This window comes from Polyodon spathula, chromosome 1 (genome assembly GCF_017654505.1).
Source record: "Polyodon spathula isolate WHYD16114869_AA chromosome 1, ASM1765450v1, whole genome shotgun sequence".
Taxonomy (NCBI): Eukaryota; Metazoa; Chordata; class Actinopteri; order Acipenseriformes; family Polyodontidae; genus Polyodon; species Polyodon spathula.
This window is the reverse complement of record NC_054534.1, coordinates 46368577-46440665: the sequence shown is the minus strand read 5'-3', so window position 1 is coordinate 46440665 and position 72089 is coordinate 46368577.

Genomic DNA, 72089 nt, shown 5'->3' with positions numbered 1-72089 from the left:
CATGCTGCAATTTCTTCAAATCAGTCCATTTGTGCAGTTTTGCTAGTTCTGCATGCTGTCGAGCAACTCTTTCCAGATTTGAATTTAAAGTGCGAAACTTTTCAACCCAAAGGTCTGACCTTGAAGTCGGCAACTTCCAGCTCCAAATCTCAGTTGGTGTGGAAAAAGGTCAGATTCCAGAACAATTTGTTCCTGAACGGTGCATTTACACTTGTATGAAATAGCAGGGAGTGGCTTCTCTCAGAACAACAGTCTGAAAATGGGTACTTTGTAAACTTAGATATGCTGATGCTGTGCTGTAATGATGACACCGTCGAGTGCCATCGTTTGAAAATACCTGCTGTGTAAGCAGTGAATGTTATTGAAGATCATTTGAAGAACTTTTGGAAAAGTGAGCAACATATAATTAATCATATTTTACTATGTTATTGGGATGTGTGTGTAAGTGAATATGTAATAGCTACTTCCTGAATTGCTTTGTTGAACACTTTCAAGTAATCAACTGGCAATGGGAGTTTGTTTGGAAATATTACTCCGTCTTAGTACTTTTCAAACTAGTTAAACGTACACATGTCATATGAAATTAGTAAGTGTTCATGGACACAATATAGTAAGAATTATAACCCTACTACATAAGAATACATCACTGTTTTACAGTAGTTATAGATATAATAATGTATTTTGTATTTAAGTACAGTTTGTTTTTTGCCACCTGCTTAAAATAGTAAATTTCGTTACATAACAAGACATGCTGGGGAAAATTCAATAAGTTCCACCTAAAGATGCATGTAGAAGTGTTGTGTTCCACGACCCCGGTACTCTCTGTGCCAAAAGTGATATGTAACTTTCCCTGGAGGACCATTTGGGGATGTGATAAAATTAAGGATTGCAAGAAATTTGTTGTGCATGAACAGAGACACACTGACAGGATCTCGTGCGACAAGTTCACTGATGGGCATGTTTGCAAACCCTGGTCCATTCATCTCCTTTATGTATTGTCCCAGGTCAGTCCAGGTCCTCTGTTAATCTGTGAAGTATTTGGTAAAGATCAGTAGCTGTACCTTTCCTTATTTCACTGTGTATGGGATTGTCACAAAGACGGCTGCAGTGGGTGACGTCAGACCAGAGACAGGAAAAGGAAATAAACAACAGAGAGGTGGAGCTGGATGGAGCTGAGCGATTAGTTTCGCTCATTGTTTAGTAATGAAACAGACAAAGAATAAAAGGTTGTAAAGGCAAAACACACAGGACACGGCACTTTCGCCAAAATAAAGAGACAAACAAAACGGACTACACAGACAAACACTGTGCGCTGATATTTAACTATTATTATTATAACCTCTGTCTCCAATACCATTCTCCACTCACCAAGCACATAACCTCGTGTGAGTGAAAACATGCATCTTTTATGCAGCTGTATCGAGACTCGATTGCTAATCAGTCATTCAATTGGAGTCTCGGTACAACTGCACGTGAATTAATAAAAGTGCAATGCCCCGTGCTCACATATTATTTTACTTGCACATGAAGTGCTGTGCAATCCTCATGCCCAAATGCAAAATATACATTTTAAACACTTGTGCTCGCAACCCATATTTATATCCTATGTATTTTATACATAAACACCAACATTAAACACACTACATACAACAGAAAACACTTATAAACATAAAGGGTTGGGACACTCCTCCATATATGCCCCCCATTGTGCGCAGCACACCTGGCCTCAATGGCCACCACCCCCCTCAGTCCAAAAATCCTGGTTTATAGTCCCAGTCTAGGAACAGGGGCAGCAAGGTACCAAAGGTGGCGGCCACAGTGGCAGCCACTGTGGGAGGTCCTCCTCCCACCCCAACAGCTGTCTCCAGACCACCCCCAAGATCTCTGGCAGCGAAACTGTGGCGGGGTAAGGTGGTCTCATTACCTCTTCCCCCTTCAGCTCACTCTGGGGGGACTCCAGCCCCTAGAACTGCAGCAAAATTGCTGTGGGGAAAAGTGGTCTCCTGACCTCTCTCCTCTTTTTCATAGCTGGCAGCTCCCTCTGGTGGGGCTCTGGCCACACTGACCCCTGCGGCCAAGCAGAGCTGACAGCGACCCCTGGCAAAGCAGTTCCAGTGACCCCAGGTGATGCGGATCAACAGGCAACCCCAGGCGATGTGGAGCGGCAGGCACCCCAGGCGATGCAGACGTGGCATCCTTGGACATTGCGAGGCAGGCATCCTTGGGCAAAGACATGAAGGGAGTCAGGACAACTGGGGTGTTTGTTTTGGCCCTCTTCACGGCCACTGCGGCCAGGCGGTTCTTTCCCTTGCGTCCCTCAGCAGCCTATGGAAGGGCTGCTTAGGGCCGCCAGCGTCTAGTCCTGGTCCTTCTGGTGAAGGGAGAGGCAGCTCCTGCTGCTCTGCTCCTGGCGGTGGAGGTGGCTGAGGCAGAGGCAGCTCCTGCTGCTCTGCACCTGGCAGTGGAAGCGGTGCAAGTGGGAGCGGCATGTAGTCTCATGGCAACGGAGGTGGGAGCGGCGTGTAGTCTCAAGGCGAGGGAGGTGGGAGCGACGTGTAGTCTACCCTTGTTTCAGGGGACTGGTGCGGCTCTCCCTCTCTCGCAGGGGACTGGTGCGGCACTCCCTCTAGGGGTGAAACCAGCAGGTATTCTGCTTCTACTGGTGGTGGAGGTGGAAACAGCAGGCATTTTTCCTCTGCTGGTGGAGGTGGAAACAGCAGGCATTCTTCCTCTGCTGGTGGAGACGTGGGCTGTGGATGCTATGCCTTCCCCTTTGTGGGCTGTAGACACCTGTGATCCCCTGCTCAGGCACCTAATCCTGTGGCTCCTGCTCTGGGCAGTCCTCATCCTCATGCCCATAGGCAATGCACAGGGTGCACCACCTTGGCTCCTTCTGCTTCCTGCTTACCTTTCCCCCTCTCTGCCTCCTCCTGGCCTTCCTCTCCTGGGCTGCTTCCTCCCCTCCCTCTTGGTAGGGACAGCGCACCACCGGGTGGCCGAACTCCCCACAGGCAAGGCACCAGACTTGGTCCTCTAGACTACCGAGGAAGTCCTCCAGTTACTGGCAGCCACCACTCCAGCTCCAGCCTTCCATTTCTTTATTATTATTTTATTTTATTTTGTAATCCAAAAACACAAAAAAAAAACCCAACTGTCCCCCCCCCCCCCCCCCCCCTTGCTCTGGTCTGCATCTAGGAGGTGCTGGTAATCTCGATTCTAACACCACGTGTCATAAAGACGGCTGCAGTGAGTGGCGTCAGACCAGAGACAGGAACCAGGAAATAAACAACAGAGCAGTAGAGTTTGGTGAAGCTGAGTGATTGGTTTTGCTTAGTAGTTATTAACGAAGCAGACAGAAAATAAAAGGTTGTACAGACAAAACACATAGGACACGGCATGTTCACCAAAATAAAGAGACAAACAAAATGGACTACACAGACAAACACGGTGAGCTGATATTTAACTATTATTATTATTATAACCTCCAATCCAAGAGATTCATTGATCTCTTGTCAGAACACAAATGTCCCTGTAACAGGGGAAATCTGTTCTGAGTGTTTGGCGCATGCGTGCTACTGCAGGACGGGGGGTAGCGGCCTCATAGATCTGCCTGTCAGTAATGGCAGTGACAAGGAGAGGTGTTGGCTTTCCCTCTCTCTGAGTGGCTGAGAGACAGGCCTTGGGGGATTGCTAACTTATAAGATATGCTCTGTTGTTCCCTTAGTCTGCATGCTATTCCCCTGTCTGTGACAACACCAAAGCAAGGCTTGTGACACAGTTCTATTGGCTGGAGCTGGATGGTGACATCAGGCATTTTTTCGAACATTGTGGGGAGTTTCAGAAAGCTAGCCCTAGAGCTGTCCCACGAGCTCCATTGGTGCCGTTGCCACTAGTGGAAGCTCCATTTGAGTGTATTGGAATAGGTATAGTGGGACTGCTAGAAAGGAGTGCCGGAGAATACACACACCTATTGGTCATTTTGGATTATGCTATGCATTATCCAGAGGCCATTCCCCTCCAATCTGCTTCTGCTAAGTCTGTTGCCAACAAGCTTGTGAAAGTTTTCTCCGACGTGGGGATCCCCAAGGAAATACTGACTGACCAAGGCACCAACTTTATGTCCCGGCTAGTCCGCGGAACATGTAAACTTTTGGTTTTTCATCCTCAGACCGATGGTCTTGTGGAGCGTTTTAATAAGATCCTCAAAAACTTGTTGCGCAGATTTATTGAAGTGACGTACGCTACTGGGACCAGCTGATTACTCCCATTCTGTTTGCTATCAGAGAGGTACCTCAGGCTTCTACAGAGTTTTCACCATTCGAGCTGCTGTATGGGTGGAGACCCGTGCTCGATCTAGTCAGATAGACGTGGGAGGAACAGCAGGATAACTCAACCAATACTGTCAATTATGTGTTGGACCTGCGCAAACATCTTGAGTCTGTGGGAAAATGGGGGCATGACAATTTGCAGCAGGCTCAATGCAGACAGGAGACCCAATATAACAGGGGGCCCGGTTACATGCATTTCAGCCTGGAGATAAAGTGCTTCTATTGTAAACCAACGCTGAGTCTAAAATTCTGGTGATGTGGCAAGGACCTTATGAAGTTGGGACGGTGGATTATGAGATCTGTCAGTTGGAGCGACAGAAAGAAAAGCACATTTATCATGTAAACCTCTTGAAGCCCTGATTGCAACAGGCTTTGTTAGTGGTGCAAGCAGATGACGTGACAGACCTGGGACCTGATCTTTCTGTGTTGACGAAAAAGGGGTCAGTACAGATTGCAGATAATGTGACACCAACACAGAAATGTCAGGCTCGGGCACTGGTGGTGGAGTTTTCTGATTTGTTTTCTCCCGTATGTGATTTTATTGGAAAGTGTTACACATTAACATTAAATGTCACGTTTTTAAAAAAATGCATTTATCGTTTACTAGTTCGAATAAATAATTACATATTTTGAACTAGCGCCAACACCATACTTCCTGTTCTGAATCAAACCAAGTTCTTCGATTAAACACATTTTGAAAGTTATGTTAACAGTTCATAAATTCAGTGTGACTATATGTGCTTGCATGCATGTGTGTGTGTGTTTTTAATAACAATTAAATTAAACCTACATTAAAATCAATAATGCAATTCCAAACTAAAAAATCTCCACCATCCACCAAAAATCAAATTCTCCAAATTTTTTTTTTAATTAAAAAATGCATTTAAATGTATTAATTTATAGGTCATGAAAGATATGTTTTAACCCCTCCTATGTCAGTCCAGGTCTGACATTATAATTTTCCCTTTCCAGTCCAACTGTCTCAAATCGTTTTTTCACCGGAAAAAACTGAGAAAACCTTTCAATGGCCGAGTGAAACTGATAGGAGCTGATGAAGCTGAAAAAAGGGCATATCTGATAGCCCCATGCACCACAGAGATAACATGGACATAAACAAAGGAGACAGCTGCTTCTGTATCCAGCACTCAAAGAATATCACAGGCATTTGCAGAGCTTTTTGAGATGTTATAGTAATAAAATAATGACTTGGATCGCATTATTGAGGAGTTTGGTGATAAAACGAGTGATCACAAGAGGATTTATCAGTATGCATGTCTATAAAGAGATATGTGAAAAATACAGTGAACAAGGGGTGGGGATGCAATACTGAGTGTACCTCTGCGATTCATTGCCTTTTAAACTTGTTTTACTCTGAAAAAAATAAAAAATAAACAGCTTGTGTAAAATAAACCGTGCGTGTGAAAATTAATTGGACCTGACAAGCCTGACAAGCGCTCAATAAATGGACCGCTAAGGGTTAAGGTTGGATTTGAGTTTGGTATTCCAGATAGTCATAGGTCATATGAAAATGCAGGAACTATGAAACTGTGACATGTTTCTCCTACAGATTAGGAAAAAGAATGCCTTTATTAGTCTGGCAGGCAGACCATCATACTTTAACTTTAACCGTGTTGGTTTCTCTAAAATGCCTGCCTTTAGTCAGAATTGTGTTATTAAATCTCTTATAATGTATACTCTGACTTTCCGGAAAAAGCCGAGAAAACCTTTTAATGGCCGAGTGAGACCGATATGAGCCGATAAAGCCGAAAAAAGGGCGTATCTTATAGCCCTATGCACTAGAGAGATAACAGGCACATAAACAAAGGAGATAGCGGCTTCTGCATCCAGCGCTCAAAGAATATCACAGACATTTGCAGAGTTTTTTGAGATGTTATAGTAATAAATTAATGACTTGGATTGCATTATTGAGTAGTTAAAAACGAGTGATCAGGAGAGGATTTATCGGTATGCACGTCTATAAAGAGATATGTGAAAAATACAACGAATAAGAGGTGAGGCTTGGCTGAAGATACAGTACTGGGTGTCCTTTTGCGATTCAATGCCTTTTAAACCTGTTTTACTCTGAAATAAAAATATTAACAGCACGTGTAAAACAAACCGCGTGTGATAATAAATTAGCTGAAAACAATTAAAAAGGTCTAATTAAGCAAATTATCCGTTCAATTAAGGGTCCAGTTAATTAATTGAGAGCTCAGATGGAATGAAAACCAGCAGACACATTGGGTCCCCAGGACCGGGGTTGGGAACCACTGCTCTTAATACAGGGTACTTGTTATTTAGTTAATTAAGCAAATGGAGTCAATGCACTGGCAGTCTTTATGATCTAAACAGTGGTGGATTTAAATACAACCATTCTTTCAGTATATTTTAATAAATATACAGCAAAGAAAGGTCTGTGAAAAAAATAGTTTTATGCATTTTTGGAAGGCCACCATTTCATTAAATATACCCCAAATATAAAAATAGCCCTTCCTCACTATGAAGAAGCTAATAAATACATACTGAATCTTACTCTTTCTTGTAATAGTTATCAGTCAGAGCATAATTGGTCAGCAGCCTTTCCTGAGCACCCTCAAAACACTAATAATCAACAGGATGCCCTTGTATAGTGCGTTGTGATAAAAGCTGACAGTTCAAGCTGACCTCCTTCTTCACCAATCACCCATGCGTCCTGGAATTTGAAGTGTTGCACAAATACATTGATATTTAGACTTTATTAATTAGACCTCATATTAAATGAAGGAGGGGAGTAATCTATGCAGATATATTTATTAAATGATCATTTAAAATACAGACTACTAGGCCTGCAGGCTTGTGTACAACTGACTGAATTAAGGGCAAATATTGTACATAGGTAAGAACACAATGCAAATTAGGTGGATTCACATATTCGGCACATTAATTAGGGAAAGTTTATGTTATATTGGCTGTTTATTTTTATATATTGATTGTATCGAAGAGGCCGATTATGTCAGGAGGGGATAAAGCAGTGTGTTGCTAATATTTATGTATTCAGCTGGGGCTGAACTGCTTGGATTAACATAGAAAAAAGATACAAAACTTGCTGTGCATGCTAAACAAATCTACTTTTAGAGTGGCTATTACTTACCACTTTACTTTATAGGATATCCACTGTGCCACTACCAACAGACACAAAAATGAACTGAAAACAATACATTTTAAAATGTGTTATTGTCTTTCCTTTTTTTAATTAATAATACATGTTATTTTACTTATAATATGAATATGAAAAACATATTTAGACTTTTGCCTCTTCAGTGTTGTGAGATATATTGAAAGTACAGCCAAGCCCAACTGCATAGAAGTGTCAACTGTCTATGGTCACCACACAGAACCCTGTTTTCTTTTCTTGGTAAAGATTAACCACACGTCATAATAATTTGTAGGAATTTTAGAAGACTATCCTTGAGCACAGGTTTTAGGCATGTTTCCTTGTTTATGTGACTAGAAATACGGGAACTCTCCAATAATGGTCCAATAATGTGAACAGCAATGTTTTTTTAAAGATTTGTAGTTGGTGCCACAGACCCTAATTCAGACATTTCAAGTCTCACGCATTCAGCTTGAGACACACTCATTTGCATAGTAACATATTTTATTTCTATAAGTCACAAGTAAAATGTGTCACACAAAAAACAAGTACCTGTACATTGGTGTTAAAAGCCTATGTAACTGAATACAGCACTTAAAAAAAATTCAGCTTGGATAGGAGCAAATGCTGATGCTGCTGCCCAATTTTGTACTTTTCCTCCGAAATAACAACTTATGGAGCTTATTAATTTATCAGTGCTTCCAAGAATATATTCACACTTAAGCCAGAGCACAGAGTGAATCATAAGATTGCTATACATGTTAATTTCTGACCTGTTATCTGCTGATCACACACTATATTGGCAATGTGTGTCACAACAAATTTGGTTTTGGATTCCATTATTGAAAAGTGGGTACAATAATGCATTTACTAAATAAACATGTGCTAATTGACTGAAACTGGCCAGAATACAATACGTAATGTTTTTCATGTTTGCTCCCTCCTCTCCATCCACCAACTGAATTAATTTCATTTTCAATAGCAACTCTTTTTTATACCCAGGCTAGCACCGATAGGTACACTTTAAACCCTCATAAAGCTACGGCAGTAATATATTGAACTACACATTACTATTATTATTATTATTATTATTATTATTATTATTATTATTATTAGTAGTAGTTGTAGTCGTAGTAGTCTTAGAATGGGCATAATATATTATCTCAAATACTATAGAAGTGATTCCTTATTGTATGTGTGAGAGGTAAAACAAACACTAAACTTAAAGTATTAATATACTGTTTTTATTTAAAAATGTAATTACAATGAGTGGACAAAATTTGATAGAATAGGGGCAGCACAGCAAGATCCATCCATCGACAGTTCAGTACAATTTTAGTTTTTAGTTTCACTAATATGTATAACAACCTCCATATCTCTGTGTCCATTTATTTTTCTCTTTGCAAACACGGGATCCTTTTCTTAAAAGAAATGTTATAGGGGCTATGCTACACGAGCTTTAGTCAACACAACATCCATTTTCCAATAAACAATCAATCAATATATATTTTCAACATACATTTCCAATAAACAAAAGGAAACACAATACATAATGAAAAACAAATAACAACAGCAAAGATAGAAAACCATGGCTATTTAATTTACCAAGAGTCCAGCTCTTGGTTTATGTAACTTTTAACTGGTCGAGGTCACCGTATTGTCATGAAATTGCAGTGTGTAATGATCACTCCATGATCACATGGCGCTTGCATCAACTTCTTTGCTTTTTTCCTGGTCCACTCCTTCCGTTCTTCCTCCTTGGGGCCAGATAGTGGTCCTCTTTCTCCTCTATCTCCAGGAGGGTGCAGTTGTCCGGGAAGTGCCCCCATTCCCCTTAGATGATGCACCAGCTTGAAGCCTCAATCTTGCTGTGGTAGGAGGGGAAAGGAAACACTGCAAAGATGGGGGAATCCACCTTTGTTAGCTGGAGAGCCTTGAGGTGTAGCATGGATCCACCTCCTAGCTCTTATTGCTGACTTCTAATTGGCCCTTAATGCTGATGCCCAATTGGTCCGCGATTCTGCATTTGCCATAGGTCTATCTGTCCCAACTGTTTTGAAAGCTGTCTTCCTGGTCATTTTCATGCTGTGCAAGGCTGCAAGCTCTCATCTTGCAGGATTGTTGGTTTTGCTGTTTTCTAAAGCAAATGTCTGCATTTTACAGGCAATTTAAAAATATTTATCTGCCTTTTTATTATCAGGAACTATATATTCAATGGAGTAAACACTGTTTTGATGCTAAATATTTTTAACTCAATATGAAATTTAAATAATTATCTGGTGTGAAAAAGTGGTCATGTTGGGCTTCATTTGTATTTATTGTAGTGTAGTGTAGTCATTGTAAAAGCTTCATTTTAAAAGGTACATCACACAAATAATGGTATTGCAGCCATTTTTCACACTGTCATAAAAAGTATATTAGGTAAATAAACAAAATAACCTCCAGGGCAGCAGCTATTGCCGTTGGGCTTGTGCTACCTCCAGGGCAACACATTTGTCCAGTATAACTTGCACCAAGTGCCTCACTGAATACCTTTTCGGCTGTATATTCTAATCGGCCTTGTTTTCTGCCTATGGCTAGCACCTATTTAAAAAAGTCTATTTGCTTTCTAAATTACATAAACTTTTGTCACTTTGGTTGTTGTTACCCCCATGCTAGTAGCCATTGCAATTAATATGTTTACTTTACAAATTGCCTTGGTGTGTAACATGTAAATTAGTAATGTATGATTACAGATGGAAATGGATGATCTGGATAATACTGGATCTTTTCAATTGAACAGTCATTGCACAAAGAACGAGATCCTCGTGTCCTGAGTAGTACTCACACTGAAGGAAGATCACATTGATCTTTTCATGAAAAATCTTCTGCTGTCACTGGAACATGAAGGCAATGGTTGCTTTGTAGCATGCAGGAATAGATAATTGTGGCAAAGTGGCTGGTGAAGGGGAACAGGTGTAGTGGTGATGCAGTGCAGGAGTGACAGACAGACAATTATAATCCAGTGAAAAGTGCTTTATTTATATTCCAGGTCTGATGACTGTAAAATAATAAATCCCCGGCAATACACAACAATGTGTAAAGCGCTGGGATAACAAAACAGGGCACAGTCCCGAACAAAAACAAACACACGCTCACCAGTCGTGGGTGAGTGCAGTAGTGCTGGTGGTCAGTGCAAACACAGGTAGTGTGGTGTGCAGTGGTGCGCCGGACAGTGCTGACCCTTGCCGACAGCTCCGGAGGTGTGCTTAACTGTCTAGAGGTGAAAACACAGACAATTAACACGACAGACACCACAATACACAACACGTAATTTTTTTAACAATGAGAGCTCCTCTCTCGATCCTTCTCTCTCTAAACGTTTACTCAAACGAAGGAAAAAATCAGCGTTACCCTGGCCCCTATATGTAATCCTGCATGACATCTTGGTAAACGGTTTAGCTGCCTTATTACTTGCAGCTGCCCCTCGTTTACCTTTCAGGTCAATACGGTCTTACAACAGAGTCTCGCTTCTTTCCAGGGTGACCGACTTCCTGGTCCCGGAAATGAACTGTCAGGCCAGCCCTTTCAGATACTTTCCCTCCCATTCTTTGGCGCCCTCACAGGTCGGGAGGGAGATTTATCACCATTATCTTTCTGTTACAATCACCAAATATGTTTCAGTGACGATGCGAACGTTCAAACAAAGCTGCTGGGAAATCCTCTGCCATCCAGAAGTGACTTGTGCTAATTCATGTCCAGCAGTATGTGTCATGTCAATTTGTAACTGAGAACAATGTGTATGGATGCATTGTGAGATTAATGTCTGGTCATAGTCTTCTTTTTCTCTAAGAAAATACCATTAATCATGTTGATGATGAATTGCTACAATACATAAAGAATGTGTATTGCAGGGTTTGTCCAAAAGTGAGATCTGTTGAATGGGCCAGAATTGTGAAAAAACTGATCTGCGTAACAACAGGTACTGTCACACCAGAGGACATTACAAGTATTCGTATTGGTTTTAATGCATGTCAAAGAATGAATGGAAATGACAGCATAGCTGTTGATAAATTTATTAAATCAGATTTGCGTGACAGTATTATTTGCTACCAGCAACTATCTCACTCTAACCAGCAGCCATTAATAATAATGTTTAGTTCTCATTGGCAGTAGAACAGTGTAAAATATACAGCTTATCAATGATTTTTTTTAGATGCCACATATGGATTTGCCTTTTATGCTGTGCTTGTCAGGAGCACTCAAGGGAGAGGAATACCAATTGCATTTTTCAGTGTCAGTGAGGAATCCACAGAGATTCTACAAACTTGTCTGAGGAAGCTTCATGAGGCTGCGATATATTTTACACCTAGGTAAATATGAATTGAGTATAATGTAATGTATTGTAAAATGTTGTATTCAGAGATAATCAACACTGTCAATATTTTGTTTCTGTGTCATAATTTCACATTTTGTTTATATTCTTTTATTGTTCTAATATGACTCGCTTGAGGGCTCCCAAGTGGCACATCTGGTAAACACTCATGGGGATAGAAAAAGGGAATTCTAAATTTTAAAAATAAATAAAATACTACTACGACTACTGGTACTACTACTACTACTACTACTACTACTAATAATAATAATAATAATAATAATAATAATAATAATAATAATAATAATAATAATAATAGGTATTTTATAGTTGCATGCAGCTTATTTTGCATTAAAAGTATCACCCTCTTGTATGTTATAATGATCTGTTGGATATATAAAACATTGCCTCATATTTGACATATTTCATCTGTGGTCTAGTCAGCACAATTCCACACGGTACTTAGAGTTCTATTACATTTTAACATCATCACAATGCTCAGATATCCAGCATTTTATATTGCTGCAGGGTGTCACATTCATTGCAAATTAAATGTTTTCGGTAAAGTTTTGCTTGAATGTGCCTGTATGTAGCCTACATAACACCTTCATAAAGGCTACATAACAAGATTCAACAATATTCACCGTCCTTTAGAAGCATTTTACCAAATGACATAGCAGACACATAAGTATTCATAACAATCAATATTGTTTATTATAGCACTAGTTGGGATGCATATCACATGACATAGAATGATTCCTCCAGAATTTTGGAGTGAAATGACATAACACATTTATAAATGCACACAACTTATAACATTTAAGTTGTTATAACATTGTGTTATGACCCATCTGACATGAGATATTTTCTTGTTACATCACAGTTGACAGAGGCCAGCAATCAAGATATGGAATTTGATGGGACAGAATTGTATTTTTCACAATCATTGCCAAGTGTCTAGTTATGCAGAGAAAATATGAAATACTGTACATCAGCTTGCACTGACATTTATTCTTTGTTTCTGCCACAGTAAATAGATTTTATTCCACATATTGATCTATCTGAACCAACACACAGCACACAGACACGATATTATATATATATATATATATATATATATATATATATATATATATATATATATGAATGCTTATTCACCATTGCTACACCTCATTATAAAATTGACTTTGTTGCATTTTTTTAAAATTATTCATCATTTAATCAAAATCACAATTTACAAGATTAAAGACGATATTATACTCCTCCTAGGCGCTGCCAATAGGGTCAAATGACTGTGATACTGCGCACCAATTGGCTCAGTGGATATGTCAGATTTTGTTAAATTAGAAGCCTGTCGTATCGCGCGTTATGGAAAGAAATTATCATTTGCGAATGGCGTCTATCGCATATTGCATCTAAACTCTTCATATATATACAGTACCAGTCAAAATTTTGAGTACACTTGCTGGAAACTAGGTTTTTTTTCTTAACTGACAATGTTTTACGTCGTTTACATTTCTGAAAATACTTAAATGAAAACATGTCACAATATACAAAATAAAACATAAGAAGTATCAAAGCTGTGATCAAGAAAACTGATAATTGTCTCTAAATCTTGGATTCCTCAAAATAGTCACCCTTTGCCTTAATAACAGCTTCACAAACACGAGGCATTTGGTTAACAAGTTTCAGCAGCAAATCACCCGACATGTCTTCCCAGCTCTTCTGCAGCAATTCCCAGAGATGTAGGGCACTTGTGGGTAGCTTTGCTTTGACTCTTCTGTTCACTTCGTCTCATACAGGTTCTATGGGATTGAGGTCTGGGGACTGGGCAGGCCAGGTCATTATATTGAGTTGTCCTCCACTTTCCTTCTTCTCCAGATAGCTCTTGCACAACTTTGAGGTGTGTTTCGGGTCATTATCTTGCTGAAGAATGAAGGACTGCCCAAATAACCGAAATCCTGATGGAATGGCATGCCTCTGAAGTATGCTATGATAGCCATGCTGGTTGAGCTTGCCATAGACTTGGTAAAGATCACCAACTCTGTCACCAGCAAAGGAACCCCAGACCATGACACTGCCTCCTCCATGCTTAACAGTGGAAACCACACATGCAGAACTCATGTGCTCGCCCTCTCTGCGTCTTACAAATACTCGGCGGTTGGACCCAAATATTTCAAATTTTTATTTATCGGTCCATAAGACCGACTTCCACTCCTCAAATGTCCAGTTTCTGTGTTTTTTGGCCCAGGCAAGTCTCTTCCTCTTATTCTGCACTCTTAACGATGGTTTCTTTGCAGCAATTCTTCCAGTTAGGCCAGCTTCACGCAATCTTCTCTGAACAGTTGATGTTGAAACATCTATACTTCTAGTAGCATTTAGCTGAGCTTGTATTTCAGGGGTAGTTAATCGTCGGTTTCACTGACTTGTGACTCGAATGAACTTGTTCTCTGATTCTGAGGTCACCCTTGGCCTGCCTGATCTTGTTCGGTCCTCATGAGTGCCAGTTTCTTCAAATCGTTTGATGGTCTTGGCTACAGCAGTTACAGACACTTGCAAAGTTCTTGCGATTTGTCTTAAAGTAATTAGACTGCCTATTTTCTTTTTCCATTTTTTGCTCCCTTACATTCAGGAATGACACATTTGTGCCTATGCTACCTATATTTATAGTAATCATGGACCCTCACCTGTTAACAGTAACTGGTGACAAAAGGTTAACTAGGTAACAAGGACACTTTTATACTTAGGCCAGTGTTCTAACACCGTGTTATACACATTTCAGACTTTTAACTGACTTGGGCTTCAGACTGAAATCCATTTGCTTTGGGTGACCATTTCATTGAAATTGACAAGATTTACCTTTTCTTTTAAAAATTTAATTTTTGAATGCAATTCACTTATGATTATCAGCTTATATAAGTACAGATATCATATAATTAAATATTACATGTTTTTATAGACAAGTTTATACAGTTATAAGCATAGATAATCATGAAAAACCTGGTTTCAAGCAGGTGTACTCAAACTTTTGACTGGTACTGTGTGTGTATATACAGTGCCTTGCAAAAGTATTCAGACCCCTGACTAATTCTCTCATATTACCGAATTACAAATGGTACGTTGAAATTTCATTCTGTTTGATATTTTATTTTTAAACACTGAAACTCAGAATCAATTATTGTAAGGTGACACTGGTTTTATGTTGGGAAATATTTTTAAGAAAAATAAAAAAACTGAAATATCTTGCTTGCATAAGTACTCAACCCCTGTGCTGTGGAAGCTCCCATTTTGCACCGATGAAAGAAATTGCCCTAACGAGGACACAATTACCTTACCATTGGCCTCCACCTGTGAACAATTAAAGTTGCTGTCACATTTTCTGAATAAAAACCCCCCACTGTTGAAAGATCATTGGTAAGGCTGTGAATCTGAAGGAAAAAGAAGACCAAAGAGCATTCTACAGAAGTTAGAGACAAAGTAATACAAATGCATAGATTAGGGAAAGGGTACAAAATAATATCCAAGTGAGCATAGTTGGATCAATAATCAGGAAGTGGAAGCTGCATCACACCACCCAGGCACTACCAAGAAAAGGTCGTCCCTCAAAACTCGGTACTCAAACAAGAAGGATACTTGTGAGAAAAGCCACAGAGAGGCCAACAATCACTTTGAAGGAGCTACAGAGTTCAGTGGCTGGGAGTGGAGTAATGGTGCACCAGTCAACCATATCAAGAGCTCTGCATAACACTGGCCTGTATGGGAGGGTGGCAAGAAAGAAGCCATTACTCAAAAAGTACCATCTGAAAGCATGTCTGGAGTTTGCCAAAAAGCATGAGAGTGATCCAGCTACGATGTGGGAAAAGGTTTTGTGGTCAGATGAGACCAAGATAGAGCTTTTTGACCAAAACTCAAAGCGCTATGTGTGGCACAAACCTAACACTGCCCATGCCTCAAGACTCACCATCCCTACAGTGAAGTATGGTGTTGGCAGCATCAAGCTGTGGGGATGCTTCTCTTCAGCAGGGACTGGGCATCTTGTTACAATTGAAGGAAGAATGGATGGAGCAAAATACAGGAAAATACTGCAAGAGAATCTGCTTCAGTCCAATAAAAAACTGAAGCTTGAGAGGAAATTCACCTTTCAGCAGGACAATGATCCCAAGCACAAGGCCAAAGCAACATTGGAGTGGCTCAAGAACAAAAAGGTGAATGTCCTACAGTGGCCCAGTCAAAGTCCTGATCTCAATCCCATTGAGAATCTGTGGCACTATTTGAAAATTGCGGTCCATAAGCGTCGTCCAACCAACCTGAACAACCTGGAGCAAATCTGGCAAGAAGAATGGGCCAAAATCACTTCGACACTGTGTGCAAAGCTTGTACATACTTACCCCAAAAGACTTAAAGCTGTTACTGCAGCGAAAGGTGGCTCTACCAAATATTAATGTGTGGGGGTTGAATACTTATACAAGCAAGATATTTCAGTATTTTTTTATTTTTCTTAAAAATATTTCCCAACATAAAACCAATGTCACCTTACAATAATTGATTTTGACTTTAAGTGTTTTAAAATATCGAACACAATGAAATTTAAATGTACCATTTGTAATTCAGTAATATGAGAGAATTGGTCAGGGGTCTGAATACTTTTGCAAGGCACTGTCTGTATATATATATATATATATATATATATATATATATATATATATATATATATATATATATATTCCGATTGTGGAGCTGCGTTTGTGCCATATAAAAATGTGAGAAATGTCATCCATGTGTGTCCATCTGACTGCGATTATTGTTCTTATACAGTTCTATTGTTATGCACCATACAGCGCTGTGAACACGGTTTATATTTTCTGCACTCTTAAGGATAGTTCATACATTAGTACAGGATGGTCCGTCAGACCCTTCAGACTCAGTCATATATTTTCGTGGGTTGCTTTGAGCTCCTTATGAGATATTCGGACACAAATATGCCCTGTATAAAGCTAATTTGATACAAATCATATGCAAAGTTTGAAATGTACGCATTTTTTCAGTACCAAACAATAATAATGAGAATGCGTCTTCGAATTTAGTTAGAAAATTTCTCTGAGCACTGTATATCGCAGTTTTTCTTTGCTGGTCATATGTGTGGAATTTTCTATTTATTTTTTACTTGGTTCAAAGTATGCAATTAATAAGGACAATTAAATGTACATTACATCTTTTCATCTGCAATCAGCAACACGATGAGGCAAAAAAGCTTATTATATTATATATATATATATATATATATATATATATATATATATATATATATATATATATATATATATATTTAATACCATTTTTTCTGGAGTGGGGGAGCAGAGCAGAATGAAAGAAAGAGCCGAGCGGAGCAAAGAAAGAGCAGAGCAGAGCGAAGTATATTATTGTGAGTGGTGAGCGGAATTGTTTTGCTTCGCTCCGCTCACATTCTCTGAAAACAACAATGTCTTTAACAGAGGATTTGCACAGCACAGGACAGTAGAAGTGATCAACACTATATCCCTTATATGAGAAGTGGGTAAACGATATATACCCTCGACTACACCACTGAGTAAAACTGGCAGTCTCCCATCCTATACCAACCAGGCCTGAAAATTATTATTTTATTTCTTAACAGACACCCTTATCCAGGCCAATTTACAATTGTGATTTATTTATTTTTTTACATGCAATTACTCATTTCTACAGTTGGGTTTTTTACTTGACCAATCTAGGCAAAGCAGTGTGTCCCCAACCTGGGATGGAACTCCCAACCTTCCAGTCAAAAGCACAGTGCTTTAACCACTACTCAACTACAAGTAAAGAAGCACGAGTATCTCGTTGTATAACAAGTAAAAAAAAAAAAAAATTAACATGAAACGTACTTTTTGTATAGGTATACAAATGTCAATTGTTCTGGACAAAAGCATCAGTCAAATCAATTAATATGACATATTTTTCTGGCTTGCTATTTATTAATTTATTTATACATTTATAATATAAACATTAATTTGTATATGTATTTAAAATATGTATTTCTATATGTATTTATCACTCTATGCATTTTTTAAAATGTTTTATTTATTTCTACCTAATAAATCATTCCTTTATTTATTTTTTATTGAATGAGGGACTACAATTTATCAGAGATCAGAGATTTAGACAAGAAAGCTTCATGCACTGTTGTGTACAATTCCATTCTATGGTATCTACCAAACGGGAAGCTAGATATTTTCAAACAGGAAATAGAACATGTCTAGAATCAAGCAGAACCTTCAGGTTTTCAGCAAAAGCTGGTCAGACATGGATATAAGCTTAAAAAATTAACACATTTCAACAACTGTCCAGTGGACAGTGGGCTAAGGCTGTGTGCTCTTGAAGGACCTTATGTTGCAAATTCAAACCACAGTAATTTTTTTTGTGCGATATGTGCTGTTTTAAAACATAAATACATTGTTTAACATAAATGGTGTGGATATCAAAATGTTTGCATTCCCTGGTTTATTTTGACGTTGAACAACATGTGGAATCACATGATTGGCAGATGTCCAGTTATTTACTGCCTATATGACCCTGGGGTTTTGGCAGAGGAGTGTCTGCTGGCAGTAGGAGAAGTAGTGGGATTTGAAAATATTAGGTCAGCGTCAAGAATGAATAAAGTGCTGGTAATATTTTTAGTGGAGGTATCGCTGGTAAACAAGCTGGTAGAGGAAGGCTTTACAGTGAAATGTGAATTTGTTCATGCTTCCCCTCTAGTAACCCCGGTACCAAAAGTTATTTATTTCTAATGCGCCCCCGTTTAAAAAAAAATGAGCCATTAGAAAATAATTTAGCTTGTTATGGTAAACTTGTGTCCCCAATTAAGGAAATCCCACTGGGTTGTAAAAATAACACCATTAGGCACGTCATGTCATTTAGAAGGCAGGCGTTTGTGTTACTAAAAGATCCAAATCAAATAATAAATGTAGCCTGGAATTTTAATGTAGAAGAGATGAATTGTGTGGTGTTCGTCAGTTCTGAGACAATGAGGTGTTTTTACTGTGGAGAACAGGGGCACCATCAGGGCGATGCTGGTGGGGAGGAAGTCGGGAGTGTTGGGGGTGAGCAGGAGGAAGAGTCTGCTCCTGCATCACAGCCGCAGAGCCAGCCCGTGCTGACCGAGGAGGAGGCGATCCAGTTGCCGAAGGAAACCGAAGCAGAACCGCCAACACCAAGGCCTCGCACAAAGAGACCCAGCTGTAGTCTGTCACTGAAGGGTATGGAGGATAATACAGCTACTACTGAGAATGGTGAAGAACCATTCAAGGTAGTAGTTAAAAAGAAAAGATTTCAACAGAAGGCTGCAGAGCTGCCGGATGGCAGAGAGCAACCAGTACAGAACTCTGAACCCGAGCAGACGGGGAGACTGCGAGCTCCTGACGGGGCGTCAGTCCCTCCCAATGTGGACGAAGAGAACACAGTGGACGGTGAGCCAGGCACAGTGCAAGTTTCTCTGCTGACTGAATCTCAGCAGCCTGAAATAGTGAAGGCTGTGGCAGAGACCGATGTCAAGGAGTCGGAAGGAGCTGCGGAGGAACGGATTTTCCGGGGCAAGCAAAAATTAAGAAGGATTTTAACAGTGGTTCAAAATCTCTTGTTTAAAAATGGCTGTGTTTTATGGCTGTGAAACGTCTTTTATTACTTGTTTTAGTCTGTTAGTTTTTTTAGCCATGATGGAAAAGTGTGTTTTTGTTTCTTTTAATCTAAATGGCTGTAGACAGTCTTTTAAGCGAGCACAGCTAGAAGAGTTTTTACAGCAGAAGCAGGCGGGGGTGGTGTTTCTGCAGGAAACGCACTCTGATCAGGAGAATGAGGAGGTGTGGCGAGTGGAGTGGAAGGGGTTGGGCGTGATGAGTCACAGCGTTAGTACTAGTGCAGGGGTAGCCGTGCTTTTTAAACCCAGCCTAGGGGCAGTTTTATTAGATATGGACGAAATCAAGAAAGGGAGGATTTTAAAAGTAAGAGCTAGGCTGGGCAGTACAGTGTATGTTTTTATTAATATTTATGCCCCCAAAATTAAAGCAAGCTCTTTTTAACATTTATAATAACGATGTGGTGGTACTAGGATGAGATTTTAATTGTACTGTTAATTTTATTATTGATAGAAATAATGATGAACCACATCCTCAGTCCTTCAGAGAGTTGGCTGCAATGTTAGAGTCCAGTGACCTGTTTGACATATGGAGATGCCTGCACCCCAGTTCAAGACAATACACCTGGTCTCAATATCACACAAGCTGTGTACATAGAGCAAGACTAGACCGGTTTTATACTTCTAAAAATGATTTAAATAAATTCATCAAAGCAAGAATCATCCCCAATAGTAATTTAAGTAGATAATTTGTAAAAAAGAAAAAGCACAATATAAAGATTTAAGATGGTGGTGGACATTGGCAAAATACAAATAAAATGTTTTTGTCAACAATATACTATAAATGCAACCAGGTCACTGAACACAGTCGTGAGAGCTGGAGTCAAAAATCCTCCTCCTAGAGGAAAGTTTAAATTCAGAATTTAAAGAACAGACCCTGGACAACCTAAAAGAGCAGAAACTCGTGCTGGGGAGCTTGCTGAAGGAAAGGGTGAAGGGGGCGATTGTGGGTTCCAGATTCATGGAGTTGAGAGACATGGATGCCCCCACCTGTTTCTTCTTCAACCTGGAAAGGAAGAGAGTGGACAATAGACAGCTGTGCTGTATCAGGATTCCTGGTGGGAAAGAACTGCACACCCGGGAGAAAATCAGCAGAGGTGGTGCATTTTTACAAGGAACTTTATAATAAAAAACTGTGCAACCTAGAGGATACTGAGCGGCTGCTCCAGGGGTTACCCAGCCTCAGTGAGGAAGAGCAGATGCTGCTGGACGCACCGCTAACCCACCAGGAGATGACAGCCGCTGTTAAGCAGCTGGACTGCCAGCAGAATTTTATAATATTTTCTGGGATAAAACGGAGGAGGATTTGCTCCAGCTTCTGAGAGAGAGCCTCAGCCACAAGGAGCTGCCTCTTATCTGCCGTAGGACAGTGGTTACACTGCTGCCCAAGAAGGGAGACCTTTGCCAGCTTAAGATTTGGAGACCTGTGTCATTTTTATGTTCTGATTTAAAGATTTTATCAAAAACAATTGCGAATACATTAAAAACAGTTATTGGAACTGTGGTACATATGGACCAAACATAGTGTATACTGGGTCGCTCTATTTTTGAAAACTTGTTTTTTATTAGAGATTTTTTTTGTCCATAAATCATTGTGAGGCGAGAGTGTATTAAATGGAATGTCCAGACAGTAATTTATGTGTACAGAAATAAAATAATTTATTTTTATCATATATACACAACAAAATAAACAAAAGAAAACAAAATGGTGTGAGGGAAGGAGTGCAGGGGTGAAATCCAAAACCGATCGTAATAACTCGTTTTTAATCGTCTTCGTGGTAAACCATACATAAACAAAAAAAGACAAAAGAAATGTTAGTGTTTTTTTTTTTTTTAAATCCCTCTGCACCAAACTAGTCTCTCCCTCCACCCGTTACTCCTCCTATTTTACTTTCGGACCAACCCCGAACACAGTAGTACGTTCCCTTTAGTATGTAATGTCCCGCCTCTGTAGTCAGTGGAACACCAATCCCCAACTGACAAGTGTCCTTATCCTTCACTTGACTCCAGTGGCAGGAATTTACATACTTGTACTTCCGCCCCTCACCAAGGTGCCACCCCTCAAAAGATGACTTTTGCCATGGTCACGAGATCTTGGTAAGGGAAGTCCCGAGTTGGTTTGATGCCATCTACTGTCGGGAGGCTGAATCACAGACCGAAATCCCTTTGACTCATCACAATGATATTTGTGATTTTAATGTAGGAATGGTCTCCTGGATCAAGAGAAGGCTTTCAATAGAGTCGACCACACCTACCTCTTTAAAACACTGGAGGCCTTCGGGTTCAGCCCTGGTTTTATCTCTTATATTCTGCTTTTATATTCCATCATTTTTAGTATTTTAAAGATCAACAATGGGCTGAGTCAGCCCTTCCCAGTGTGCAGGGGTATAAGGCAGGGCTGCACCCTATATGGTATGCTGTATTTGCTGGTTATAGAGCCCCTGCTGCACCTCAGGTTAGCTGGATGGACAGTGCCTTCCTTGCCCTCCACACCCTCCTCTGCCACAGAGAAGGTGTCCGCCTATGAAGACGATGTGACTGTGTTTGTGAGTGGGGATGCAGATGTCCAAGCACTGAGGCAGACTCTAAATGAGTTCCAGAGAGCATCTTCTGCCAAAGTAAACTGTGCAAAATGTGACATCTTCCTGTTGGGCAGCTGTGATGAGGGTACCCCTCCTGTCCTGCCTGAGGGGCTGGAATGGAACAGAACAGGCATTAAAGTGCTGGGGGTGCACCTTGGAACAGAGATCTACATGAAAAAGAACTGGGAGGGTCTGTTTGACAGGGTGAGGGGGCAGCTGCAGAGATGGAAGAGACTGCTGGCCCAACTGCCCTTCAAGGGCCGGGTGCTTGTTATTAATAATCTGGTGGCCTCTAGCATGTGGCACAAGCTGGTATGCCTGGGCCCACCCCGGGGCCTGGTGAAGGAGATCCAGAGAGTGCTGCTGGAGTTCTTTTGGAGTGGGAGACACAGTTTGAGTCCCTCCACTCTTTCCAGTTAAGTTCCTCCAGTCCAGTCAATGACGCTCTGTGCCAGTTTTCTAAAAGCAGGTGTAACCAGGATGGTCTACCTGTTAAACCTTGAGCTCTCCTGCTGGCTAACTGCCTCCCAGCAAACTGCACAGCTAGGCTGGCACTCAGAGAGGCTTGCAGAAAGACTAATGGGTGAGTTGAGGGGCTGCCTCTCCCCGTGGCTCAAGGCAGTCCTGATGGAGGAGCTGTCCAGAGGCACAGAGCAGAGACAGCTTTCCTTATTTCCAGGGATGATTGTGTCACCAGCAGTAAGTGAGGAAGGAGAGGGGGGTGGAGAGAGTGGAGGGACTTTGCTTAAATTGCAGAATGTGGAGGAAATAGTCTTTCACAGAATGAATAGCAAACATATATACAAACTGTGTGTTAAAGCCACAGAGTACAGTAGGCTAAGGGGTCTGGTAGACTCCAAGTGGAGAGCTTATTTATCTGTAGAGGAGAGGCACAGGCCGGTGTAGAGGGTGCTGTACAAGCCGCCTCTCGCCAAGAGAGTGGGGGACCTGCAGTGGAAGATTCTACACTGCATTGTGTCCACAGGCAGGTTTCTCCATAGAGTGGACCCCAGTATTAGCAAGCAGTGTGCTTTCTGCTCAGCAGAGGAAACTCTCTTTCATGCCTACAGTGAGTGTAAGAGGCTTTGACACTTTTTAATTTACTGCAATGAATCCAGAATAATTTAGGGGTTGTTTTTAGTAAGGAACTTTTTATTTTGGGGTTCTGTACAGTTTTAAAATGAAAAACAGGTGTATTCTAATTAATTTTTTAATTGGACAGGCAAAATTGGCTATTTTAAAGACAAGGAAAAATCAGAAATTCTGAAAAAACTGAATACGCAAAAGGTTTGTAATAACATATGTTACAGTACGGTATGTTGAGTATATTCTGCAAACAAAGTGTTTTACGTGGTGTTCTAACTGTTATTTTAATGTCTTTAGGAACTTATAAAGGAGCCCATGACAAAAGAGAGTGAAGGACTGATATATAGTATAGTCCTATAGTAGGTACAGCAGTATATATATACTTTTATATATATTTTACGAAACACAAATTGGTATGTTTTGAAAGTCTAGTCATGTATTCTATTGAGCTAAACTGACATTTCAACCAAAAAGCACAGTATGATATTGTATTATAACCTGTTTCTCAGTGTAAAATATATGTAAGTAACAGGAAAAATACATTTGCAATTTCTTTCATTGCTTTTACAGGTTCACCTACACATAAAATGGAAACCACTACCATCAGGACATCTTCTGATGAGTCAGAGGATAGCAACAAGTCTTCATCCACATCTTCAGATTCATCAGATGAAGTGGAGATGAAAAAGAAGCATAAAGGGACGTTCATATCGGACGCGGCATGGCAAAAGCAATTGTTTTCAATGAAGGCGGTCACGTGCAACAGCAGAGGATAGCGGCGCAGGAGATAAAATATTTTCAACTTTTGCCAGGTCGTGCCGTGAAGTAAAATAACATCAGGCCAATCAGGGAAAAGTAGGAGGCTCCTTTGCGGAAAGGTTGTGGTTCTGATTTTCTGATTTTCTGTTTAATACAACATTAAGTAGGTTTGAAGTCTGCCTTCATCAAACCGGAGCTCCTGTATCAACTGATGATATTCGCCATACCTTTTTTTTTTTTTCTTGAGGATGTCATTGACCCACAGCGATCTTTCATTTTTTTTCTTTCTCCGGTAGAGCGGGGCGATCACAATTCTCTTTTTTTGTTTGCTGTTCATTGTTCCAGGTACTGTACTGTGTTGTTAGATGCACAGTACCACTGATTGTTGCCGCTTTCAGCATGCACGCCATGTCCGAATGCCCCTTAAGACAAAGAAGACCAAGTCAAAGCCTAGAAAAAGACATAGTGAGAAGAGAGTAAAAAGTATATATTTATATTTATAATCCAGCTGTGTCTATGGAACCTGAAACAAGCAATGAGATTGGTCGAGCAAGGTTTTAGCCACCTATATATTTGGCATATACAGATAGTTGGGACTTTCTCACATATTGGAAATCATTTCTACTTCAGTTTGACATGGATTAGAAATACCATAAGGCTCTGTATATATTCAATATTCAAAGCCCTCGGGGGTTAAAGACACTATTTCTTACCTCATGCCACAATGCCCCTAGGCATTTGTATATTGAATGTGTATGGACACCATGTTGGGTCTACATATATACATTTATTTAATTTTACGTATTAAAAAGAAAGTACCTTAATCGTGTAATTATACATGTTTTTTTGTTCCATTGGTAATTCCAGCTACCTATCCGACACAAAAGGGGTTGTTTGAAGAAGCAACGATAATGCTGGAAAATAAAATTGTAACCACTTTGTATAATAATTTTTGCCATGATAGTGCAATCTTTATATTTCAATGAAGTACACAGAATTGATATTTTTATTTGTAAAATATATTAATCATGTACAGTAATACAGTACTTTGTTCTTTCTTCAGTAAAAACCACCAGAGGAGTTATTCAGCGTTACAAGAAGGCTCTTCATCAGTTCAAGAAGTCTGTCTCAATGAGAAAAGCCTGGACATACAAAAAAGAAAAAAGTGGGCATAGATCGCAACACTATCCTCTGAACAGCACCTCTCATAGAATTAAACACAGCTGCTCCTGAAGCATTTTCTCCAGTACAAAAATTTAATGAAAAAAAGAAACTCAGCTGACTTTGCTGTTCGCTGTGTAAAATAATTAATTCTCAGACCAAAGAATAAATTGAGCAAATGAAACAAAATAATTTCTTCCAATAGTGTACAAGCTGTGTACAAGTGAATAATGAAACACCTTAAATATTAACAGGACATCTTTCAAAGCTTTTTGGTCCAGTGAAAAATTTGCTTGACTTACTTGATCTCCAAAATAAATAAATAAAAAGAAAATCTAGCAAAAATTCCAAAACTATATTTAAGTAACAAAAATATGAATTTTACTTGTCTTTTCAATACCTATGGTTTCTCTTTCATTACTTTCAGAACATTTGGAGCAAATCATCCTGTATTTCCAGCTGCAAATGTCATAGAATGCTTGTTCTGTGAAGTCTTAGATGTGCACAATAACATAACCTATGCAACCAAATGACAATTATAGTAATTCCAATTTTAAAATAAGGGATGCTGCATTTAGTTATACGTTTTACAACAGCAAACTAGCCACTAGTTTTTGTGGCTAATTATTATTTTTAATAAAGTTTTCTACTACATAAATATTGTACATGTAAAGTAGGTTTTACTGTCTGAGGAGACTTGCAAACTAGTCTTTTGTTTTTGTTTTTGTGACTGATTTTTCCCATTTGTATTTATTTATTTGAAATAAAATGTTCTACTTTCACTGCTGAATGTGTTATTACTCTGTGTTCAACTGGGACAGCCTATTAATGACACTGGAATAAGAGCTAATGAAAGTGATATGACTGATAATATTCATGTCACTTTATTTTAATTGTACAAAACCCTTCAAAGAGCTGTTATGTGCATCTGATAACTCTTTTTTATAACTAGGACATCTTAAGAAATCTTTAATGACACCATTAAAGAGATCTGTAGATGTGAAAAGAATATCAGTTGTTACTGAATACACATATCCTGCTTATTGAAATAGGTCACTTGCTTCCTTTTGGGCAGTCCACGAAAAGAGCAGTAAACTAAACAAGAAGGTCCAAACAGGTTAGGACTAAAAATACATGTCTTTTTTTAATTTAAGAAAAACAAAAAATGTGTGTATATACTGTATATATATATATTTTCTATCCCATCAGATTCCATGTTTTGACTGCTGTCCTATGTGAACTGTGCTGCCATAAAAACATATCTGTCAGATGTGTCAACACAATATATTATTGTTATAACAATATATCTTATGTGCATTTATAAATGCATTATGTAAGATTCTGGAGGAATCATTCTATGTCATGTGACATACATTGTTATGCCACATGCTTTATAACAAGTTATTAATTGTTATGAATACTTATGTGCCTGTTAGTGTCATTTGGGAAAATGGTTATAAAGGGTTATGAATGAACATGTTATTATGCCTCTAGATTAGATTTTGCCTAGTCCTTTGCTCTCCTCCTGTTGCCTCCATCACTCTCTCCCTATCACTCTCGTCCTCACTCTTCTAATCCCTCTACTTCATCTGTCTACCCCTCCCTCAGTCCCCTACCTCTGCCTACTCTCTCCATGGCCCTCTGGAGCTGTTGGTCAGCCAACAACAAAGCTGACTTCATCTCAGCCCGTGCCTCCAATCTCTCTCGATTTCCTGGCCCTCACCTCATACACAGCATCCCTCCTCTCTCTCTTCTTTCTCTCTCTCTCTCTCTCTCTCTCTCTCTCTTGCACACAACCAGAAGTATCAGACCCTCCTGATTGGTTGTTGATTATAACAACTTCAACCACTCAGGAGAGACAGTGCTTCCCCATGACTGAGTGACAGCACAAGTTGACATTTGTCTGTGGACTACCTGTGGGAGATTACTGTCTATCTGTCACTTATTGTGATAGCTGGAGATGTCGAGCTATGTGATCTGTGAACTAGAGTTAATTTTAATGCCTTCAAAATATACTGCCAGTCCAAGGGTTAAAAGCATGTTTAGCACCATCTTGTCTAATACAAGTTGTCATATAAAGATGTTGTTACATGCATGTGTAATGTAACAAATAATGTGTAAATTATAGATTTTGGCTATCTGGTTTGGAGAGTAAATTTTATTGCCAGTTAATTTGAGTGTGGAATTCCATATATTGATGAATTCTTATTTCTGTAGGCTCTACACAATGGCTTGTACATCGAGGTGATAGTCATTTTAGCCAGTCAGCAAGGAATTTCATTATCAGAAGCATGGTTTCCTTGAAGCAGTGTAACACTCTTAAGTTATGTATACGTTAATTCTGATTGTATAGTCTGTCTTCTTTGCTTACTGATACATAATCACTATTTTTGTAATCATGTAATACAAACATCAAAAATGGTTTCCTTTTTAAATGGTTGAAATCATGACAAGCAATATAATGAACTTGTGTTTAGTGTCACTTTGGATTTCAGAAATGCACACTGTAGATTTAAAATGACTACATATGTGTAATGTGTGCTGAATGGTTTTTTTTTTTCCATCCAGTAAGCAGTAGACACTTAAAAATGTGTGTACAGTACATATTGTATGTGTCCCATTATCTGCAAAAATACTGGTTCAACAATGCTGTGGTCCAATTTTGGCCGTAAAGTCTTTCACCAACAAAGTGAGACCAACAACTTTGTGGAGAGGTGAGACTGTGTGTACACAAATGTGAGACAGGGGCTATTTCTGTTGTCTTTATTTTAATGTCCATGTACTGTAAGCACACTAGACACATGGATGCCTACTCTGACTGTCACCGTCAGCCAAAGCTATGAAAGAGCAATTATTTTACATTGGAATTTATTTAGGTCAAAAGCTATCCATTTCCTTCATCGTGTTGGTACATATATTTTGCTACATTACCATTATTATTTAAAATAATAAACCAAATAGGTGCACTGAGATATTCAAAAGGAAAGGTTTGTTTACATGTATGTATTGTAGAGGTGGTGGTTTTCATTATCCAGTGGAACAAAGAGCTATGCATTGCATGCTTGCTAATGCAATTACCATGTGATCATGAAATCTGATCCCTGTGAACATCATAACTGCAACTTCTATCCCAGCTGTCACTTGCTTAGCAAAAAGCTTCATTGTGCATTTATTTATAACTGTTATTTAAGACAACCTACAAGTTATATTATTTTGCTTTTTCTTAGATTTTTCTTTGGCTTGACATACAACTTTCTACGTGGGTATTCCAATGAAAGAGTTGATGATCTTCTTATCCTTAACAGTCATGTCCTACAATAATACAGGTTAGTATTAGAGTATTGTAAGTCATTTATCTGGAAATGTTTGTGACACCAGACTGTGATGACACCACAGACGCTCATGCTGAAATCATGAGGTTTGGTTATACTGGTCCTGAAATCTCCCTACTCCTCATGCCATTTAGCCTTTGCTAAGATGTGCTTTAGAAGTTGCTTGCTGCCTCAATGACATAATTTGAAAAATGCAGTCTCCTTCCATGTCCATGCACTTATGTCATTTTACAGAAAAAAACACATCTATCTTTAAACTGATCACAAACGTTACGCCAATACACATTCTGTAGTTGGAATGAAAATATAAAATTTACAATAGAACAAAAAGTGTTAAGTCCACAACCCTCTCTATCCTGCTTGACTCTCCCTGTAGCAGTCGCCAGGAAAAAGCTGATTCATGCTGTGCAAGAGTATGTCTTGGATGACACAACTTTTACAGTGCATAATGGTGGTCATTTGGGCATCGTAAATATGAGCACATTGCACTGCTCTTGTATTGCCAATAGCGTGGGAGAAGTATATGTGTGTCTATGGGTTTTGAAAGCTATCATCGCTTAAATGACTACCGATGAAGTTGCTGGCAATGTGACACAGACCAGCAATGTTCAAGAAACAACTACACAGTACAGTGATTATAAACAGGCTTGCTACTTATCAATATAAATCTGTAAAGTTCGTTAAACATTGAATTCCTCAAAAGTATGAGTTAGACTGAAATAAATGTATATACAACAAACATCAGTAACAACACTCTACTATTTTTTATTTTCTTACCAAAAATAATAATTTAGAAATCCTCTCTTGTTTGTGTAGTTTTTATACTTGCTGTCTGTCTCGTCTCCGTTCCGCTCTGAATGGCTAGGGGTCGCTGTCAGTCATCTCAGTCGTCCGTTAGTAATGTAGTTTCACCCTGTTCTGACAGATATCATTGACTGAAGCAGTGCTAGAATGCTCTCATTTGCCAGCTACAGTGCCTGTGATTCAAAGCGTGATTCAAAGCGCCTACTTTGAAATTAGCGAGTTAAGGTGTACGTAAGCTTTGTTTGGTTTGAAAATGGGGCACAAAACACTTAAATGAATACTGGGGATCTCAGACTCCAAATAATAAGTGCAAGTTAATTATGTGCAACTATCTAATGTTTTGTTCCGTGCATATTATTTTTACTCATACACTTTTATATGCTATGTTTATTATATATTTTATATAGTACGGTTTGAGACAATTTTTAAATTCAGCTGTGACCAAACGTTATTTCAACTAGAATGTTGATAACCATGGTTCCCTTTTAATTGAATGACAACCATTACCAAATGGGAAAGATCCCTCTCTGACCATCAATCACTGAGCATATATAAAAAAAGCTGCTCTATCAGGGCCCTGCTGTGAGGGGGAAGTCCCTCCCATCTCCTGTTAAAGAGGTGCGCCCTCACAGTAACAAATTGCTATTTTATCTCTCACTCCACTGAGACAGGTTACAGATTGCTTCATGCTTTCTTTGCCCGAATTTAGCTGATTTGTTATTTTTTTACCGTCAAATTTTATTAATCCACGGTAGAATCACGCTTTCAAGCATTTTTGAAAGTGCCACTGCCTGATTCTCGCATCAGTTTCACTGCCCTAGACCTTGTGTAGTGTTGATATACAGTCTGGGGAAATGTTCTGGTGCTGTAAGGAGACCACGTGAGTTTGCGGTGTTGTCCTCCACGGTGATTTAATAGGACACAACGACCACAAAAGAAAAAAAAAACAGCTTGGGCCTGGCGCCCCTATCAAGCCTCGGGCTCTCCTAGCGCGGCTGTGCTTGCCCTCGGCAACCATGATGACTGAATTGACTGTATACCCCAGGAACGACCGCGGTTTTCCCGTCAACTTTGAGGCTGTGAAAAACGGTTGACTAGCTTTGGAGCCATCTACAGCCCGGCACCAACCACGCTACACTGACCACTCGGCATCGATAGCGCTCTCCTCAGCACCGTTCCCGGCAACCACGTACACTGACCACCGCATCGATAGCGCTCTCCTGACCGTTCCCGGCACTGATTGATTCAGCACCGGTGAACCTCTTCAGAGCCATCTAAAGCCCGGCACCGACCGCGCTACCCATTCGCACCGATTGACTCGGCACCGACTGCGCTCTTTTCGACACCGATCCCGACACCGACTGCTTCGACACCGGGGAATAGCTTCGGGCCGTCTACAGCCAAGCACCGAATGTGCTACACATTGGAACCGACCTCAGGGCGATTGACTCGGCAACAACAGCGCTCTCCTAGACGCTGATCCCGGCACCGGTGAATTGCTTAATCGCTTGAATCGACGGCTTTAGAGCCGTCTACAGCCCGGCACTGACGGCTTTAGAGCACGTAGTACACTGGGTCCTCGGTCCAGTGCGTGGTGCAGCTGCTCAGGCAGGACAAGCACCGGACCTGCGCCAGATGCTTAGAGTCAGAACATGCAGCCAAAGCACTGGCAGGTGAGCTGGACTGCTCTAGCCGAGGGGCTTCTACACCTCTTACTCACGCACCCTGTCCCCAACATATCCTCTCTCCACCCGAGAGCCGAATGAGGTCCGTGTGTCCAGGTCTACCAGAGGTCCTCTATGACCCTCCCCGGCTACCGTAGCAGAGAGTCACGCCCACCTGGGTTATCCTCTCTAGTCGCTGTGAGTCTACAGGTCCCGCTGGAGGCACCAACGTGAGGCTTGCAACGGATCAGGGCAGCTGGACCGAGCACAGCAGATTCGTCCACGATGCCATGTTAGTACAATCGACTGGGTCCTCGGTCCAGTGCGTGGCGCAGCTGCTCAGGCAGGACAAGCACCGGACCTGCGCCAGATGCCAGCTCCAACTCAGGTGGGTCTGGACGTTGAACGGAGCCGTCTATTCAGACGAGGTTTGCCAGATGCAGTAGTACAACACTACAGTCTGCTAGGGCGCCGAGCACTAGGGCCCAGTACTCATAAAAATTGAAAGTTTTCCAAGACTGGTGCATTACTGAAGGTCATGATCTGGTCACCTGCCCTATTGAGACTATACTAACCTTCTTACAACACCTGTCTGACGCAGGAAAATCTACGTCCACTATGAAGGTATACCTGGCAGCAATAACAGTGTGCCACGACAAAATTGACATTGTGTCCCCTGGGGCACATTTCCTGCCAGTGCAATTTCTTTAAAGGGCTCGGAGGCTTTGTCCTCCCATGAAAAGTATGGTTCCCAAGTGGGGTGTAGAACTGGTACTGTGGGTCCTTATGGGTCCCCCATTCGAACCCATGGCGTCAGCAGAACTGCGCCCTGTTTCCATGAAGGTGGCGTTTTTAATAGTCATTACGTCTGCCAGACGAGTAAGTGAGCTTCATGCACTGTCTGTTGATGACACATGCATGGCTTTCATGCGGAATCACTCGCGGATAACAACAAACAAATCCAGCCTTTTTGCCAAAGGTGGTATCTTCATTCCATATCAACCAGCCAGTGGTTTTGGAAACTTTCAGACCTCTCCCGCATGAGTAAGAGGAGGACTGTAGACAGCACAAGCTATGCCCAGTTTGGGCTCTATGTTGTTACCTGGATAGAACAGTATCTTGGAGACAGTCCAACCAGCTGTTTGTCTGCTATGGGTCCCACTCTAGAGGGCCCTATCGAAGAGTTTAGCGCACTGGGTGGCAGATGCTATACGCTTGCCGTATGAATAGACAGACTCCCCCTTACTGGGGGACATTACGGCCCATTCTACCAGGGGCCAGGCAACTTCGTGGGCTCTCCTTCATGGCGCCTCCTTAGATGAACTATGCAATGATGCTACATGGACAGGTAGTCAGACATTTGCACGTTTTTACTGCCTTTATGTGCCAAGCCGAGCGAGACCCTCTCTGGGCTCTAGGGTGTTGCCGAGGGCATGCCTTAGGCATCATGTAGGCTCTGTGACTATCACCGTGAGACTGTACTGTTGGTATCTGGAGCGCCATGACGGCTTTGTTACAGCTTCCCAGTCGGTAATGGTTGTCATTCAACTGAAAGGAACCGTTAGGTTATTACCATAACCCTGGTTCCCTGAAAGATAACTGACATTACCCTTCGAGGTCATGTCCCCAGCTGACCTCTGATTTTGAAAGAAGATGGCGATATGTTACTATGAGGACGTCCCTCTTCAACAGGAGGTGGGAGGGACTTCACACTCACAGCAGGACCCTGATAGGGCAGCTTTTTTTTATATATGCTCAGTGATTGATGGTCAGAGAGGGCTATTTCCCATTCGGTATTGGTTGTCATTGTCTTTCAAGGAACCAGTGTTATGGTAATAACCTAACGTTTTGTTGCATGTTGAATATGATAAAGAGGTTTTGCTAGATCAGACATGTTTTAAGAATAAAGGTAGATTTTACCCATTCTCTGCTTGAATAGAAAAATAAAGATCGAAAAAATGGTAAATTCTAAAATAAACATCGATATTAATTGCCAATTTGGCAAAAAAAAAAAAAAAAAAAAAATTAACTGAATAGTAGCAAGCCTAATTATAAACCATCTCTGGAAATATTTTCAACCATAAAGCATGCACATCAACTGGTGTTTGGCCAATAAAGTGCAAGCAATAAAAAAATTGAAAGGCTACATCACTACCAGAAAGCAACTGAACAGTCAAAGATGTATGTTTTGGACAAGCATTGCTACCACATTGTGGAACCAGGTAAAAAACGACTTTACACACACTGGTCTGATTTAAAATTCAAAGTGTCTTGCAATAAGCGAAGAGTAACTAGCAGCCGGGCTAATCCCATGAAGGAGATATTACAGGAAAAGTATTATTCAACTTCCTTCTGTATTATTAAGCTAATGAATTAACATGCAAATGTATTTGTACTGCCTATGAGTGTACTAGTGCAAGTGTTATAATAGGTGAATGTCTGTGAAACAATAGCTTTTAAGGACACCATGTTGCTTAACACCATGCTCACAATTAATATAATTTGTTGTTTTATTTTAAGTGTTTTAACTCTCAACAGGTAACGGCTAAAGTTAAGGTTTACATTCAGAAAGGGAGACTACAAAGAAATGAGACAGAGTTTAAGAGAAGTAGGTCATGGTAAAATAAATACGGATTCAATTGAAAAGAGATGATTACTTTTCAAATGTACAGAGCTACAGAATAAATTAAGCAATCAAAGTCTACAAAACAGGCCTAAATGGGTTAATAGATTAATTAAAAGCACTTTTACGAGAAAAGGGAATTTATAGAGAATACAAAAGGCATCAAGACCCAATTGAACATAAATTGTATGCTGAGCTGCAAGTACAAGTTAAAACAGTAGATCTCGGATTTGGTTGTTCATTTATTACTGCTAAAGCAACATACCTGAAGATATACTATTTTGTGTTTAAGCATTGCTTCATTTCAAAGCTTTCAAAATGACCCGCTAGACAACCTCAAAACCTTGGATTACAGTCAAAAAGTTTAATAAAACTGAAGTTCAGGAGGAGGGACGGCCCCTTTACATTACATCACCTAACCGTAACCTATTAAAATACATAAATACCCATGTAACTCACCCTCTCTCGCATTTGATTACTCTTTTGACAATGATCTGTTTGCCTTTTCACCAGAACAATGCCAACCTTCTGCTCCTCAGATTTTAGCTTCTCCTCAGATTTCAACTTCCTTCAGACTCCAGCTTCTCCTCGTCAGCTACAATCAGTTGCTAACTACAAACAGAAAAAGGAATCGTAGCTCTACACAAATTCACTCTTCAGCATAGCCGTCTACTCCAGTTTGCTGCAGCTCCCATCTCCTCCAATTTATGCAACCTTTTGCAGATGATTTGTCAACCATAAACTCCAGGCTGGACGGCATAGATAGCCAATTTGCTTCAGCAGGAAAACCAGCTACCGCTGCAGTTATTTCTGTATCTGCCCCTGCTTCAAATTGAATTCCAACAATCAACATACCAGAATTAAACCATCATCCATAAAATCCTACATCTTAGATATTCTATTTCATTATCGCAGTTTGTCCATCCCCTCGCCGACAATTCTCTCTGTCCCAGAAGTACGCCTCACATTTGTCACCTCCATCCAGACTACCCATATTTACAGACATCCTTTGCCAATTAATTTAAATTTTGCACTCTGGATGTTTCAACCCATTTGACGACCTAGTGATGGAAGCTGTGTACCTGTCAGCTTTCTTTGGATTTCTAAGAATTGCAGAATTCACAGTACCGTCACTATCCACTTTCCCAGCCATAGGTATTCATTCTTGTGACCTTTCAATAATTCCTGATAATCATATAATTCTGTTCCTTCGCTCATCCAAGACTGACCAGCTTCGTCAAGGAGAATTTATTCAATTATCCAAGATAAACTCCCATCTCTACCCTTACGCTTCCTTGTCCAGGTTCCTATCTGTCAAAAAACCTTTCAGTCCCTTAGATCCCCTGTTTATTGATTGTTCCCATAATGTCATTACAAGACACTGGCCTATCTCTCCAGTTCTATACCCTGCACTCATTCAGGATCGATGTAGCCCTACAAGCAGCAAAAAGCCAATGTTAGTCATCACCTTATAAAAACTATGGGTCGCTAGTCATCATCAGCAGTGCACTCCTACATTCGTTTACTTCCTGCAGACTAGTATGCCCGAAGTGGGGTTTCCTCCTAAAGAATGGGTTTTTTCCTCTTCACTGAGCGTAGGGTTGCACATAGCCCGCTTTGCTAACCATCTCTCTCTGTCCTTGTTTGTCCTTCTTCCCTGTTTTTTTGTTGCACAATGGCACGCAGTCTTTTGTTTGTCTTTACAGGTGTGGTCCTTGCAGGGAGCCAGTGGTCCATCCTTTGGGAGGGTTAGTGATTCTCACTTCCCCGGCCTCAAGTTAGCCGCAGCTACTCATGCCTTTGTTCAAAGGGGGGTCCTCGCCACAGTGAGTCATAGAGGACCACTGGTCACACTGTTCTTTCGCAGCTCATGTGCTTTTTCTTGTCTCACCCAGTTTCTATCTCACTGTACCAGTAAGAGCTGTAGTCATCTACAATCTTTAAATACTAAAAAACAAATACTAACAAACTATCTTTCAGATACCCCTGCGGACGTACTCCAGTGCTTGGCCTTGGAGGACTTGGAGGCTCCTGGAGAAAGGGATTCTATTTCCTTCCTTCTTTCCAGGTTATGAACCTGTCCATCCTCTGGGGGCATGACCAGGTCCACAAGGCAGCTCCTCGAAGGATTCTCCGCAGTCATAGGATTTCTATGTTTTCAGGGGGTCCTGGGGGCCCATGGGGCTGACCTCCGCAGTACGTGGTTCTTGTGGTATAAAGTTCGGACCACATCCATTGCCCTGGCCTGCAGGCCACTAACAGTTCAAAACTAGCACTCCATCACCAATTCCCTCGATGCTACGCCTCTAAATACTAACCGATATTCTTCATGCAGCCCTAGTTCCCGCCTATGAAACATCATATCAGAAGCTCTTTGCTGGAACATTTATGACATTCTCTTCCTGCTTTTTTACTTGTTGATTTTAATTAGCCCTCCCACAGAGTCTAAGCATTCTCAAGTCTCTATTTTCCAAACAAGGCAAACAGCCGGTCCTATAAAAAAACTATTAAGTTCTTGGAAATCAAGCTAGATTAAAATTTCTTTAAAGCATCTCTCCCTAACGAAAAAATAGATTGCATAGTTATTTTAATTACTTATTTTCTCTGTACTACTTTAATAGAAAATGGTTTGCTGCTTCTTGGCCCAAAGAGTTTAAATCTATTCCTAATTCCAAAATGTACCCACTTGCAGTAGCTGTATTTCTTTGTGGGACTTCCTAGGTTAAAAAAAATCTATCCTCATCCACTCAGACAATTTAGCTACTGTTCAAATTATAAACAAAGGCTGTTCATCCTCTCATTCTTTCATATAACCAGTTTGCCATAAATTCAATTTCACAAGTGTAGACTCCTGGCTCCAGAAGCGGATCTATACCCAATTCCTCCCTTTTCAGACCCTACAGTTCTGTAAATCATGCTGTCTATCCCCTTATCTTACAACAGCCTTGCTCAGCATCTCACCTCACACGCAACAAACATAAGGGTCAGCCTGGAATAGTTTTAAAAACTTTTAACATTCCTTTTCCTTCATTTGCTGGTCTTTTTTGACCTCCCTCACAAACAAGCTTCTTCCATTAAAGTGGTCACATCAGGTATTCAATTCTTTCACAAATTAATATTTGGTTCCCCTAGCCATGTTCTCACTGATTCTCAAATTTCTTTAATTCTCAAAGTGTTAAAATTGTGAAGGATTGGCTAAGGAAAGGAACAAAATGTGAAAGGAGAACATAAACCAACTGGATGGTAAACAAAGAAATGTAATAATGTAAAGTGTTTAGGATTAAAAACTAAAGATGGGTTAATTAATACACTTGGTAAATGATAATGGTGTGTTAAACAAATAATTACGTCTGGTTTAAAAAAAACAGTGGCAGAGACCATACTTGGGGGGCATTAGGATCCAGTAGTGGTTACTAGAGTCAAAACCAACTCCAGGTTAATTCGATAGAGTAATAAGGAAACTAATTAATGGTTGGGAAAGCTGGAGAGCTGGAGAGCTGATTATTATTACGGTGAAACTGGACATTAAACTATTGGAAAATGTATTTGGATTACAATTTGGATTGTTATTTGGTTTTGGTGATGAGGTAACAGGCTTAGCCTGCCTCGTTGTTAGTTAGGAACATCTTCTGTTTAGATAGGGCCCGAGATCGAGTTAGGTTTTGTTTTGTTTTTCTTTGTATTGTAAATAATAAACGCACATTACAGTGTTTCCTGCAACCTACATGTTAGGTGTTTGTTTGAAGAAGGGAAACCTGTGACCAGAGGGCAATCCATCACAAAATGTACTGAAGCTTTCACATCTAAGCCTCATTTGCCCATTACAATAGATATATGTATTCGTTGCATACACACTCTTTGTTCCGGTTATTATATAAATTTTAGATAAAACTATTGGAGCTTTATTTCACCTGGCTTTCTTTGGGTTCTTAAGATGTTCAGAATTCACTGCTTCCTCTTGCCAGTTCAACACTCTCATTCATCCATGCATCAATGACTTATCTATTCTCTCAAACGATACTCTGACCTTCCTTTTAAAAAAGAGCAAACCAATCAAGAAAGGACCGCTCCTTAATTTACTATTTCAGAGTAAATTCAATAAGTCCTTATAAATCCCTCTCTTCCTTTCATCAATATTTATTATATGCTGCAAGGTTCTTCCAGTGTAGATCCCATTCATAACAAAAATTGAACTATCGTGACCTACCACTGGTTTATTTTTCATCTCTCGATCCTAATAAGATTGGAGGGTTTCCAGCAGAGAACTACTCAGGTCATTCTTTTTTAATAGGAGCAGCTTCATTGGCCTTCCATTGCAGAATTCCAGTTCACCTCATCAAATAACTGTCATCAGAGGCATATAAATTATATATCAGAACTGATGACAACGTCCTTAAAAAGGCTTTTGTTAAATTCATCATCAATACACAAATAACTGTAATCAAGGCTCCTGTGTCTAGAAGGAACTGACAGTAAATGCCTTCAACACAGCAGTCAATGTTGAGATGATCGCCGCGCCTCTGCTGTAATGCATGAAACTCTCCATTGTTAGGGCGGCTTGTAGTGTGCACGCTGTCCTGTTGTTTCTCCACTTGCACTCCCGGGTTGCTCCTGTTACCTTCTGCTGGCCTGTTCTTCTCCCGGCGTGATCCCTTAGTGGCATATGCAGTAGACTGGGTTTGGTCCCTCTGGGAGCTTTGGAGGAGGTGTTGGGGGACACCAACCCCTTTTCTATTTCCTTGAGGGTTTACGATGCACTTTGAGCCTCATTGGGTTGTTTCTGAGCCAGGCGCTGCTCCTTGTGCCTGACTCTACCTAGTTTCTTAGTTGCGGCAGTTTCTGGCTAAGTGATCCTTTGTGCCGCAAACCCAGGATACAGGTCTTCGATTTTCAATGTGAATGCGGGTTTGTCTATCAGCTAGCAGGAGATCTCCTACAGTGTACACCACAGCACTAAGCGCCTCCCCCCTTGTCAAGCCAGTTGCAGCAGAGGTGGTTTGGTGTGGTAGCTCGGTCATTCTTCTTGTATCCCCCTTGCAGAGTTTCTTTGATATAAGGCCATGGTACCCCCATTCCATCCCATGTGTGGTGGCACGGCTGGCAAGGTTTCCCCGCTAGTTCCTAGAGCCTAGAGCCCCTCCTCTGGTCATGCTCCATCTGGTTTGCCATTGCTTTAGGTTGTGTGTTATCCTGCCCTGGATGCACAGAGGAAGTCACTATATAGGGGCTCTGCTACATAATAGCTGTGGGGTACCCCCATGCTGCCAATAAACTACCCTCAGATGTCTCTGTGATAAGCAATGCACTAAACTGCCCACTGCTTTCTCCCACATATGTGTTGCTTCCCATAGGAAATACTGTAGGCTGCATTACATCACTGTTCGCAGGTCTGAAAACAGCATCCTGAGAAGGATGCCACCCAAAATGGTGCCTGGAGGAGTTTGCTGGTGTTACTCCCGGTAAGGCCAGCGCTCTGTGTCATTTTGCCAGTATTGGCAGCGCCCACACTAGCTTCACATGCTCCCGTCCTACTACAGTAACCGCTTCGCTATGCCCAAAACACAGTTTCAACTTCCAATGCGGCTAGCAACACATCCTTTAATGTCTCTGGCCGTCTTAATTTAACCCGCATCCGCAATTCAGTGTAATCTAAGCCATCCATATACTGTTCAGCCATAGTTCTCTCTTGCAACATGTTATCTGCATTGGGATATGCTAAACGAAACAGTCTCTCCAATTCCCCGGCAAATTTTGGCATCACAATTCTGACATCACAATTTTTCCTTTCCAGTCATCAAAAACATGTAAAGCACAAGTCTCTAGTTGCTTTTTCTCCAGAAAAAGCAGAGAAAACCTTTCAATGGCCGAGTGACACCGATAGCAGACGAATGAAGCTGAAGAAAAGGGCGTATCGGATAGCTCTATACACCACAGAGATAACACAGACATAAATAATGGAGATAGCTGCTTCTGTATCCAGCGCTCACAGACATATGCAGAGCTTTTTGAAATGTTATAGTATTAAAACAATGATTTGGATCGCATTATTGAGGAATTTGGTGATAAAACGAATGGAGGAGATCAGGAGAGGATTTATCAGTCTGCACGTCTATAAAGAGGTATGTGAAATACAGTGAAAAAAGGGTGGGGCAACTGCCCCAATTGGCAAGTACATTCTTATTTATATTTTACCAAGTTTACAGTTAAGATGGCAGATACACGACAACAAAATAATAAAATGCTTACAGTAAGTCCTTATTACAGTGCATTCTACGATAAAAAGTCTTACAGCTCCTATTTAGTGACGGTGTATTCAGTCTGTTACAAATACAAAATTAACTCTACAGACTTCCACATAGGTAATATGGTCTCAAAAACAAATCAATGTATTTACACTAAACTATTCTATAGTCACATACTGCAAATAAGTTAATATGTATTTCATAAAAGAATGTAGTATCACCCAAATACATCCCATTAGTATGCTACCTATGACAGGGTAAGACAATTAAGGTAAGACAAAGACAATTTTTACCACACGCCCTAGATGGGTTATTTCTCATATAACATTGAACACTGCCATTTGTAGTAACATTTTTCAATGCGTGGCTTGGAAGTACCATTCAGTTCCTCCACCCCGGTCCACATCCCACTACTAACACCAATGTGGCAAAATATGTTAATGCAGGCAGAAACACCATGCACTCACACAAAAGCATAGCACCAATGCAGATGTACAAAAGAGCCGACAACTTTGCAAGGAGCGTATATCGAGCTTATGTCTTTGTGTGTGATTACGTCACCTACCAGCTGCTGCTGGCTTCCCCCGTGCATGCTACAATCTCACCTGCCAGCCTCAAGACTTGCTCACCAGGCTACAGTATTACTCACTAGACTACAGTCCGATGAGTGCGTGTCGGGGTACCTGCATCCCACTCTGACATCATTCAAGCGTCCAGGTTATCCAGGCAATAACGAAGTCGGGACCTGTGACGGAAAGATGAGTTCTGGACATGAATCTTCCTCCCGACCTGTGAGGGCGCTAAAGAACGAGAGGAGAAGTATCTGGAAGGGCTGGCCTGACAGTTCGTTTCCGGGTCAGGGAAGTGGGTCAGCCTGGAAAGAAGCGCGACTCTGTTGTAAGACAGTATTGATTTGAAAGGTAAACGAGAAGCAGCTGCAAGTAATAAGGCAGCTGCAACCGTTTACCTAGATATCATGCAGGATTACATATAGGGGCCAGGGTAACGCTGATCTTTTCCTTCGTTTGGGTAAACGTCCGGAGAGAGAAGGAGCGAGAGAGGAGCTCTCGTTGTTACAGAGAATTACGTGTTGTGTTTGTTTGTAATTGTCTGCGTTTTGCACCACCAGACAGTTAACTCACCTATCCGGAGCTGTCGACCAGGGTCAGCACAATCCGGATCACCACTGCATGGAACCGTCACAAAATACAGTGTCTTCACCCACCACAAGCACGTCTGCACTCACCCAGGACTGGTGACCGTGTGTTCGTTTTGTTTGGGACTGTGCCATATTATTGCTATCCCCGCGCTTTACACATTGTTGTGTATAGCCGGGGATTTATTATTTAACGGTCAGCAGACCTGGATTATAAATAAAAGCACCTTTTCACTGGAAACTATTGTCTGCCTGTCACTCCTGCATCGCATCACCGCTATACCTGTTCCCCTCCACTAGCCACTTTGCCAAAGGACCACATTACTTTTAATTCACTAATTCTTTTATTCCCTTAATTGGTGTACAGCACCGTGACTCGCTCTAATAGCGTATCACTCTCAAAAACCCTGGCTCTAAGAACAATGACCCTAACCCTCCGTACCCTGGGAGTCGTTCTCTTATTCCCCACACACAACTACCCACGGGAAACACACATTGGACCCCTGAGCTGGCCATCGTCTCTGTAGTGTGCTAGTCCTTATTGTCCAGGACTGCAGGGGGTGCTAGCATGTTACAATATCCAAGGAATACATTGGTTGAAAGAGCAAATATTTTATTTTTATATTTTGGAACCCAGCCCAAGGGTTTTGCAAGCTTTATCCAAATAGACTCTAGGAAAAATTGAAAAGTGAATATATTTAATGAGAATAGCAATACTAGCAAAGACATTTTTGACTTTCTACAGCATTATGATCAAATGTTTTAATGGTAAACTGTTATTGTAGTGATTAAGAAAATAGACCGTCGTGCAGAGTTTAGGAAACTCATGCAAACAGAAGAGAGAAACATATAAGTGTTTTTGTTGTGATTTGACCCAAGGACAATCCAAATGCAATTCTGGTTGTTCAGGAAAAAAATATATAATTGAGTGTTGTGCTTCCAGATGCACTCCGAAAGCAACAGAAAATTAATGCTCCAGTTTGTCTTGTGACAGCTCAGTTTTCACTTGCCTTAGTGTTGCAGCTAGTAGCGATACTGGAACTGATTGATGATGTTCTAGGTGTAAGTCCTATGTAAGGCACTTGTTCCTTTTTATATATTTTACATTGAAATGGGGAATACTTTAAGCAACATTGGAAGCCATGAGTCAAAGGAGACCAAAGAGCATAAACAAAACAGCATGTGGAACATTGTTACAAATGAAAATGAAATGGGAGATACCATCAAACTGAGTCAGAATGCACAACCACACACACACACACACACACACACACCCTAGAGTTAATAGTGAATTTCTCATAATCAGGGATGTAGGAACAGCAACAAACCTTAAATCACACCCGCAGAGATTGCACTATCCGAGGTTAGAGTTAGGTTACTTTAGTTAACAACATTCCAAGCGGCCACATGCTGCCTCAGTGTGATAAGTCACTGAATAGTTAGGTTACATTTTGGTAATATCACTCTGAGGAGCCACTTCGACCCTTGGAGTGAAAAGGAACTCGGGATATATATATATATATATATATATATATATATATATATATATATATATATATATATACACACAAAAAAGTAGCTGAAATTTACGAGGGCAGACATTCCATTCCAAGTAAGCACTTCTTAATAACCATCTGATTAAAATGTTTACCTGAATGTTAACTTATGCTTATATACTGACCAAAATGTTTTGGCCTTCAATAATTCAGTCTCTGTATGTAAACTTTCCACATGGGCACTTTGACAGGAAATGGCTAAGTGGTGACGTCAGGCCAGAAGGATGAACAGAAAACAAACCACTGCAGCTACGGTGCAATGGCACTTCAGCCATTTTATTTTAATACAAAAATAAATAAAACATTTAAACAAAAAATAAACACTGCTCACAGAGCGAAACCAAATATTTAAACAAATATAAATCATGAACACAAAACACTAAAAGTCTGGCTACGCAGTAGCCTTCGAGGTTCCTTTATATCTTTATAAATTTCTCTCTCTTTCACTCGATCCTCGCTGACTCTCTTACTCTCCTCCATACACCCACCACGAGTGCAGAGAGCTGCAGGTTTATATACCGTGGCCGAGGGGTTTAACTAGCTAGTAATTATTCTATTACCCCTCGGCCACAATCTGCATGCGTTTATTAATTGTTAACTGGCAGAGGATGGGCTGCCCCTCACCTCTGCCAGAACACATTTAAACAAAAGAAAATACGGCGCTTCGCTGTCATCTATAAATACAAAAACAATAACTACGGCTTTCACCATCATAAATAATAACAAATGCAATAAATAAATCATACTACATCAATACAAAATAACACAGGGGCGGAGGGGGAGACCCCGTTCTAAAAATAAACAAACAATACATTCAAACAGCAGGGCTTTCTTACCGCCCTGCTACAGGCACATTCACTAAAATGTATGTACCAACTTCCTAATCTGCCAATATATATAATTGATGAAAGTGGCATGATGAAAAACAAATTGTACCAAGAGCATAGTGCCGAGCAGGTGGAGTCTTTATACCAAAAGAAAAAGATTCTACTAACATCGGTCAGTTTTGCCCTATTTCCCTATTAAACATAGAAGGCAAGATTTTCAGCACAGAGGTAACACCTCCCTACTGTGAAGCATGGTGGTGGCAGCATCATGCTATGGGGATGCTTTTCATCGGCAAAATGGATAGAGCTATATACAGGCAAATCCTTGAGGGAAAACATGTTTCAGTCTTCAAAAGACCTAAGACTGAGATGGAGATTCACCTTTCAGCAGGATAATGACCCTGAGCACACAGCCAAAGCGACACTGGAGTGGCTTAAAAACAAGAGAGTGAATCTCCTGCTCTTAGAGCTTGCCTGTTCTGCCTCACAAGCTCCCTCACCACAAAACTGAAACATTTATATGTCTACAGGGGGGAAATGGTTGAATGGACTTAGTCCTACCTGCTCCGCTAAGGAAGGTCAGTACATGGGTAGAGATTCAGGGGTCATTGAAGGTGAAGTGATGTTTAGAGATGCAGGGGTTTGGATGACATGCCCTAATAGCAAAGGAACAAAAACATGTATGTAAAATAAAATTTTGGTTAGAAAATGGTCATAAATTTAAAAAAAAGGCAGTGTACTATACTTACAAAATTTACAGATGCAGATTGGACAGAGAATTTCCATATGACACCAATGTCATTTGAAAAGCTCTGTGAAATGGTAAAACCATTTATGAGCCAAAAGATAATACATCTGTGTGTCAGAGACCCCATCCCATTTAATTCGTCGAGACATTTTATCGAAAAAAAAAAAAACTGTTTCCTCGTCACTGCAGCAGTAATCTGCTTCCTTCTGATGAGACATCATGCTCATCAACACAAACACACACAACTGCTCATGCGCATGACTGCTCTCTGATTTTTAGTACACTTGCGCACTGCAGAAATAATATTGAATTCTGATCACCGTGTTTACAAGGCATCGAGATCGGATTTGAAAAGGACGAACAATATAGTAATCCAATCACTGCGATTACAAGGCAGCAAGATCAGGGTTGAAAAGGATTAATAATATTGTATTCTGATCACCGCGTTTACAAGGCAGAGATCGGATTTGAAAAGGATTAATAATATTGTAATCCGATCACTACCATTACACCGTGTAACAAATTTTTTATTTATTTTTTGTTCCTGGGTAGTAAGTGTTATTTCCTAATTGCTTATGCCTCAAAAGTATAGAAAATGGATATTATTCCCCATAAACTTTGCTTTTGTGACCAGGACAGTGATATTTTGAAATATCACTATTTCCAATGAGAAAACGGGAGCTTTTGTGTCTTTTCGTTCACATAAAGTCAGAAAAAAACAACATATGAATCCAAATTAACATGTATTTATATTAAAGTAATACAAAAATGACTACAAAAGATTTAGAAGTGAGTAGTTTTGAGAATTACGATTATACTGTAAATTTACAGTATAATTGTAAATCTCTTTCCTTTTTCTGTCATTAGACTCTCATTTGTGCTAAAGCAGCACAATGCTTTTTTTGACCCAGATAGCTTTCCTTAGAGAGCACTATGCTTGCATGAGCATTATCTTATTTATTTATTTAATTTTTTAACAATATTCACAAATATAATGTACAACAAGATAATGTCAGTACCAGGGGCTGTGTTACCTTATAAATATATAATTATTTTCATCTACAGATAAAAAAAATAAATTAGAGTACATACATGGCTACAAATCTGTGCATGTATATCCTCATATTCACATGTACATAAGCATACTTATGTATAACATAAAAACCTATAAAATAAGATATTTGTTTATAATATCCAAGAAATATTAATATTTTCTAGAATTTAACAGAGAAAGAGACTTGATATATTCTGATAACTCCTTTTTAAAGATGACAAAATAGGGTTTCATAAAAATAAGTTTACATTTGTGAATGAAATATTTTTCCAGTGACAAGATTAGGTTGACCCCAGCCTTAGTGTTCTGTATTTTATTAAAATACCACACCACATCAACAACTGATAGTTTAGATTAATGTTTAAAGACAGTAATTTATTAACATCATTCCAAAACAGTTTTGTAAACGGGCACTCAAATATGTGAGTTGTTGTTTTTCTGTCAGTCACAAAAACTGCATGTATTATGCAAGATACCGAACCTGCGATTCAGCAGTCCCTGGTGGGTAAATTGCATTCATAATTTTAAAGTAAGTTTCTTTTACCTTAGGATATATTGGGCAAGAGTGATATAAAGTTACAGCCTTTACCAAAATCACACTAAAGATTGACATATTGTATATAATTATTTTGTTAAATGATTTCTTATCCATTTATTATTGTATTTGGAGTCTGTAAAATCAATACTATTTATTTTTAAACAGGGCTTTTCGAGGAAATATCACAATAATTTAAAATGTTTTGAAGTTGTTGTAGAAGTGAATATGTAATGGAGTGAACCACTTTGTTGTATTGAGAAGGTGTAATGTTTTTATGTGTAGTAACTAGTTCTTCATATTTAAGGAGTAATTGCCATCTAAAACATCTCTCGGAAAAACAATATTTGATTCGAACCACTCCTTATAGAAAATCAATTTATATTTACAGTTATACTTCTATTATACAAATGATTATGTGGTGTAAAGCTATGTGGTAATATTCATTTCCAATACATCAATGCTTCTTTGTGAAAATTGCAGCATAATACAAAGTTCAGTCCTCCCAAGATTTTAAATACAGAGTTGGGAATGTGAAACCCTACTGATTCACTATCAAGTAGGCATTGTTTTAACAACCTGAGAAAGCACTGCACCCAGGCCAACCTGAGATGCATCTGTTTGCACTAAGAACCCATTATTAAAATCAGGAGTCATACAGGTCGGGCACATAAAGCACTTTTCAAAAACCAGAAAGCTTTTTCAGCCTCCTCAGTCAATTGCATCATTAGGGAAGCTGTAGCACTGGTTCAGTTAGGAGAGCTTCTATCAATGCAAAACATTAGGTTAAGCACTGTAACCCTGGTTCCCTGAAAGAGAAGATGACCACCAACCAATACTTTTGGGATATGCCCGCCTTGGGTAGGCATTCGCTGAGCATTTTATGTCCGAGCTGCCAATAGGCCGCTCTGTGGAGTGACGTCCTCGGTCCCGCCTGCCGAGGGAATAAATAGTCACTCCGTGCAGCCCACTTCCTCTTTTGCATTGAACCCGCGAAATGTGAGTGATGCAACCTCACTAGGTTTGGTGGTCGTCTTCTCTTTCAGGGAACTAGGGTTACAGTAAGTAACCTAACTTTCCCTTTCAATTTGAAGATGACTGCCAACCAGTAATTTTGGGAAATGTATATCAAAGCTGGTAGTGATGCATGCGTACAACCTCAAGGACCCTTGTGCCTAATAAGTCGGTAGAACATGGTGAATGTATGCAGAGTAGCCCAGCTAGCCACAGTATAGATGTCATTCAATAATGCACCTCGAAAGAGTGCCCATGACGTGGCCACACCTCTGGTAGAGTGCGCGGCCACTCTCCCGGGTGGAGGTAGGCTGGCACCATTATACGCAGTTGTACTGTGTCCACAATCCAGTGGGCCAGTTGCTAGTTCAAGAGAGCTTAAGCCAGGGTCCTTTCATCATAGCAAACAAAGAGCTGGTCCGACTGACCTCTTAGTGCCCTCACTGGGCAGAGAAAATTCCTATCTTCCTCCTAATCAAAGGGAGGGGGATGGAAGGCCTCTAGTTCCAGTGATTGGTTCAAATGGAAAGCCATAATCACCTTAGGTAGGAACGAAGGGTTCCCGCATAATGATAACCTGTTTCCATTATCTTAGACATGCATACAGGAACTGTGCATAGACAGCGTGCAGCTCACTGACACGCTTACTGGAGGTGATGGCTAATAAAAAGGCTGTCTTCATAGTGAGATATTTTAGCTCTGTGGAAAGTATAGGCTCAAACGAGGCCTTAGTGAGAGCCTCCAATACCACGTCCAGACTCCGCTTGGGGAGGACGTCGTTTCTAGGGGGACACAGCCAGAATATGGGTGCCTGGGGATACTGAGTCTATAGGGACGTGACATGCAGATATAGCTGCCAAGTGCAATTTCAGTGTAGAGGTGGGCAGGTCCACCTCTACACTGAAATTGCACTTGGCAGCTATATCTGCATGTCACGTCCCTATAGATCTTGCAGAAACTGTAAAATAATTGCTATGTGGCAGTAGATGGGGTCATGACCATGCACCTCTTCTGAAAATACCTCCATTTGTAAGCATATAATGCTCTTGTGGATAAAGCCCTAGCATTATGCAATGTATTATTGATTGCATCTGAGACCCCTAAGGTGGACAGGCAGTCCCATTCAGGGGCCAAACCCACAGCTGGAGTCTGCCCGGTTCTGGATGCCAGAGGGTGCCATGCACCTGACTTCCTAACATGAGCGAGACACCATCAGCCAACTGTGTCTGTCTCGCTTGGAGTCTAGCCAAAACCATTGAGCCATGTTTGGATGGGGTGCATGTGCATTAACCCCAGTTGGGTATCTCACGAGGCTGCGGCCATCAGACCCAATAGTTTTTAGCAAAACATCAGTTGCACTGTGGACCCCTGTTGAAGCAGGGCCTGACAGTTTTGAAAAGTCACTACTCTGTCGTCTGACAGGTAGGCTTCCATAGTGAGGGAATCCAGCCATAGACCCAAGAAGACTGTACTATGCAACGGTATTAATTGACTCTTGGCCTCATTGAAAGTGAGACCTAGTCTCGCTAGAGGCTCTGTGGCACCAAGGGCGCCGAAGTAACGAGGGCACTGAGTACTGAGGGCATAAGCACTGAGGTTACTGGGCTGAGTGTTTAGTTTGGACTGCTTGCAATCACACAACCGGAGCAGAGCGTCGCTTGCAGCAGAGTGGAGCACAGCACCCAGACTATATATAAAAAAATAAAGAGAGAGAGAAAGAGAGAGAGAGAGAGAGAGAGAGAGAGAGAGAGAGAGAGAGAGAGAGAGAGAGAGAGAAGGAAGGAAGGAAGGATAAATACAGAAGTACAGAAGCATAAATACCAATGTTAGTATGCTCACTTAAGCATGCAGGGGCTCTTGACAGTGTATCTGGAACGACACTGAGTTTCCCTTTTTGATACTCCACGTTAAAATTGAATTCTTTGGACTCTCAACGTCCATTGGATAAGACATGTGCTGGAGGAATGGTCAGTGGCCACAATAAATAACCTTCCATTCAAACAGTAACATCACTTCTCCAAGGCCCAGACTACAACAAGACATTCTTTTTCTGTGATGGTGTAGTTCCTCTCAGCTACATTCAAGGTGCAGCTAGCATATGCCAGGGCTTCTTCAGTTTCAGGATCTGTTCGTTGCACAAGCACTGCTCCCAGCCCGACATCACTATCATCTGTATATACAATGAATGGTAGTTGGAAATTAGGATGTCCCTGTATGGGAGGAGGAATAAGAAGATTTTTCAAGGTTTCAAATGCGTGTTGACATTTTGGTGTCCAAATAAACTTTGTCCCTTTCTTCTTCAGGGCATGGAGTGGTTCTGTCACCTGAGAAAAGTTGTGTCAAAACGCTGGTACCACCCAGACATCCCAAGAAAATGCTGAGCAGCTTTGAAATTTATCTGGTACAGGAAATTGTTGGAGGGAACTAGTTTTTTCAGTATCAACCTGAATTCCTTTGGAAGAAACTAGACGTCCAAGAAACTTAATTTGCTTTTGACAAGAATGACTTTTCTTCATGTTAAGGGCTCCTTTCAACTTAGCAAGTACAGCTTGAAGGTCATAGAAATGTTGCTGTAAAGTTTGAAAATAGATAATAATATCAGCAAAATAAACAAAGCAAATGTTCCCTCGAAGATATTCTAATACCATAAGCACTGGAACGTAGCAGGTGCATTCCACCGTGTAACAATTTATTTATTTATTTTTTTTTGTTCCTGGGTAGTAAGCGTTATTTCCTAATTGCTTATGCCTCAAAAGTATAGAAAATGGATATTATTCCCCATAAACTTTGCTTTTGTGACCAGGACAGGTACATTTCAAAATATCACTATTTCCAATGAGAAAACGGGCGAATTTGTATCTTTTCGTTCACATAAAGTCAGAAAAAAACAATGTATGAATCCAAATTAACATGTATTTACACTAAAGTAATACAAAAATGACTACAAAAGATTTAGAAGTGAGTAGTTTTTCGAGATTTACGATTATACTGTAAATTTATTATGTTCATATGCTTGTTGCCATATCTGGTCTTTTTCCAGTTGTTGGCCCAACCGCACAAGTTCTTCAACTGTAGACACTCTGCTATGAAGTTGACTAGTAAGATAAGAATTGATGTTCTTCAAAATGAGATTCACCACCTCCTGTTACTCAATGTCAGGTTTCCATACCTGACAGAGTGCTCAATATGTAAAAGGAAAATCTCTCTGCTCTCATTTTCACCTTTAACACAAGTTTTTACTTTCAGCCAGTTCATCCCCATAATCTTCAAATAAAAAAGCAGGTAAAAATTGAGTTTCAAGGTCTTCCCAACTGTTTACTTGAGTCTGATCAGCTACCCACCAGTCTTGAGCAGTGCCATGCAACACAGAGTGGCAAGGATTTTAGCATCAGACAAGGGTCTAAGAGCTAAAAAATCAAGACATTTTTCTATAAATTGTAGGGGATCATCATCACCAGAACCACCATACGTGGGAAACTGTAACTTAATTGGATATTTTCCATCAAAGTATCTATGGACTTCTCCTAGATGAGAAGAAGCAGCAGACTGTTGCAGTTGTTCAACATCTTTACTTCAGAATCAAGAAAATAATGTCGTTTTAGGAATAGACCCAGATTCCAATTTAAGTTTCAGGTGGTATAGTAGTGTTCTTACTCAACATCTCTTTCATGGAAGCCATCTCGGCACATATAAACCACCCACTCAATATTTCGCAGGTGTCGGGGTCCAAAATAAATCTGCTATGTATTGAGGGCCGCGATTTATAGCAAGTGACTCATATAAACAAACAGGCTAATAACAAATACTGTCCAACCACTCCCTCGTTTTATCGGGTGCTTCAGGGTCCAGTATAAATCCTATATGGAACCTGCTTTTTCTCATTTTTCATGTAAACAGCAGCACACTGTTTAAATTCATACAGCGGAGGGTAATTGCTTCTCATCAACTTCAGTCGCCAATTAATTTCATGAGACTTCCTCTCCTTTCTCAAATGCGCAAACCCGCTGCTTGGAAATAATCCATTCCCATCAACAACATATAGGAGGCTTGTTGCTAGGGAGCTGACCTCACTGCCTTGTGTCTTTTGATAGTACATTGCTGCCACGTACGAACTGTTGGCTAAAATAAAAACCGTTTCAGCAAGAAGATATCTAATTTGCTTTGTTATTGTGCAATGCGTGTGTATATGATTACTGTACGATATGAATATTTTGTTTTTAATTGTTTTTTATATTGCTCTTTTTGATGTGCATTACCAAATAAAACAAACAGTAATTCTAAGTGTCTATGTATATTGCAGCTAAGGCATACACAGTTAAACAGTAGAAATGGGGATCCAACTCCAGGACCGCGATATATCTGAATCCTCAGTATAGCGAGGGGCGATATAACGAGGGGTGGGTGTCGTTTTTAATTGCTGTAAACACGCAGCAACATCATTTGCAAAGGCTATGCATAGGTCAAACACATTTGCTGCCTTTTTTCGATTTCTTGTTACAATTTAGTCTGGAGTTGTTGAACCATCCAATTTAGCTTAGAAGAAAACTGGGATGATTGTGAAGTCCTGACCTCTATAATCTCCTTTTATCCTACATCATAATGCAAGGCAAGGTTAATAGGTTCTTTTCTACTATGGCAGTCATTTTCTTTCTCTTTTCATTTCTATCTTCCATCTGAGATTGTAGACTTTGCAACAAATGCTGGTGAAGCAGTTGATGAGTTTGTTGATTATTGCTGTACAACATCCACTCCTTGAGTAATTGCTGAAACATGTGTAACTGTAGATGGAATAGGTAATAAAGGTGATTGCTATGGGGAAGAGGGTTCCAACTCTAAATCAAACAAGGATTGCTCACCCATGGGAATATACGAACTTTGTCACTGAGCAGTATAGTGCTCTGTGTCTTCATTATCCTGCATATTCATAAATTCCTGAGTATCCATATGTTGAATAAAGAAATATCAGCATGAACATAGACAACACAATGAGGTAAGAAAACATATCAAATGAAGAGAAGACTTTTTACTCATACCTTAATAAGGTCTAAACAGTCTTCTCTAAACAACTGTAATCTAAACAAATCAACTATTAATTAGTGAGGCCATTCCCCGCCTGTCACACACGTCAATTATAATTGTCAATGCTGCTTTTCTGAATGGAGGGAATGTTTGATGTTGGAACTGTATAACCATTGTAAATGTGTTGTGTTATATCTAAAAGATAACAAATATATATTGTGATATTTCAGTTTATTGTACCTTTTTATATTTGCAGTTATTTACATTGGGAAGTCAAAATATGTAAATTATATAAAGAAAGAAAACTCCATAAAAAAAAACAAATAAGGTACTGTACAGTAGATACATTTAGGGCTTTTTAGTCAGTTCTTCCAAAACTTCATTAATTTTGTCCTATTTGGCAAAGCTGTTCTTCATTACCCTCAGCATTTCCATTTCTTTTCTCAGTTGTTTTCTTCCCCCTTACAAAGATGCCACTCATGTGTTTCTATAAGAGTTTGCAGCAATTGTGTGCATTCCTGTGCTTGAGCAGCTAAAGAATGCCCTGATGTAGTTCCACCAGTTTCACATTCAGAGGGATGTGTTGGGGCGCATCTCAGTGGCAGCTGACACAGACCCAGTTTCTCCAGATGTGGATGGAGTTGGTTGTGAATATGATTTGGGAGATGTTGGTTGGGGAGAACAGTGTTCTCACCAGGAATTTTCACAGCGTGATGGTGAGAGGCGCAGGTAGGGGAATGAAACAGAGATCCTCGCAATCCCCTGCAGGCGAGGCAGGATAAGTCATGCACATGGTTACACTCTGTGGAAGTAGTTGTTAGGATAATATTCTATATCTATGGTTGTCAGTAGGTAGATGCAGAGTCGGCATCGTACAGTATTCCCTAGCAATGCATGGATGCCATTCCACTGAGGGGAAACTAGAATTTTGCCATAGGGTTATCATTTCTGTCTAACTGAGAAACCTGTTTTAACCCTTTGCAGTCCATTTATTCAGTGCTTGTCAGGCGCGTCAGGTCCAATTTATTTTCACACGTGCTGTTTATTTTACATGTGCTGTTTTCACAGTAAAACAGGTTTAAAGGCTTTGACTCGCAAAAGGACACTCAGTACTGTATCTCCAGCCAAGCCCCACCCATTGTTTGTTGTAATTTTCATGCTGATAAATCCTCTCCTGATCACTCATTTTATCACCAAACTCCTCAATAATGTGACCCAAGTCATTATTTTTTACTATAAATTAAAAGACGTAACTTACACTTGATCACACGTGTGCTTGTCTCTTGTTCCATAGTTAAGGAATATACAACATAAACGGTTTTTCCACTTATCGCAAGTAAAACTGGACGTGTACTGTGTCCCACACTTTATATTTTAAAACTTACATACTATATGAAAATCTATGGGAAACTGAAGTCATAAGAAAAATAATATGTGGATGTGAAGGAGGAATAATTTAATAAAATAATAAACACATTTATTATTTTAAATAGAAGGATTAGTCTCATTATGATTTATTGAGTTTTAATGTCAGAATCGGTGCAATATTTTACTGTCAGTAGTCACAGGCGAAAGAACGGTTAAAAGAAAAAAATAAAAAGTTTTTTTTTAAACTCAGTAGTGGCTGTACAACCCTACTAATACTATTAATCACATTAGTACAATCTTAACTATAGTGTAACTAGAGTTGCGGTTGGTTAGGGAGACATTAATATTGTAGCGTTCCGGGGTAAAAAGGGAGGCAGACGACCACAGCAAGATCTCATTCAGGTTTTATTGAGGTGGTCAGCACACCACAACACAGCCCACAGCAACATACAAGCTGCCCCTTTACACCCCAAAACCCAGCAAAAACATATAACATTTAGACACAAGAAGACACGTTATTGGACAACATTCAATACCACACTGGGACCATGACTCGATCACTTCCCCTCCTCCTCCTCCCACCCACAGGTGCACTCATTCACATGCACAGGCACTCAGGAAATTGACAATACACGAAACAGCGACACAACACCATATAACACATAACACAAATAGTGCAGATCGCTATAGTATTAACATGCACTATAGCACACTGTCTACTGGCACAATTTTGCTTTATTGTTCTGTAGTGGAATGAAAACTGTCACAGTCAAAATAATGTAAAGGATAATGCAGTACATGAATATCTCTGTAAACCTATTCAGAATTTAGAAAATCTGTAATGTTTTTTTTTTTTTTTTTCACATAGACTAAGTTTGGCATGATTTAAATCCTACAGTTAACAACATTAAGGCAGAGGAAAAGATATGCATGGTCTACAATTGTAATCTAAACAGTTCAATGTTGAACTGTTGAGATTACAAAGTACTTCCAAGCAACTCGGGCCTGTCCAGACTCCTGACTACTGTCCTTTTGTAGGTTACAAGGAGATTGTTCAATTTTTTCTTAAGTTTTGCATGTGTTATTTGGTGTCCATGACCTGGAACTCTTCAAGAATTTTTGTGGAACATGAGTATGGCGAAGACTATACAGATCCCAGTGCCGTTTCACAGACTTGCAATTGTTTAACTCAGTGAGAAGAGTTAAACAATTGCAATTAGTGCACATAGATGGACAACCAAACCCTACCTAGAAGGCATGAACAGATATAGCATTCAAAACATTGAAGTGTACACATATCTAAATCTTACCTCCTTTAACCCCCTATCTGTGCTACAGGCATTTTTTGAATGTGGGACTCTCCTGGCTCAAAACTACTCTATGTTCCTTTAAAGGTATCCCTGGCAAACTATATATATTTTCTTTTTTGTCAGATGAAGTTTCTATTGATGTCAAGTTTTTGTGGTTTATTTGGACATGTGACCAAAAAATACAACTATTACTGTAAGCAAAATGCAACTTTTGCAAATAAAATGTATTATACCTGCATCACATTTTGTCCCTAAAATGCTAATGTTTGGTGTAAGAATGTAGAAACTTTTAAGATGCTGGATGTGCCTGTGCCTATGTGGAAATCTTTTCATTGGTTTTTTTTTGGGGGGGGGGGGGGGTTACATGCTCTAGACAGACACCAGGCCACTTTTAATTTGCCACTTTGAAAAATGCAGCCCATGGTCTATTGTACTCACCCTAATTTTAAAAAGGCCACCACTCCATCAAATAATAAGTATATACAGCATGAGTATATATTTTCGGAAACTGCACAAGAAAAGGATTTTATATATCAGTAAAATGACCTTGTGCATCAATGGGGTGTTACCCATTAGTCCTACAATTTGAGGTAATGTCACTGCAATATCATAAGTTATTTTTTCCCCCTTATATTTGGACCTGTGAATCTAATAGCTGTTGTTCCACTGTGATTTTTGGACTGGAGGGACTCATCCACAAATACATTTTTACCAGGTGAATATGTCTCTTCAAATTTGTTCTGTAGGTGACTGAGAAGGGGACACAAGTTGAGCCTGTCAAATTAAGGATGGTCCCTTGGGAGAGCATTAGAATTGTCATTATAGTGTAAAAGTTTTAAAATTAATTGGAACCTGTCCCAGCTCATGGTGGCAAGGAAAATTGGGCAAGCGTGAACAGGGTCAGTGGACCAATATAAATCAATTCTAGGTTTATTCACCTCTCCCATCAGAAGGGATAAACCCCAGAACTTTTTCATTTCAATTCGATTAGTGGGGACCCATTTGCGCCCCCTAGAATATCACCCCAGGTTGTCCCCTTATTGTGCCATGTTCACAAATTCTCAAAGCACAAAATCTCTCTCCGAGTCTGAAGGTGCTTTCACACAGAGGACTTTTGATAGTTCAGAACCGCCACTGAAGCGGCTTATAGGTCTGTGTGAATTGCATATACCATCACAGAACTGTCATTTTTTATGCCATCTCTGAACCACCTCATGTGCCAGTACCTCTGGGCGTGCAGAGTCACAGCGCTGGTACCTCTGGGCGTGCAGAGTCATAGTACTGGTACCTCTGGGAGTGCAGAGTCACAGCGCCAGTACCTCTAGGCGTGCAGAGTCATAGTACCGGTACCTCTGGGAGTGCAGAGTCACAGCGCTGGTACCTCTGGGCGTGCAGAGTCATAGTACCAGTACCTCTAGGCATGCAGAGTCACAGCACCGGTACCTCTGGGCGTGCAGAGTCATAGTACCGGTACCTCTGGGTGTGCAGAGTCACAGCGCTGGTACCTCTGGGCGTGCAGAGTCATAGTACCGGTACCTCTGGGCGTGCAGAGTCACAGCGCTGGTACCTCTTGGCGTGCAGAGTCATAGTACCGGTACCTCTGGGCGTGCAGAGTCACAGCGCTGGTACCTCTGGGCGTGCAGAGTCATAGTACCGGTACCTCAGGGCGTGCAGAGTCACAGTGCCGGTACCTCTGGGCGTGCAGAGTCACAGCGCTGGAACCTCAGGGCGTGCAGTCATAGCGCTGGTACCTCTGGGTATGCAGTCATAGCACTGGTACCTCTGGGCGTGCAGAGTCACAGCGCTGGTACCTCAGGGCGTGCAGTCATAGCGCTGGTACCTTAAGGCGTGCAGTCATAGCGCTGGTACCTCTGGGCGTGCAGAGTCACAGCGCTGGAACCTCAGGGCGTGTAGCCATAGCGCTGGTACCTCTGTGCATGCAATCACAGCGCCGATACTTCTGGGCATGCAGAGTCACAGCGCCGGTACCTCTGGGCGTGCAGAGACATAGTGCCGGTAAAAATCTCATAATGATTTATTTTTAAACTCTCAACACAGTTGTATCAAGTATGCAAGTTCTTGTGTGCATTAAAGAGACAGTCCACTGCCACGTTTGTAGCCTATTTTAAATTACTTTACAATTTCAGCTTGAATGCCTTTAAGTAAGATGACACTGGCTGCAACTCCACTGTCGGTTTTTACACACAAATAAGCTTACTTGATTTGAAAAACCAACGACACAAGCAACGTCTTACACTACTTGGTTTGATTAAATGAGTAGTACACAACAAAATATGAAAGCTAAGCATTCATTTCAACAAAGAACAATGGCAACTTTTTAATGGAAAAAACATTGCAGCTTAGTTCAGTAGGAACATTAGCCTGCTATATTATATTAAACCTAAACAATAATGCTCTTACCTTTTTCATTGAATATAATTTAATTAATAGAGAATAAAAACATACTAAGTTAACAACAACCTAGCCTAAGTTTAATTAATCATTGTTGTAATCTACCAGCAGCTTCTGTTGCATACACATCACTGATAATATAGAGTGTGGGTCAAACCAATGTTGTTGGGGTGTGTTTTTTGTTTTTTAAACCATTTAAATGCAAACCCATAACATACAGGCTTTTTTATTTTTATTATTTGTTCTGCGGTTACCTTTTATTAATTTCTCTGTACTTACTACTACTTTGTATATAATGCAGTGTATGTGATTGTAACATGTAACACAAGTACGTACAAAAAACGTGTTATGATTTTGAATATGTGCTTCTTAGGGTCAGTATTATTGTCATTGCTTGTGCCCCGGCACCTCATCCTTTACAAATTAAGCATCACGTGCATGTGTTAGGTCTTGTCAGTGTTTCAGATTGTACGAGAACAGTCTGTTGTTGCTATGAGAACAATTTGTTGATTGACAGGTTTGAAAATTGTACTCGCGCAATCTCTTTGGCTGTGTGAAAGGGTTATGATGGTATTACACCGGCATAGATTATGCAATTTCATGCTGTGTGAAAGGGTATTTTACACACGTTAAAACATTTCAGAGACGGCAGTGGCAGCACTTCTGAGTGAAAATGATGCGAGTCTGTCAGCAACAGCCTCTGCAGTGAACGGCTTTCTTGCCATTTTACTGAGTAAAACTTCAAAATTAACAATCAAATAATATCTGCATCTGGCCTGACGTCACCGCAACGTTAGCCTGTCACAATGGCACAGAAGTATGTTTTGTTTTGCTAAAGTGGATGTTACTATAAGAGATAATGCAGCAGCAGTAACAGTGTATTTACATTGTCAGTGCTTCAGATAATTTGTAATGTTTGCATGGTTTTTATTTGACTAAGGATAGATCTACGTACCATGTGTGCTAATCATCTTAGGCCTAAGTTTCAATTTTTATTCTACTTCCAATTACTGGGTGTATATCAGAAACATTCCATCTAAGCATAAATATGTGTCAAGCTTGTCAGTTTGCATAGTAGATCTTGCAATTCTAGATTTATTTTTAGACATCTATGAGCTCAAGGATCACATAATGTTGTAGGCAGTTGAATTTTTTTTTTATCATTTGAATATAGACCAAAAATAATTACATTTCTGTTCATAGGCATGGCATCAATGGATTGTGACAGCCCAGACCTTGTGCCTTCCGTCTTCCTACACAAAAGTAGTGCAGCCCCACAACAAAAGCTTGACAGATTTCAACGAAAATGCAAATGTGACCATAGTCAAGCTATAATTCTACGGAAGAAAGCCCTGTTGTAACCGAGAACGTTGCTGCTTCTACTCGGATATGTCACAGGGTTACATCAAGTATTTCACAACCAATTCAGCCAGCAACTGTTGAAAATGTTGACTGATATACTGAAGTTGCTGTATGATCATCTTCATTCAGACTGTGTAAAGTTGCAACAAGAGCTGTACTGTCTTAAAGAGGAAAACAAGAAACTCAAAGATCAACTTTCTCAGTCTACATTTGGTTACAACATTATTACCCCGTTGTGGTCCATTTATTGAGTACCTGTCAGGCGTGTCAGGTGCAATTTATTTTCACATGCGCTGTTTATTTTACATGTGCTGTTTAAAAGTATTTTTATTCACAGTAAAACAGGTTTAAAAGGCACTGCATAGCAACAGGACACTCACTACTGCATTTCCAGCCCCACCCCTTGTTCACTGTATTTTTGACATACCTCTTCATAATCGTGCATACTGATAAATCATCTCCTGATCACTTTATTACGATAACATCTCAAAAAGCTTGATAAGTGTCTGATATTCTTTGAGCGCTGGATGTGGAAGCAGCTGTCTTGTTTGTTTGTGTCCGTGTTATCTCTGGTGCAGGGGCTATGTGTATTGCTCAGATCCAGCCTTTTTTTCTTCGGCTTCTCTCACCTCCGGAAAGGTAATATTGTAATGTAGGACCTGGTCCGACATAGGATGGGTAAGGGTTAAACATTCTGACAGTAACTTGAAATTTTACACGTCTTTACCCAAACTTGTAGTGTTCCATTGGCTGTTATCAATAATCTTGCGTAGTGTGGGTGTAGTTAAAAAAGGCTTAAGTGGTGAAGATCACTTGTTACTAACACTGATGAAACTTAGACTTGGTATTAGCAATAGATATTGCACTAAGGTTCAATATTCCTATGTGTTATGTGTCGAGAATTTTAAGAACTTGGCTTACAGTAATGTCCTGTGTCTTTCTCCCTTTGTTAAAGTGACCTAGCAGAGATGCTTTGAGGAAACATATACCAAAAGTTTTTAGAAAGAACTTTAAAAAATGTGTATGTATTATAGATTGTTCTGAGATTTATTGACCGTCCAACAAATTTGACAGCCAGAGCACTAATGTGGTCAAACTATAAACATCACAACACCATTAAATATTTAGTAGGTATTACTCCAGCAGGTGCCATATCTTCTTTATCATCTGGCTGTGGTGGTAGTTCATCAGATAAATTAATTACAGGTGAGTCTGCATTCTTAGCAAACATTGAATATGTGATGAAATTTAATTTGACCATGGTTTTTTAATTAGAGATGAACTAGCAGTACATGGAGCCACACTTAGAACCCCCAGCTTCACAAAAGGCAACAGGGTCATTGGCAGCTGGAGAAATGATAAAATACTACAGTGATTCCAATATCTCAGGTTGACCTGCTGGATGACATAGTGGTAGTGTGTGCAGCCTTAAAAAAATTGTTTAAAAGTGTGGTACCTGTAAGAAATTGAAAATCAGGACAAACTTGATGAAATGGTGTATGTTTTATTTGTGAAGTTACATGTACACAGGATTGTAATTTTTGAATGGAGTGATTACAACTTGTAAAGCATTCTTATTGACACTACACACTTAATAGTAGTGTTAGACATCAAGGAAAATGTTCATTATCACTTTATTAGTAATAATAAATATTGTATACAAATAGTCTCAACAATTATATGTACAACATTACTACTGATGAGTAAAATGATGAAATGTTTGTGTATGTATATGCCAAATTTGGTCAATGCATTTAGTAATAAAATAATGTTAATTTTCAAGATTGTCCTTGTTTGATTTTTTTTTTTTTACATGCTTCACATAGCTAGTTTTTGTATTTTCTGTTAGTGCACACACATTCACAACGAAAGGCTCATGAACAATATAACACATAACTCACTGTTGTTGATGCTAGGGTCATTTTTACATGTTAATATTTCTGGCAAATATGGTCCAAAAACACAGTTTTTGCTTTTGGTAGCACTATTTCAAGCTTTACCACTCTAATAAACACACTTTCCAACTTCGACCAGATAAACAAGTCACAAAAATCATCATCGCACACAAACATTTGAAGTTGCATTTGAAAGTAATACAGGTGCAATTTTCTTATTTCAAAGGCACTATCCAGGCAAAATGAGGGGTCAGCTGTGCATCCACATAGGCTGTTGCGGTACTTGTGTGGACATTTAATTTCAAGTACCCCAGTTACACAGCAATTACAGAACGTCATTCCATCTGGGGATGCACCAAGATGGGAAAAGTCTTGTTTCACAACTACGTGCCTCAGGTCAAAATTGTGGTGCTGGCACTGCATGATAGTGCCATAACATGTACGAGCAGTGTCGTCATTTTCACATTGCCATTTAGCAGCTGGAACTTTTAGATTAGTTTCCTTGTACTGCATGATTTTTTTAAATTAAATTCTGTTTGTCAGTTGTGTCTTTAATTTGGCATACTCTGTGGAATATACTTCCTGTGATGCGACCAATGCGAAGTACATGCCAAGCCTGGCACATAGCTTGTTCCCTTGTAATGACCTCCAGAGCTGCGTATTGTTGTGTGGTGTTGAAGTGCTGAAGGCTTATGAAGAGTTTCTTGCATTTCAGCTCGATTTTGTCTGATGACAGGTCCTTACAAGAGGCTCATACAGTCATGTGAGAGGCTCTGGAATGTCCTCACCATACTCTGATGCTGTATCTGTGTAGCTATCTTCACACAAACCTAAATCAGTGCTGGTAAGAACAGCAGGTCCTGGGAGAATCGTGCTCAGTACCTGCAGATCGTCATCACTGACAGCTTTGACTTGCAGGAACTTTTTTAACGGTAAGCCCCATACGTACTGCCAACTCGACTTTAAACACCATGACGTGTTCCCGTACGTCAAATGAAAATCCACTTACAGTACCATGCCGCACATGCGTATGTGAGATTTCCCATTCTATTCTATTCTACTGTCGGTTTCTCAGTCTAGCGTTTCAGGTTTCATTCTGTAAGGCAGTACTGGTACTGTGGAATGTGCAATGAATGTCAGGGGAGGGGAGGGTGACACTGGTATCCAATTGTGTGTCATGTAACAATTCCAATCTAGCTGTGTGCGTTTAGAAGACCGTGATATACTGTGGGAAGCTATTCAACCTTTCAAGTATGTGTGTGTGTGTGTGTATATATATATATATATATATATATATATATATATATATATATATATATATATATATAATAGAATATCTCAGGTGTAATACCCCTATATAAAAACAATATAAGGTCCAACATTACAATATGTTTTAAATGATTTTTTTTTGTTTTATTATTACTTTTACTTGTTTAGTGCTACTTTATATAGTGTTTATCGAAAGCTAAACATGGCAACGTAGGTCTTTCTATAATGAGCAACGGGAGTGAAGTTGGTTTGGAGGATTTCGATACCAGCGACAGTGATGCTGGCTGATCACTCAGCGATGATGATGAAGAGGAGGAGGTGGAGCCAAGAACAGTACAAACTGTACAAACAAAAGAGCATCAGCTACCTTACAGGTAAGCCAGCTGCAAACGGGAAGGTGTTTGATTTGAAATGGCAATGCTGTGACAAAATATTATCAAAACACAGCACTATGTACAAGGCAATGAAGCAGGTGTCTGCGGCAGCCAGATCTGTCACAATGCCTGCATAAAGTAGCCCTGTACACGCATTTGTGACTACCCCTCCAACACAAGGGAAGCAGACACTGCAACAAAGGTATATATAAAATTTAAGTTTACAGACTTAATTAAATTTTCCAAGCTCACATCCCATTATTTCACTTGCTGTATATGCCCACATAGCACGTAATTATATGCATTAAGGGATTTGTAGGCTTTTAAGATTTCCTTTGTGTACACACTCGGGGTGTTTATAAGGTATGTGTATATGTCAGGCCATTGTAAACCGGACTTGAAAGTGAAAAAGGATCTGCTCACCTGTGTTTAAGGTAAGCTTTTTAACATAATAACGATCCTTGTGTGATAGTGACTGCTTGACAATACCTAAATTGCAAATCGCTTCATTCATGTTAACAACTGGTAACGTTTTGCATCCAGAGTGTGCGCATATATTTGTGACGTCAGCAATGTTTGTCAACTTTGAAACGGGTCTATAGTTCCATGGCATTACCAAAACATCGCTGCAGTATTCAGTATACAAGGTGAACAGAATGTAGCATCTTTTTTATTTATGATGCCGTAAAGAGTTTGTTTGTGACATTATGTTCAACGTATGTTTGTGGTCTGATTTTCTAACCATTTAAGCAGATGAATCCCTATAGGAAGCAGGTCAATGAAATGTCTATTCATTTACAGTATTTCAACATTGTTCTCTGTAATATGTATCTGCACTTGTAAATACACTTGTATATTGTGTATAGTGTTGTAAATATAAAGCACCCAAACTGGGCTATAACATTGTGGCAATGGTACACAAATACACATTTACAAGGTTGACCAATTCTGTTACAGAAACTGTGGCAAAGCGTAAGCCTTGCACAGTGAAATATGTAGTTTATTGTATGTTTTTGTGTTAATTGTTACAATTGATTTAATTGCTTAGCTGCTGTGGCGCTCCGCTGGGGACGATTACCGGTCTGCGTGGAGCAGCAGCTGAAAGCAATCAGCTGTTCCAGCAGGCAGGTGGGCGTGTCTCAACAGAGCGTCAAGATAAAAGCATGGCGATCGCTGTGATCGGGGCTGCTGCAAGGCCTGCCGTTTTCACGGCACCTTTTGAGTTATAGTTTGGGGTATTGTGTTTTATTTTGCACTTTTTGTACGGTTTGCTGTATTTGTCCTCTGTGCGTTACCATCGCTGGTAACGTCACATGACCGCCTTTATTTTACTTTCACTTTCTTTTTGTTGTTAATAAATCCTGCGCGCCTGTGCCGGCGTTTCAACACCAACCTCAGTCTCTCTGTATGCTTGAACAGCGGCGACCCACACGCGTGACTCGAGGAAGACCCTGTCACAGAAACATTATCCAAATTTTAAAAGGGTTAGGCTAACGTGGTATTGTTACTTCATTTATAATTGGTGCTGTAGATTTACACATTACTGAGTAGGGTAGATCAGGAAGTAGGAACGGAAGAAGTTGATGTTCTTTGTTTGGTTGTTAGTTTTCTCTTAAATAAAGTGAAATGTACTTGTTTTGTTTGTCTCTGTTTCAATTAGCTATTAATAACAACAACAACAACAACAACAACAAACACAGGTAAAACAACCCGGACGTTCACATATTAGTACCTTGCGCCTCTGGGTGCCTCTGGGTGCCAGGTCCCATTGATGCTTGGAGAAGCATTTGGTGACCGGAGGCAGCTGGAGGGGCATGGGACTATATTTGAACGACTGGTGTGTTTTAGCTGTGTATATACATAATAGCATTCCATCAGTGTAAACATTACTTTTCACTATATAATGATGTGTTGTCATGAGTTTATAGGGCGGTCAACATGCTAGTACATTCTGGGCATTTAAATATTCATCCCGTGTGCCTCTGGGCTACCCCGGTTGCCCCCGGGCGCTCCCGGATAGGTTTTAGGATGACCGCTTCTGATCCTCTCTGTCTCTCGCTGGAGCCAGTTAACCAGCAGCCGCTCCAGATACAGCAAGAATTTAGCTCCTTGTAGAAATCCAATGAATTAACTGGAACAATGATGAAACCCTCTTCAAGCCAATGAAGTGTTATTATTTTCCGGGTTTAAGCAGACGACAGTCCCTTTGTAGTGATTAGATTTAAAACTTAACCACTATTTACAACAATATACAGAGATCTCAGTTTACAGCTACAGTGACACTTTGTGCTTAAAGCTTTAGTGGTGCTGCACATGCATTCTACAGGGTTAGAGGACTACATTACCATGCATGACACACAGAGCTTAGGCTATAGGGCACATTAGTATACCCAGATGAAAAGATACTGCATCGTCTGTTAACAGTGACAGCTTCTCTGCAAGCTTCTCCAAGACGATCATAGTTGATACTAATGGGAGGTCTCCTCTACCTCTTTGATCGTCTCATGGTAGGAACTACTTGTAGCAAGCTTGCGTCAGGAGCATCACCATTGTTTTGGGGTAACTCCACATCTGCTTCATACACGTCTGGTTCCAAATGGATAGTCCTTGTGTGTGACAATGTTCCCGACCTCTGAAGTGGATCGTCTGGCATCATACAGGCATCAATAGAGAGAAAATCTATGCAAACTAAATCCATAGGCCCCTCGCTACATATGTGAGAAAGAGGAGCAGCTCTTTTTGGAAATGTCTCTCTGTATAGAGCAAGCACAGATCTTGCAGTACTGTTCTACATCTAATTTCATGCGTGGCCAGTAGAATTGGTCATGCACCAGGTTATGTCTTGTCAAAACATGGTCATGCAGAGACTGTAGTATAGTATTTCGGAAATGTCTTGGTAGCAGTAATTGTTTTCTGACAGGTTGATCTGTTAGTTTGACAACTGCAGTCCTTGTTCAAATTTTAACTTGTCCCACTCTTGTAGCAGGAGTGAAATGTCAGTGATTTGTCTTGACATCACCATTGACTTCTTGTCGTACAGCTAACCACACTTTGCCTATGCATGGATCTCCTTTCTGAGACACTTGCAGGTCTGAAGAGCAGTGAACTGACAGTATGCCCTGGGCACAGCATGCATTGACGTTACCATCTGTTCAATTACATATGCTGGTGGTAATTTATGGGATCTTTTACAGGTGGCTGATGTCTGACAAAGTGTTCAAACCCCAGGGGGAGATATTTCTTTCCACTCATCATCAGGAGATGGACTGGAATGAGGACACCTATAGTTAGTATCTGAATTAAAAGACTATACAGAGTCAGTTTGAGGTAATTGTTGAATATTAACTTTATTGTAACAGTATATATTATTTATCATGGATTAGTACATTATGTTTAATGTACTATTTTATATTAATTCAGTTATTAATGTGGGTAACACTTTAAAATAAGTGTCTGTAATTCACGATGAATTACGTATGAACTAATTTGTCTGCACGATAAAATAGGAATTCAAGATGAATACACTTCTAATTCTAATAATTGAATTCTGTGTCTGCAATTTATCATAAATTACTTATTTTAAAGTGTTACTATGTATTTAATACAGCGTTGACAAGTCTGTTCCCTTCTTTGCTTAAAGATGACATGATGTTCTCCTCCACTAACAAGGGGGCAGCAGTAGTTTTAGTAGCTATTTGAATTATGATTAGCAGGTCACTCATGATCTCTTCATCTTCTCTTTGTTTCACAGCCACAGCCAACCTCCCGCAGCAAGTTTTCAGAGCTGCGCTGGGCTGTGTAGGATCTGCAGATTTCAGCCTTCAAAGAAGGCGTATCTGTGCAGAACTGAGCAGATCTGCTTAGAACTGCAGAAATCTGTGCTATAACAACACAGCCATACTTTTAGCAGAGTAGTTATATGGCATGCTTTTTAATGCTATCTTTACTCATGATTGCGTGAGATTTCATGACGTAAGCGTGAGTGTGAGACCGGGTTCAAATGCGTGAGTCTCACAACTCAGACGTGAAACTTGAGGTGTCTGCAGGACCGGATTAACCTATACGCAAATTACGCTATAGTGCAGGGCCCCCAGAAGAATTGGGGACCCCAAAGTTCAGTGTTTGTTTGGGGACATTTACCCTATTCACTCCCGGCTGCACAGACATACTCGCTTGCATACCAGCTTAACTAATACAAACAACGAGTACAACACATAACACCCATAGCAGTGGCTCTTCTGAGCCCCCAGTTGTCTGGGTCGCTATAGTACTTTACTGTCTGGGACTGAAGCTTTTTTTAACGTCTGTGATCCATATTTTGTCATTTTGTGTTCTATGAAAAAATGTGTAAATTGAAAATAAAGTTAGGAAATCTCATCTTGCAATGACCAGGTTTTTAACCTGTTCCTACAATGTAATGTACAGTGCACTCACATATTTCAATGCATATGATTCGTATCAATTTAGCTCTATACAAACGTATAAGAACAAACATTCAATGTAATAACCACAGACAGATGGACACACTGATTACGTTTCTCACATTTTTATATGGCAGCTAAACAATGGTGAGAATATAGATTGTAATTATAAAGTGAACTATAAAGTGCAAAGCCAGTCACCTTTCATATAAAGGCTTTTTAAAAAAATGCAATTCTGAAGTCATACAAGTGCCTAATTTTGGTTTGAAACTGGAAAATTAATGGTTACCATGTACAGGCATGCTGGACAGTACTGTAAAGTGACTATATCTGTATTTGTCACCACCTTTTTTGCAAACTTCATGGCCGAACATGTATTTAATAAAAATAAAACCGTGCTCAGTTCTTCTCAGTGCTGTGAAAGAGTGGGCTAGAAATGTTACGCGCTCCACTAGCAACTACCCCACTCCGCTCCCCTGCTCTATATACAATTGTCTCGCTCTGCTCTGCTCACACTCTCTGTCCCCAACGCAGAGACGGATTAACCAACATGCCAATAACACCATTCGCCATAATATGCATAGGGCCCTCGCATCCTTTAATCAGGCTCTGGGTGTCTGCATGTATTTTCTATTGAAATTTTTATTCCAGACCTCGTATTAGTGGAGGCCATAAATTAGGATAGCATATCAATTTAGCCCTTCAAGTAAATTACTTTGACATGCAGCCACTGTTGTGTGTATATTTGCTTGAAAGAGTCCAATGGATGAGCAGCTTCATTGCAAATCAAGTGTTCTAACACACATTTATTTAATTAACTATGGTGCTTTTTTTCCATTAACTATCACAGTGTAGAGCAATGTAAGTAGTATATGCTTGTGACGGGGAACTCCCCGTCTATATGAATGTGTTTGGAACTGGCATGGAGGGGGTTAAATTTCTCCCTGCTAGAAAAACATTTGAGAATGTGGCTGGAGCTCTAATTGAATAATTATTGATTAATTGGGCTCCAGCCACAGGGGATAAAAGCCAGGGGAGAGGCCCTGGCTGAGAGGAGTGTGTGTTTTCTGTTTGGGGTGTGGTCGTTTGTTTGGGAGTTTACTTTTGTGTTGGAGAGTTTTGTTTTTTAAGAAGAAAGGAGTATCTTGTTTAAAGACCTGGAACTTGACCATTTATTTTTGTAAGTTCACTTTGATTATTTCTTTTTGAACCTCTTTTTTGTTGGCCCTTGTACCCATTTGATTATTTTTGTTTAAATAAAGAACGTTATTTTTGCATTTACTCTGAGTCTCAACACTCTGGCATCCTGTCACAACACTATACCAGATATCACCATGTTTTTAACCAATTAGAATGCAGCATTTGGTTTTGACAGGTGCCCTTAGCCAATTAGGATCAACTGGAAGTCCCATCATAAACAGCAGAGAGTAGCCGGCCTCAATGGTGGTAAGCACCCAGGTGCCTGCGATGCATGATCAGCAATAATCCAGATGGGCCTGATAGAATAGGCCCTGGACCTATGGCAGCAAAACCCTACGGCTCTTAAAGCAGGGGCGTTGCGTACATTGAAACAGCCGAGGCGGCCACAGGGTAAGAATTGGCTAGGTACATTTTGGAAGAAAAAAATGGACAAAAATGTATCTAAAGATTTTTTTTTTATAATCTGCTTACGTTCATTTTTAAGAGTCGCATAATTGACATGTTTTTATCAGGCCTGTTAACTCTTTCTCATATGGACAATTCTCACAGACAACTACCGGGACAGATTTTCACCCTATTTTGCTCAAAATGACTGTTAAACCCCTTTATGTCAGCAAACCTTTAATTTCTGCAAGTCATGTACAGTCTGAAATGACTGCAATCCCTGTCTATACATAGCAGGGTTTAGGACCCAGCGGAGCCCTGTGGCAGGCTTGCATTCACAGTGCATGAGGCAAGCTCTCATACTTGACCATCTACGGTGGCCTTGCGTGCGTTAAGCTCTCCCGGTAAAAAAACTAAACTATTGATGCAAATTTCAAGCTTCTTGCACAGCAACATATTCTCACATAATCCTAAATAACGTTGGAAAACGGCATAGTTTCTGTAAACTATGCAGGACTGATTAACGGTGGGACATGGGAGTAAGAATGATGTTTGTGGTAAGCACAAAAGCACCAAAAAGCCAATGACGCTCAGAAAACCAGAGCTTCAATTATAACATGTTTCGTTGCCAAAGGAAAAAATGAGATCAAGAAAGTTACAAATGCAGAGACCTTTATGTTGTGACTAGTTCAACAACTGTTGGTACATGTTCCCAGACTTGCACTTTGCAAAGTATTTTGCAAGAAAGTCATACAAATAAGAATAGTGAAAGGTGATTCTACTACAATTTCAGCATTAACATTGCTTTAGAAATTCAGATTGATTGATAACATGATAACTATATATAGCAGTAGTGTATTCATTTAAAATGGAATCCAGCAACAATAGTTCAGTCTTCTAATAAAAGCGCCCCTGATAACCCCCGATTAACACAGTTTTTCTTTTTTTGTTCCTGGGTAGTAAGTGTTATTTCCCAATTGCTTATGCCTCAAAAGTATAGAAAATGGCTATTATTCCCCATAAACTTTGCTTTTGTGACCAGGACAGGTAAATTTCAAAATATCACTCTTTCCAATGAGAAAACTGGCAAATTTGTGTCCGTTCACATAAAGTCAGAAAAAAACAACATATGAATCCAAATTAATATGTATTTATACTAAAGTAATACAAAAATGACTACAAAAGATTTAGAAGTGAGTAGTTTTTCGAGATTTACGATTATACTGTAAATTTACTTAAATCTTGACTGTGACTGCTCCGTGATCCAAATTTTCCGTGACAAACTCCTAACCCTACTTATGGCTTGTTAATGGATGCCATTTCAAACAGTTAATTTACGGTTAATTCCAGAACTACATGATGTACTTCTTAAATATGATTGAATATTGCTTGGATTAAAGGCAATTTGTATCGAATGTGAGTTGCCTGTTTGTTGTATCGTCTAACAGGTCAAATCCACCACGTCACAGGCAACGCGTTGCTACAATTTATGTTGCCAGCACAATGACTCGTGTAACAAGTCCCTAAGGTTCCCTTTCAATTCGAATGACAAGCATTACCAAATGGGAAGAGCCTCTCTGACCGTCAATCACTGAGCATATATAAAAAAGCTGCCCTATGAGGGCCCTGCGTGAGGGGGAAGTCCCTCCCACCTCCTGTTGAAGAGAGACTTCCTCACAGTAGCACATCACCATTTTCTCTATCATCACACTGGGACAAGTCAGATTGCGTTTGTTGGCTTTAACCGAAATTGGTTGATTTGTTGGTTTTATCCACAAATTAAAAATAATTTTCCACGGTTAAGTCGCGCTTCGAGCGTGTCCTAAGAGTGCTCTCACTTTATTCTCGTGTCAGTTTTCTGACTAGAGCTGGTTTCGACCTCTCTTAAGGGATTAGGGAGCAGCCATTGCTCTTTCACTACACAATGCCTTGTGTAGTTGATACACTGTGTGGAGAGCTGTTGTGGTGCTGTAAGGAAACCCCGCGGGCTCACAGCATCGTCCTCTACACTGATTTAATTGGTCACAGTGACCAATAAAAAAAAAAAAACAGTTCGGGCCTAGCGCCCCTCTCAATCCTCGGGCTTTCCTAGCGCGGTTGCGCTTGCCCTCGGCAACCACGCCAACTGAATTGGCTGCATACCCCGGCATCGACCGCAGTTTTTCTCGCCAATTGCAAGGTTTGGATTGACTCGGCACCGGTGTACACATCTTTAGTGCCGCCTACAGCTCGGCTCCGACCAAGCCTACCATCGGCACCGACATTGGTACAGGTCCACTCAGCACTGACTATCTTGACATCGACAGCTCTTTTCTCAGTGCCGTTTCTGGCACCGATTGATTTGGCACTGGTGAAACTCTTCAAGGCCCTCTACAGCCTGCTTAACATGTCGGCATCGACCTCGGCACCAACTGACTCAGCACGACCTTTCGGCGAAGACCACGCTATTTTCGATGCCGATCCCGGCACCAACTGATTCGGCACTGGTGAATAGCTTTGAGGCCGTCTACACTTGGCACTGAACGTACATACACATTGGTACCGACCTCGATGGCGATTGAATTGGCACCAACTTGGCACCGACAGCACTCGCCTCGACGCTGATCCCTGCACCGATTAATTCGGCACAGGTGAATCACTCAAAAGCAGCTACAGCCTGGCACCGACCGTGCTACTGGGTCACTCTCCCCTTCCCCACCACGGAGGTGTCTGTGCAGCGACATCTTATCCCTGGGGAAGGGGACTAGTGCCTGCCTGGCGACTGTCTGTCCCCTGGTGAGCGCCCCCTCGAGTGGTACTGCCTCGGCGGTGACCATCTCGCATCCCGTGAGAGATGTCTGCGCCTCTGTACCGGTGGTGGGGAAGGGGAGGGTGACTATATTATTATAGTCAGTTGTGCGGGAGAGTTCCCTGGTCACTGTAACGGGGGGGGGGGGGGGGGAAGGGTCCTGGGCGACCACTGCGGAGGCTCTTGGACCATCGATCTCATTCCCCTATGTCTTGAGGAGAGAGAATCTGCTCGGAAAAGGGCTGCTCTCCATCGCTTAATTCTCCTCAAAAACTTCCGACATGGAAAGCAGTCCAGCTCACCTGCCAGTGCTTTAGTCGTGTGTTCTGGCCCTAGGCATCTGGCACAGAATCGGTACTCGTCCTGCCTGGGCAGTGTCGCCACGCACCAGTCACACTGGTGGAACCCAGCAGAAGACCCAGTCGACTGGACATGCTTTGCAGGTGAAGCTGTTGCGCTTGATGAAGCAGCCTGTAGACGCTTCCAAACGATTCACCGGTGCCGAATTAGTCGGTGCCGAGACGAGTGCTGTCAGTGCCGAGTTCAGCGTCGAGATGTGCGCGGTCGTGCTGAGAGGTTGGTGCCGAGTTGATCAGTGCCGAGGTCGGTGCCGATGGGTAGCGCAGTCAGTGCTGGGCTGTAGACAGCTCCAAAGATAGTCCGATGTGCTGAGTTAATCGGTATCGAGAGAAAGCGCTGCCGGTGGTGAACAGTCGGTGCCGAGTGGACCTGTTCCAAGGTCAGTGCCGATGGTAGACACGGTCAGGGCCGAGCTGTAGGTGGCGCCAAAGATCTTTACATCGGCTCGAAGTCAATCGGGGCCGGGTGGGCACTGTTTTTCTCACCCTCGCAAGTCGGTGGGAAAACTGGCGTCAGTGCCGGGGTATGCAGCCGATTCAATCGACGTGGTCGCCGAGGGCAAGCACAGCCGTGCTAGGAAAGCCCAAGGCTTGAGAGGGGAGCTAGGCCCAAGGCTGTTTTTTTTTTATTCGCTGTGACTGATTAAATCGGTGTAGAGGACGATGCTGCTAGCCCGCCGGGTAAAGAGTAATGGCCGTTCGTCAGTCCCTTAAGAGGGGTAGAAACCAGCTCTAGCCAGAAAACTGACGTGAGAATAAAGCAAGAGCACTCTTACCAATGCTCGAGAGTGTAATTTTACCTTGGATAATTTAAATTTATTTGGTCAAACCAAACAAATCAGCCAAATTTGGTACCAGAAAGCAAAAGCTATCTACAACCTGTCTCGGTGAGATGAGAGAGAAAATGGCAATGTGCTACTGTGAGGACATCCCTCTTCAATAAGAGGAGGGAGGGACTTCCCCCTCACAGCAGGGCCCTGATAGGGCAGCTTTTTTTATATATGCTCAATGAATGACAGTCAGAGAGGCTCTTCCCATTCTGTAATTGTTGTTATTCGAATTGAAAGGGAACTGTGAATTACATTTTAAAATCAATACACTCATAAATACCGACTTTTTCCTTTAACATTCCAATCTACAACTAATCTGATAACATTAAAAGCTACTTAAACATACTTTCTGACGCAGGTCTACAGCCAAGTGAAAACATATCTGTGACAGGACACAATAAGGCAGGCTCAATTCGCAGCTATTGGAGAGCAGAT